Source organism: Zingiber officinale, chromosome 9B, assembly GCF_018446385.1.
Source record: "Zingiber officinale cultivar Zhangliang chromosome 9B, Zo_v1.1, whole genome shotgun sequence".
Lineage (NCBI taxonomy): Eukaryota > Viridiplantae > Streptophyta > Magnoliopsida > Zingiberales > Zingiberaceae > Zingiber > Zingiber officinale.
In genome coordinates, this window is record NC_056003.1 from 91,074,320 (window position 1) to 91,146,408 (window position 72,089).

Below are 72,089 nucleotides of genomic sequence, written 5' to 3' on the forward strand. Positions count from 1 at the left end.
CAGCTGGTCGAACACCTTCTTGAATATAATATTCACCAAGTTTCCTGTATCAACAAAGGTTTGGTAAATAGTATAATTAGTGATTACCGCTCGGATGATCAGGACATCGTCGTGAGGGATCTCTACTCCATCTAAGTCTCGGGGGTCGAAGCTTATTTCAGGTCCTTCAGCCTTCTCCTTGGTGCACTGCACAACGTGGATCTCCAGTCGTCCAACAAACAATTTCCTCCCTCGGTTGGAATCATCGTTGGTCGATCCACTGGCAATCATTCCAATTTTTCCGCGAGCGGCGTTGTTCCTGTTTTCTTCCCTCGAGCTGAGGGCCTATTTAGCTCAGCAGAAGCTCGGGCGGGACTCGTGTTATTCCTTCGTTAGGGTTGATGATGGCGTCGTTTAGACGCCTCTCTATCTTCCTCCTTCCGATCGGTTGACCGACGTCTATGATGTCGATTAGGTGATGGTGACCGATGATGATATCCTCGTGGAGCCGGTCGACTTGCAATCGGAGTCAGATCATAGCAATCGCGCGTATTGTGCGTCGTCGACTGATGGAAGGAGCAGAATAGTGGTGTACATACCTTGCCTTTTGCAGCCTTTGGCCGACTGGCTGCTACATGCTGCACAGCATGTGTCCTCGGCTCTTAGTGTCTCTGGGCTCCTCCCGATCGAGGCCCCTTTAGGAGTTGATGGCTACTCGATGGTCGTCGTTCGAGCGCTGCTATGGGCTCGGTAGGCGCCTCTTTTCTTCTGGACGCTTGAACTTCTTCCACGTTTATGTATTCCATGGCCCTCCTGAGCAGATGGTCGAAGTCCCTCGACGGCTTCCGGATGAGTGATTGGAAGAACTTCCCTTCGTTGAGACCTTGGACGAAGGTGTTCATTAATACTTCTGTGGAGATCAAGGGAATATCCATGGCCACCTGATTGTAGCACTGGATGTAGTCCCTCAATGCCTCCCTGGGCCCTTACTTCAAGGAGAACAGATTGATGTTGGTCTTCTGGTGACGGCGACTACTGACGAAGGGGTGTAGAAACGTCGCTCGAAAGTTTTTGAAGTTGTGGATTGATCCGTTCGACAATCTCTTGAACTAACGTTGCGTTGATCTGGAGAGGGTGGTGAGGAAGACTCGACACTTCACCCCGTCCGTGTACTGATGAAGTGTGACCGCGTTATCAAACTTGGCCAAGTGGTCGTCCGGATTGGTAGTTCCATTGTATTCTTCCATCGCCAGCGGGGTGTAGTGTCTCAGCAGAGGGTCATCTAGAATCCCTTGTGAGAATTGTTGATTGATCCGCTCGAGCGAATCATCTTCCCTTGACACCTTACCTTTTCGCGCGTCTCGAACGCGTGCGTCATCCGAGGAGGACCCCCGATCCTTGTCAACTCGACCTCGTTCCTTTGATGGAATCCGAAACATCTGGTCGGCTTCTTGTTTTGTCCCCAAATGGATACATGCTCCGCTTGGTCTCCATATCCTTCTTGATGCCCTGCTGCTGATGCCGTGGGTTCATGCGCTTGACGTTCGACCAACGTTTGTTGTTGTTGTTGTTGCTCCACTATCCTTGCCGCTCGGGCTTGTATAAGCATATCGAGCTCCTTCTTTGTCGGCGTCACCGTGGTGAGTCGTCCAACGTCCTCCATCTTCTTGTTTCGGATGCAGGCTACGTTCCCACAGACGACACCAAAATGATCCTTTCCGAAAATGGGAGGTTGGAAAGCTGAGGATGTGGCTGCTGCGTTGACTGGATGTAGACCGCGTCTCACTCTGCAAAACAAGCAATGTCAGTGTCGAGTCAGGAAAGGGGTCTCCAGCGGTGTTCCTCCGACGTTCAAGTCAGTCACCGAAAGTGTAGAAGAAAGCAGAACAACAGTAACACAAGCGCAAACAATAATAACGTGTACCTCTGCCGGTGCTTGGATCCTCTTTTATATATAGCCCTGGTGGGCAATGTGCATGCTCCTCGAGGCGTGTACACGTTCTCCAGTGTGTCATATGAAAGGATCTGTTAGGAAAATGCTTCTGATACCATCCTTAACAGGATATGTATATCCCTAACAAGACAATAGAACTTTCCGTCGTACGATCCGCCTGTTGACCATGCCTCGTTTCAGCGGCACTATTTTCCAAAAAGATATCGAGAGATATAACAATGGTTTCACTGCTTGGCAGAGCGGGGTAGCCGATCGGTCGGGACTCCTCCGTTCTGTCGGCCTCATAGAGATAACAATGTTCTCACTGTTTGGCAGAGCGGGGTAGCCGATCGGCCGGGACTCCTTTGCTCTATCGACCTCAGAGAGATAACAATGCTCCCACTGCTTGGCCGAGCGGGGTAGCCGCTCGGCCGAGACTCCTCTGTTTTGTCGACCTTAGCTGATCTTCCTTATGGTGACTAGGAGTAGTAGCTTGTCCATCCCGTTCGAATAAGTTTTTTGGTCTCCTCAGTGTCCTGTCGCGCCGCGCTGAGCGTCTAGCTATCTTACTGCATTATCCGCTCGGACACTGATTGACTCAACCGACCGTTGTAGTCTCTTGTCGATTGGACATTGATTGTCCCGACCGGCCATTGTAGTCGAGCCTTTTGATACTCTGATGTTGACCATCTTGACTTTAATCTCTACCTTGACATTTGACCTGTGTCGGGCAGACCCTCCTTATCGCCGCATCAGTCGTGTTCACATAACTCTAAGCTTCTGAATGCAAAGATCGGTTTGCTACTAATCTTCTATCGAATAGTTCATAGATAAATTTCAGATTGACAAACAAAAGCAAGAAGAGGATCAGCATTCTGGCAATGAAAATGTACTTGCATTCGACTGGCTATGTTTCTTTTACTTGACTGTTTAGCAATCTCATACTACTCATCAATCTTGCATCTTTCTTGAAATCAGCCACTACAACCTCACGAAAATCAAGCACTGCTTCTGGAAATCGAAACTATTAAGAATCAGTTGAAGAGAATTAAGGATGTTTCAGGCGATATTTCTCTTCTTGAGCTGATACAACATGGGGGAGGACTATGAGTAGTAAAAAAACAAAAGTGAAACTGTCGTACTGAGGAGTTGAAAGTTGATCTCAAACAAAATTGCAGGTTTGCAGAGAAGAAAGAGACCGAGCTCAACATGGAGAAGAACTGCACCGCAGAGCTGAATGCTGCTCAGAAAGCAGGAAAGAAAGGGTATAGTTCTGTTTTTGCCGCAACTCTTGCTGCTGTGCTATCTCAAAGAGCAGAACTGGAAACTTATAATTGAGCTTCGCGATACAACAAAAGTGGTCCATGTTGCCGGAGAGCTTCTTGTGCAGCTGCGAGAAGCAGAAGCTGTGGCCTACCAAGCTGAGGTTAGTTCAAGGCTCATCATTTATCAAATATCTTCTTCCCTTTCTACATTCTAGTTAAGGCTGATCTACTCCAGATGGTCCAACCAACAAATAAATGAAAGATTATTTCAAAAAAGTCAGTCAACCATAGGACCCAGGAAATCTTTAAAGAGCCCATGCAACTTTTGTTTGCCCTCAACTGTTCATGCAATCAGCATTGCATCACTGATGAGATTAAACTATATTGACCCACCATTAATCAATGATTAAAAATCTCCGTGGTTAAGAATTATATAACTTAAGACTAAGAGCCCTACCTACTCCCAAGGCAAAAGTAGTCATTGATAATTTTCAAAGCAACGAGAAATTGTGCTTGAATGACTCAACAATCTTAAGCCGACACACATGTGATTAGTACAATTTCATCTTCAGAAAGATTCAAGAGGCTGATAACAATTTGCTGAGGCAGTGTTATTGTTATATACACATGGAGTATCCTCAAGCTCAGTGTCCATACTTGTCAGTCAAGTTCTTGGAAATACTCCCAGTATCTTTCCTCTTCCCAAGTCCTCAAGCAACTTCTTTGCCCGATCCACCTCCATGATCGCAAGTTTCTGCAAGTACCCGCAGGCTCCGGCCGCCACCATCTGCTTCCTACACTTTCTTGACTTTGAAATCGATACCAGTATTGAAATTGGGAACTTCTTATCGACAAGAACTGAGTGATCGAGGAGCTGAACGATGTTTACTATTCCCTTCTCCTCCTTCCTCAGCAATCTCTGATACACAGGGAATGACATCAGAGAAGCCACAACCTTTGCAGCAACTTCCTTTTCCTCCATGGATTTTGCTTCCAGCATCCGCACCAGGGGAGTGACTGCGCCCTCAAACTCCTTCCTCGCCCTCCCAAAAACTGAAGATAATTCAGCTACTGCCATGGCTGCCTCTGTTCTTGCTCCTGGCCTGGAGCTCTCCAGTGCGCTGGTGACGCGGAGAAGGAAGCCGGAGGCGGCGATGGCCTCTGCTATGTACCTGAAACATGCCAAGTTTCTTACTAAGCGAATTCCCAGCTCAAGATTTTGATGCTCTCCTGCTTCAACTGCTTCCCAGTAGTTCTTCAGGGATTCCAAAGCCCCTTCTTTGAAGATGGATACTTTTATGTTTTGGGATTCTTCACTAGAAGATAGATTGCAGAGGCAGCTGAGGGCGTTCTCTCGGGCAAGAGGTGTTCCGGACGCTAAAACTCCGACGATGACCGGGACTCCATTCTCTTCGGCGAATTTTTGCCGGAGTTCTTGCGCCGCGGCGAGATTTTTCAGCACCGCGGCGGCGGCTGCCTGGGCGGAGGAGGGAGTTCCACCGCGGCAGATCTCTAGGAGTGCTGCGATCCCGCCGCGGGACCCGATGATGAGGGCATTGTCCCTGGTCTGGGTTAGGGTTTGCAAGGCGAGGCAAGCCTTCTCCTTGGCGACGCCACCGTCCGACTCGAGGACGCGGGCGAGGTGGTGGAGAAGGGGCAGGCCCTCCGTGGTCAGGAGGTGGTGGCAGCTTGGCACGGCGGAGATCCTCGCGATCGCCGCCGCGGCCTTCTCCCTCGCCTCGTGGCAGGACGCGGCGACGGAGACGGAGTCGAGGAGGCGGACAAGCGCCGGCACCGCGCCCTGTTCGACGGTCGCCATGACGTTCTTGTCGTCGCGGAGGAGGTCGAGGAGAGAATCCAGCGCGGCGATCCTCGACTCGGGGCTCCCGATCTGAAGCCGAATCACGAGGCTCCGGGCCTCCTCCCGCACAGGCTCTCGGTGCCGACTCCCTTCCTCCGGCGGGTCGAAAAGAGCGTCGCTGCGGCGGAGAACATCGGCGTCTGCGGCGAGCTGCTGAAGGGCCGCGGAGGCGGCGGCAATGTTGCTCTGGGTGTGGAGCCGAGCGGAAGGAGGGTCAGGGGTGCGGCAGAGAACGGCGAGGTCAAGAGCGGAGGATGCAGCTTGGAGAAGGGAGCAGAGGAGTTCGGCGACGAGGGGGAAAGACTTGAGACGATCGAGGTCATCTAGGGCAGCGGAGAGGCGGGCAGCGGAGACGGAGACGGAGGACCAACGGCCGCGGAACGATTGGACGTCTTCCGCGGCGGCAGAGAGGGAGGTGAGGAGGCGGCGGAGTTCCTCCCCGTCTCCGGTAGGTTCTGCATCGACCATGGCGGATCGGTTAGCGGACCCGACTCCAGCAAGCAATCAGTGTGATGAGTTGCGTTCTCAATGAAAATATGAAATCTAAAGACTCAAACCATCCGAAAGCTAAGAATAAAGAACCATATTCCCTGCGGAGTAAACACCCCCAGTTTCGACCACTAGGCCCCTTACGGATGACCTATTGCATGGTTTGTCAGTTGGGTATAGAGATGAGAAGAAAAATGATTGGTTTATTATTGTTACATGCTTCCTTTTAACTTTTTAATGCTGCCTTTTTAAAAACTTTCTGTGAATATTCTTTTGGTAAAAATTAAAAGGAATTTTTTAATATATATATATTTCAAAAAGATGGATAAACATCAAATGAGCCTCTATCATTTACTATTTTTAATTAAAATCAAATGAGCATTTTGTACTGCTTTTAAAGTGATATATCTAAAATATAGTTGATTATTTGATTTGGAGAAACTGATATCTAGTTTTTATAACGGGTAGAAGTTAACAATTAATTTTTATAATATATTATTTGATCATTTAGTCATGTAAAAATTAATAACAAGCAGAAGTAAGATGCTAACTTTTACAATAGGGAGAAGTTAACAATTAGCTTTAAATATTATCCAAGATAGTTGTTAATTTTTATAATAGTGATTTTATATCATTTTAATTTTGTTTATTTGAGTGATAATTCATTAAAATAATATTTCAACGAGTGAAATAAATAATTAAGACTTCATGATACTTATTATATTTAAAATAATATTATTTGATCACGTCGACCATGTAAAAATTAATATTTAATTTTTAAAACATGCAAAAGTTAATTGTTAATTTCTACAACGTGTAAAAGCTAGTTGTTAGTGTTGGACCTCGTGATTATTTTGATGTGATCAATCAAGTTAGGTTGAGTCATGTTTTGTTTTAATCCCTATATCTAAGTGTGCATGAGCTTAGGAGCACAGGAAGTCGAGTGGAAGACATAGTTAGCGAGAAGGATGACACGGGAAGGGAGCCGACGGGCTTGGTGCGTCCGAGGGACGAAAGGGTTGCGGAAGAGTACATCGGTGGACGAGAAAACGTACGTGACGTTCGAGGGACGAGAAGTCAGAGCGGAAGCCTGCTCGAGGAGAAGGCTGGAAATTGGGTTCGGTGAGCCCTATTTCGGTGATCGAAATCACCCAGGAGATTGCAACAGCAAAGGAGCGAAATGGAGCTGCAAGTGTTACTGGAGGCCCCTTTAAAGGCTGTTGAAGGCGCTTCCGCGCCTTTTGTGGGAGGTGTCTTCGATGAACAGTGCGAAGGCGCCTTCCAAGGCTATGGAAGGCGTCTTCGGCCAATCAAACTAGCTGTTTGCAAGTGGATAAAGCTTTATCCACTTGCTATGTTGGAGGCGCCTGTTAGAATGTACACTAAAAGTCTAGCTTTTTGTATAAACATTTGTTTTGAAATAAGAATCACATTGGTCAAATGTCTACATTTATGCTAAGTGTAGTTTTCCATTTAATTTATATTATAGATAACATGGTGTGAGGAGACATACAGAAGATCATGTTATCAGTTTCTTATAAATTATAAACAGTTGCTCACAACCAAGATGGAATAGGACAAACCATTGGAATGGTTGTAGTGTAATTAGGTATTAGTTTATCTTGATAAATAAATTACACTAGTACACTATGAGTGTATTGAGCAGGACCATTTGAGGTAGTATCTTTTTATACTGACTATATAAAAGAACAAAATCTCTGTTATTATGGAAGTGTGTACTCTTAATCATGATATAATAACAAGCACATATACTTAATATTTATTCCTTTAATTTATCAAAGGGTGTGATTTAGCTCGTTAAATCAATAAGCCCGATAAGTTGGGAAATGATATTATTTATATGGTGTGTTGTTGATTATAGAATGAAATTGTGTCCTAGTAATCCAGATTGATGATGCCCCCTTGAGGAGCTCATAAGCATTGTCATGTAAACCCTGCAGGTGGACTTAGTCCGACATGACGATAAGGTTGAGTGGTACTACTCTTGGAGTTAGATATTAATTAAGTGAGTTATCAGTAACTCATTTAATTAGTGGGCATTCAATATCTTAAACACAGGGAGACTAACACACTCATAATAAGAAGGAGCTCATATTGTAATATGGGATTGGTGCGGTAGTGCAATAATAACTCTTAAGTGAATGAGATATTATTGATGAACTTGAGTTGGGTGTTCGGGGCAAACATGAGAAGCTCAAGCTCATCGGGAGACCAAAGTCAATTCCTCCTCTCGGTCCCTATTGTTGCCTCTTATATAAAGTCTTATATCTACCCAAAGTCTAGCTTCTTAAGGCCCAAGTTAGGGCCGGCCAAGCCTTGTTTGGAGACCAAGCAAGGGGTCGGCCAAGCTAAGCTTGGAGCCCAAGCTAGGGTCGGCCAAAGCCTTGCTTGGTGCCCAAGCAAGGGGCCAGCTACACCATGTAGAGAAGGAAGTTTTATTTTGTAAAATCTTTCCTTTTATAGAAGATTTAAAAGGATAAAAGGATAATTTTAATATAAAACTTTCCTTTTTTAGATCGGTTATAAAAGGAAATAAAAGGGAGTTTTTTTTATTTGGTTAAAAACTTTCCTTTTATGTTGGTTTAAAAGAGAGTTTTAAATTTTAAGATCTTTCCTTTTATAATTTTCTACAAAGGAATAAAAGATAGATTTGAAATCTTTCCTTATTTGTAGTTATCTATAATGTGAAAGAAAAAATTTTAATTTTTAATAAAACTTTCCTTTTGTAACCATGTTTTATTTTAAATCTTTTCTTTTATAGATATTCATAAAAGGATTTAAAAGAGAGAGATTTTAATTTATAAAATATTCCTTTTATAACTATCCATAGAAGAGACTTTAAAAGAGAGATTTTAATTTTTGTTTAAAATTTTTCCTTACTTGGAGCACAAGCATGTGAGCGGCCATGTTATAGGAGAAAAGAAAGTTTTATTTTTTTGTTACAAAACTTTTCTTTTTTGCCAAGACCAAGGATTATAAAAGAGGAGGGGGTGTCTCACCCCACAACACATCTTCTATTCCTCTCTTCCAATCCTTGGTGGTCGGCCCTTGTCCTTCTCTCTTCTCCTTTTGTTTTCCCTATTGGTGGCCGGCGACATCTTGTGAGGAGATCTCTTGGTGGCCGGTTGCTTGAAGGAGAAGAAGAAGAGAAGGAAGCTCTCTTGTCTAACATCCCTTGGAGGATAGTTGGTGGCCGGATCTTGGAAGCTTTGGAAAAAGCTTGGCTGGACTACCTCTTGGAAGATCGTCGCCCACACGACGTTCAAGAGAAGGAGAGGAATACAATAGAAGATCAAGAGGTCTATAAGCTACGAAAGGTATAACTAGTTATTAGTTTCCGCATCATGACTAGTTCATCCTTTTGTATAGATCTTATAAAACCAAACACAAGAGGTTAACTGTTTTATGTTATCATTTTTGTTATTGATTTCGTTTTTCGATTTCATATTTCGATAATGTGTTTCTATTGAGGTCTCTATAGTTAAATCTAATTTACTGTAAGAAGTTAAATATCCGATTTCTTTGAAAGGCTTTGTCTAGGCAGTGGTGAATGATCTCATACTCAAGAAGGTCTAGTGTCTCGTCACGTTTGACCTTGAAGTCGATCTTTGAAATAGATATTTGATAACTTCTGTAATATGGTTTAACTTAGGAAGATCACATCGGTTGAACTTGGAGTAAGAATGTTAAGTTTCGTTCCCAATCCAAGTTTAACTTCTAAAGAGAAATTTGGATTAATAATGTTAAACATCGTTTGCAATCCAAATTTAACTTTAGTAGAACACATGGGTAGCTAGGATAGTTCTATGCTTGTATAAATTTTTATACAGGGGAACTACGACAGTATTCCGAGTAGCAACGAACAACGCCTTCCAAGCCCTTTGGAGGCACCTTCAAGCTTCAGATAAAATTTCCCAGGGGTTATAAAAAAAACCCCTAGACCTAGGAAATCAACAAAAACTTGAGAACAACTACTGTAATCATTTCCTAATTTTTTTAAAGCTTTTCAAATAGTATAAGAGGCTTCTCCGCCTACAGAGAAGGAGATTTTTCTAGTAGAGTTTTGCAACTGCTTTGGATTAACAATCACTAGGTTGTAACTGTTGGGTTCGTCGGGCCGCGAAAACCGCTTTTTCGCGTCGCGGAAACCCCGAGTCACCCAAAGCCATGGATCTCGTGCAAAGATTCGTAAACAAAATTTATCGAAAAACCTTTTTCTTGTACGAGTTTGTAAAAACTTTATATCTACACTAGATGAAAGTTATACCTTCGAAGCGAGCCCTTTCGCGTTCCCGCTCGTCCAAGGAGTTGCCGGATCTCTAGACCGTCAAGCGTCGGTCCTCTAGAAGTATCCACACGGACACGTAGGTGGAGAAAACCTTACGCAAAGGTGTGCTAGCACCTTGGTAAGATTCGACCAAGGTAAGGAGGAGAGGGAGAGGAAGAGCTTCAAGAGGAGGAAGAAGAAGATACACCACTTGAATGGAAAAATGAAATCCACACCAATCCACAAGTGGCCGGCCACTCTACCTTGTGAAAACTCCCAAATTAATTGCATTAATTGCAATTAATATGAAGTTATTAAGAAAATGACTTTGTAACTTCCATGAGGTGGCAACCATGATGATGTGGTGCATCATCATTGGTCCACATCAATGCCAACTCACCAATGAGGTGGCATAAAGTCAAGTCAAACTTGACTTTTAAACTTCCTCTCAAGTCAAGTCAAACTTGACCAAATCTCTTCTATGGTTGATCTAATCTAACCATTTGATTCAAGCCAACTTAATATAATGAATCTAATTCATTAAATTAAGTTGATTTAATGAGTCATAATCTAAATTAGACTCATTGAATACATGAATCAACTTGAGTCCAACTCAAGTTAGCCCAATTAGGATTACTCTTAATCCAATTTGATTCATCAAATGAATCTAATCCTCTTGGTTCATCATATGAACCTAATCTCCATCTAATTGTTCTTAGTGTGTGACCCTATAGGTTCTTGTAACGTTGGCAATGCCCTAAACACATTTAGGAGCATAAGTAATGAGCGGTATCTAGCAACACATCATTACTACCCAAGTTACAAGAATGTCGAGATCCGACATCATCTTGTGACTACCAATTGTGACTCTTTACAAAATAATGACAAGTGTCCTTCTATCCTAGACATCTAGATTGATCAATATGAGGCATAGACCGTGTCATCCTCTAATCAATCTAAATCTTGAACCCCAAGTAGACTCACTCAATCAAATGAGCTCAACATCTCATGTTGACTCATTTGGGCATGACCATGCACTTAGTGGTCTCACTCTATCAAGAATATTGATGTCGCTCCCGTCATATGGGAGGGATAGATCCCATCTACATCACTCACATCCCTCTGCATAATTTGTTACATACCCGGTAATCGCCTTTATAGTCCACCCAATTACGGGTGACGTTTGACGAAACCAAAGTACATAACTCCTTATGTAGGGATCCATTGTGACTTTAGGTCTAAGGACTAATAGTCATACTAATAGCCACATGAGAAAGTATATGACACTCATATAACGATCCATGATACTTTCTCATGGCGGGTCATTCAGTATACATGCTCCAATGTATACCCATGTGTCAGCTTGATATCTCTATATCCATGACTTGTGAGATCAAGTCATCGAGCTGACCTACATGCTAGTCTTATTGCATTAACATTGTCCCTGAATGTTAATACTCGACTAGAAATGATTTAGAGTAGTGTTCCCTATATCATCTCACTATCGATTTAACTAATCGATTGATATAGGTATGAACCTTCTACTCAAGGACGCTATTATACTTAGTCTATTTGGCACTAATACAAACAAGTATAATAACCAAACAAATGCCTTTATTAAAATACAAGAATATGATACAATGAGTCCATACAATCATCAAATGATTGGCTCTAGGGCTCTAACTAACAGTAACCAAGTCAAATATGTTTGTCTCTTCTTTTTATTAGTTGTTCATTTTTGAGATTATAATTATTGTTATAGTACTACTAATCTTAGTTGGAAAAAGAGAAAGGTTTTTATTTTTCTTTTACAGACGTCGCGTCCTCTTACCGGCCCCGCTGCGCCAACAGCTAGCTTTTATAATGATGACTTTATATCATTTTGATTTTACTTTTTTGAGTGATAACTTGATTAAAATAATATTTTAATAAGTAAACTAAACGATGGAGATTCTATGACACTCATTATATTTCAAATGAACATAATGTAATCATAATTGATATGGATATAGGTTGAGGGGTAGAGAAGAAATAACGGGGAGGAAGGAGGGCATTTCAGTCTTTTCGCAGGGTAGGACATTAAAGGGGAAAGGGCACTGTAGCAATGAGGGGGGATATGCTTCGTGCTTTGGACGCGTCCACAGAAGGAAGGAGCCAATTTCTCTCCCTCATGCTCAGCTCCTCGCCGGCGCCGGCTGCCGTTCCTCTCCACCTCGCGATGTTGCCACCGGACAGACGGCGCCTCCTCGCCGGAGGTTCTCGTCGCCGCCGCCACACGGTCTTTCCCTCTTCTCCTCTCCCTCTCCTCCTCGCGACGTCGCCGCCAGACCGACTACTGCTCCTCCCTCTCCTCCTCGCGACGCCGGCATGGGCAGACTCATCGTAGCTCCTTTGAGCAGTCTTCTCCACGTCTCTTCCATCTCGTCGCCTCCCCTATGGTTACTGGCCAGCAAACATTCCACGCCGGTTGTCTCCTCTTCAACGGACAAGCCCGTCGTCCTCTATCATGCACCCGAAAGCTCATGCACTATCTTCGACAGACCTCACACCGTCGACAGCAACAGTGCCCAGCCACCTCATCGCACAACTCCACTGCATCCATGTGGCCTTCGACACTATTGGCATATTCTCGCGGGCACTCAAACAGCCCACATGTCACCTCCCTTCTCCTTACACGTCGATAGCTCGGGCATCGTTATCGGCACCCCCACCATCGGATTTAACCACTTGACATTCGTACCTTCCACTTCATTGGTTCAATTCGCAATTTGCATGGTTGTGTGTTTTCGTCATCGATTGGGCCTCCGTGCCACTATCGCCGTTACGCTCTGATCTGACCTGTCTCTAGCCTTTGAGTTGTAGTTGTATGTCGGACTGTGTGTTTTGTATCTAGTCTTCTTGTTGTTGTTATTTCCCGGCCTGCGTGCCTAGATCCTACTCCAGTCTGTGTGCTGATGTTTTATCTCGGCCTGCGTGCCAGTATTTTATCTCGGTCTGCGTGCCAGTATTTTATCTCGGCCTACGTGTCGTTATTATCTCCGGACCTGTAGCTCGTCCTCCGGTTTCATGCCGCGTCTGACTCTACGTCGTCAGATTCAGCTCTCCATCTTGATTGGGCGTCGTCTACTCTTCCGCGTCCCGACAACTCGAGCAGCGTCCCATCCGAGGGCGCTCCCCTGGGCCAGGGTACATTATTCGTTCATATTCCATACGCATTTTCATTATTTTATGGCTCAGTCTATTACTTATATATTCGTTGGATCTGCCTCGAGCCTCGGGGTACCAGGGACCGAGGGGACCCGGTCACTGGCTGTAGGTAGCGTTGACCAGAGGACTTGGTCAACATAGAAGCCATCTCAGCATACCCCCCTCCGGGACACCGCGACTTAGTCAACATTCTATCCACCTCACCCGGCGGTCCATCTGACTTAGATTCCGGACAGGATCAATAATCAAGCGTGTAAAGTTAACGTGTAACTTCTATATGTAGCAGTTATCTGTTAGCTTCTACACGTTGTAAAAACTAGTCGATAGGTTCTACGTGTTATAAAAGCTAGCCGTTAGCTTCTACAACAACATTGAATTCAAGAATATTTCCGAGATCAAATGAGAGAGACGCAAAAGGATGCTCATATGAGATATGCTTATTTGACTTTTTTTTAGGAAAATGGCGTTAATTTGATGTTTCTATTAATTTGGAGTGCTCTTTTAATTTTTAGCCAAAAAAAAATTAAAAGGTTCTTTTTTTTTCTTCTTGAAAATATATTTATTTGGATAAAAATTAAATGGACACCCATCATTTATATTTTAATTAGATGGATGCCCCATTTCTATTAAAGTTAAATAAGTGTTTAATTTAAAGTGACTTGCCTAAAATATTAAAAATCTGATAAAATGATAGTTATTAGCAACTAGCACAAATTCTAAACATTTAGTTTTATAATGTAGTATAGGACTTCTATTACATTATGCTTATATTTTGAATTTTAATCCATTATGATTTATTATGGTAACAAAGGTGGAATCCGCCACCCTAGCGACCCCACATAGTCGACCCCACGACTATTTATAAGGAGGTAAATTGAAAAGTTATAGTTGACCAATATAGAAAGAACCTTTTTTTTCTTAGGATTGCTGATATTCAAACTCTTACCCAATGGTAGCAATCTTATTCCGCACTAGTCAACTTAATCTTACCCTAGAGCCTACAATTATAGATACTAGCTTTTACACATTATAGAATGACTTTATATTATTTTGATCTTGTTTATTTGCGTAATGACTTGATTAAAATAACATTTCAACTAGCAAAATAAATGATTGAACTTCATAACATTTTTTATATTTAAATGAACATTATCTGATCACGATCAATTGTGTAAAAGTTAACATGTAGTTTCTGTTAGGACCAAAAGTAGCTAGGCGGGGGTGAATAGCTCGTCGCGTTCGCTCGGTGCGCTTCGTTGCTTGGCGTTGCTTGTTTTTTCTTGGATGTGCAGCGGAAAATACAGAAACAAACACAAAACGCTAACACTAGGATTTTACTTGGTATCCACCTCACAAGAGGTGACTAATCCAAGGATCCACACCAACGCACACACCCTCCACTATGAATAACACTCCTTTATGGTAACTACCAAAGGCGGAGAAGCCCTACAACACTCTCAATACAAGAAGAAGAAAGGGAAATACAAGTTAAGCAAAAGCTTACAAGATGTGCAGTAAAAACCCTAACCCTAACTTCTTCCTCTTGCAATAGATCCGCCTCTTGACTTGGAAAGCCTCCAAGAACCTTCAAGAACTGGCGATCACGTGCTTGTAGAGAGCTGTGGAGGAGCTGGAATGAATCGAGAAGAGCTTGTAAAAGTTGCGAAGACCACGCTCGCTGCGGCTTTAAACCCGACGCAGCGGATCCCGATCGATTCGAATGTTCGAATCGATCGGAGAGGTTGGATCGATCCACGGATCGATCCGGCGCCTATCGCGAGAAGCGCTGGATCGATCCACGGATCGATCCGGTTATCGCGGCGAACATCCCCTCTCGATCGGCTGATCGATCGGGACCTCAGATCGATCCACGGATCGATCCGAGCTTCATCGGTCCAGAACGGATCGATCCTCTGGATCAGCGACTGGATCGATCCACGGATCGATCCGAACTTGGTTTTGCCCAAAACCAAGTCCCAAACCTCTAACCAACATCCGGTCAACCTTGACTGTTGGTACATCATGCCTCGCATCCGGTCACTCCCTCGACCTGCTAGGACTCCCCACCAAGTGTCGTCAATCCTTTGACCCACTTGGACTTTTACTCGTCGTGCAAGTATCCGGTCACTCCATCGACCTGCTGGACTTCCACCGGATGTCCGGTCAACCTTGACCCATCTCGGACTTCCTTCCTCGCCAAGTATCCACCGATCCTTTGACCTACTTGGACTTCCCAACACCGGATGTCCGATCATCCTTGATCCATCTGGATTTCCTTCCTTGCCGGCTTCACTCACTGGACTTTCACCTAGCTTCACTCACTAGGGTTTTCCATCCGCCTAGCTTCACTCACAGGACTTTCACCGGCTTCACTCACGGGACTTTCACCCAGCTTCACTCACTAGGGTTTTCCATCCGCCCAGCTTCACTCACTAGGACTTTCACCGCCACTCACGGGATTTTCCATCCGCCTAACATGCCGCTTAGGACTTTCCATCAAGTATCGACCTCGACCTACTTGACTCTTCTTGATCATCTTATTGTCAAACATCTAAACCCAAACCAAGACTCACGCTTGGTTAACCAGGTCAACCTTGACACGAGGGATGTCATGACACCCCTTTTGATGTTTGACAATACCACATATCACTTACAATCCCACATGTAAGTTATGCTAATCCTATAGCCTCCTTCTTCATGCCACTAGGTAATGAACCCATAAATTAAGCTTTTCATTCTCCCCCTAAGAGGGCAAACTCCCTCTAGGTAATGAAAACCTAACTTACTTCCTTTCATTCTCCCCCTATTGGCACACATCAACCTCTTACTAATAAAACACATCAACCCGTCTTTGGACACACATCAACCTATGCTCCAATTTTGGGCACACTTCAACAACTCCATTTGTTGAAGACTCTCCCCCTGAAGAGTTGCTCATCGTGATCACAATTTCACTCATTGTGATCAACTTAATATCGAAGGTCCCATACCCTTCATTATCCTTAACTTCTCCCTCAATGTTGACAAATACCCAACCTTGAGCATTTTCAACCACTTGAATTGCCACTTGAAATGATGAGGATATCCACTCCCCATTTATCCCCATTTCAAGTTTAAATGCTCAACCTTGAGCAAGTTCACAACAGAAGGTTAACCACCTTCCAAGGTTCATGAAAAATAATTTTCATGTCTTTAAAGAGTCCCTCCCCCTAAAGACATGGTGGAAACTTCTGTCATTGCACCAACAATGACTTGGAATCCCTAAACCTTTAGGAAACCCAGATTTAGAAGTTTTTGAGGTTCAAATGTTCAAAATTTGAAACAAACCTCAACCTAAACTTCAACTTAGCCTTCCTTTACCATTCCATCCTTGTTTTAACACGAAAACACCCTTTTTATGTATACAAATGTATTTTAAGGGTTTGGAATGAGTACCTAGACTAAAAATAGGTTCAAAGTGCTGAACTCAGGCTTTCCCAGCCAAAATCAGCAACTTGGATCGATTGGAGTTGGGTTCCAATCGATTGAACCTTTCTGAATCGATCCACTGATCGATTCAGACTACCTGGATCGATCGGCTGATCGATCCAGCGAGCTACTGCTCGCGAGATTTGCCTTCTGAATCGATTCATGGATCGATTCAGGCACTCCAATCAATTCATGGATCGATCGGAACTCTGATAGTTGCTGAAATTCCATTTCAGTCAACTTCAGAAACCCCTAGAAAATTCTACAAAAATCCAAAAATTATGAAATTTCGTGTAGACATTGTTTAGGGCATATATTATCAAGGAAAAATAGTTTTCTATGAAAATACATCATCTTTTCAAAGATTGACACAAACTTGAAAACTTGCAAAAACTTTAGTGTTTTCTTCAAGTTTGTGTCTAACTATTCAATGGTGATTACTATCAAAAGATAGCCTTCACCAAGGTTTTCCAAAATCATTTTGAAAACTTTTTCAAAACAAATATCCCACCATGTTCCTTGGGCATAATGCACATGACTTGTACATTAGCTTTCCCAATGATGGGAAAACACATATCTATGTGTTTTGATGAAACTAAAACTCAAAAGAATGCACTAAATCAACATCTTGAGTTTTGTTCATCATCCTAACATCTCACTTGTATCTAATGTGCACTAAAACACATACAAGTCATCTTATAGGTCTTTGTGAGATGTAGATTTTGGTTTTGCCCTAATCTAGGGATCATGCATATCTATCTAGGCATTTTGGAGATATTAGACACCCACCTAGGATGTCACTTGTTAATAAGTGTTGTTAAATGCCTTTTGTCCTTAATTACAATGAATTAAACTTTATGCATGATAATGTTATGACATTCATCAAAAAGAAATAATTTTCAAAAGAAAATATCCTATAACTACATGATGTATGAATGTCATGACATGATATTTTTGGATTTTTCATAATAAAACATGAACGCAAAAATAGACATGATGTCATGACATATGATGGGCAAACAATCATGGCAAGATTTAGCATAAATAAAATATACCTAGATTAACTATCTAAGTATCCTTAAAACCTTAGCTAAACTTACAACTTAAACCTAGATTGCCCTAAAGTGCTTCAAGAAAATGTCAAAGCCTAAATTGACATTTCTAATTCCCTTGATTAATTTATGCCAGTCGAAATTAAGCATATCCTCAAATGTTGGCATATTTCATTTTTCCACAAGAGTAGCACTTCAAAGTTAAGGCCCAGATTGCCTTAAATTTCCTAAGAACATACCAAAATCCCAACTTGGTAGCTCTTATGAATTTCCCAATATGTGCCTTTTAAGATTAAAATCAAATTTTCACCACTAGGCACATTTTACTCTTTCAAGGAGTAAATAATAATTCCATTTCATTTTCAAAGGTTAACAAAAACCTTGAAAATGCTCCTTGAGTGTCAATTTCCTCAAAGTTGGGTTAACTACCCTTCTAATCGGAGTTGACACTCTCTAACCCATCTATGGGGTAGAGAAGATGCTCCTAGGAACCCAACACCTATTGGTGCTCCTTGGATGCTCTAGGTACTCACTAGGGATAACTTCCCTAGATACCTTCCTAGTGACCTTGTTGGGCTTCTTAGAAGCCTTGGTCACATTTTCTAGGTCAACCCTAGGGATAGCCTCCCTTGTGACCTTGTTAGTGACTTTCTTAGACTTCTTAGAAGTCTTAGTCACTTTGGTTGCAAAAATACTCTTAGGGATGACTTCCCTAGTATTCTTGACTTGACCACTAAACCTAGGGTTTGTTCCATAACTATATGGAACCCTATGATAACTAGGCACATCCTTCTTAGCCTTTGGTTTGTATCCCAAACCTCTATGGCTATTTGATGGCTTTGACTTTCCTAGCCCTAGGTTTTGCTCATTTTGCCCTTTTAGGATATTTTCCATCCTTTTTAGGGTCTTTTCAATTTTATCAAGTCTTGATCTCAAGACTTGATTTTCTATCATTAAATCCTTAGAATTTGGTTTTTCATTAAGTCCATGAGCATTTTTGTTTCTAGGCTTGTATCTACAATCCTTAGAGTTCTTGCCTAGACTTTTACCTACATTCCTAGCCTTAGGGGTAGTAGTTTTGGCATGTAGGGCCACATGCTTTTCCTTAAAGCCCTCATGCTTCCTATTCTTATGGTAAATCGCATTAAAATGATAAAAATTAGAACTATCATGCTTTTTACCATAATTTAAAGGAGTAGGCTCAATAAATGTTACCTTCTTCTTTACCTTGGAGGCTCCCCCTTGACTAATGCCTCCTTGAGCCTTGACCATCTTCTTCCCCTTGAGGCATTGACTCCGGTAATGCCCCTTTTGATTGCAAGAGAAGCATATAATATGCTCCTTGCTCTTCTTTGTGTTGGGGATGGTCTCCTTGGGCTTCACCTTGCCCTTTGGTGCCACTTGGCCCTTCTTCTTGGCTAATTTAGGACACTTGCTCTTGTAGTGCCCATGTTCCCTACACTCAAAGCATATAATATGATTTTTATTATTAATTGAAATATTTATACCTTTGCTTGTAGGGGTGGCATCTTTTTCTTTGGATCCGGAGGTAGAAGCTTCCTCTTGATCGGACCTTGATTCTCCTCCATTTGATTTTTCTTGACTTGTGGAGGTATAAGCTTCTTCCTCCTCTTCTTCTCTTGACCCGGATGTAGAAGCTTCTCCTTCTTCTTGATCCGGTGTCACCAAGGATTGCTCCCCCTCAATCCTAGAGGTGGAGGCTTCATCATCAATATGAAACAAGGAGTATGCTCCCTCCTTGTTCCCTTCGTTGCATTCCCTTGAGGATGAAGCTTCTTGGATTTCCTCTTCTTCGGAGGTTGAGCATCTCTCAACCTCGGAGTCCTCCTCTTGGTCTTGCTCCAAAGAGTCACCCTCTTTAGATACTTCTTGATTCGGTACAGTGGAGGGGATCTCTTCATGAAGCTTGGCCAATTTGCTCCATAAATCCTTTGCATCTTCAAATTCTCCAATTTTGCAAAGGATGGTGCTTGGCAATAGATTGACCAAAAGCTTGGTCACTTTGTTATTGGCCTCGCACCTTTGGACTAGCTCCGGGCTCCATTTGCTTTTCTTTAGAACTTTGCCCTTGGAATTTGTTGGAGCTTCGAAGCCTTCCGTAAGAGCAAACCATTGCTCTATCTCCATCATAAGAAAGTTTTCGATTCTTGATTTCCAAGAATCGAAGCTCGTGGAGGTGTATGGTGGAGCCACCCTCGTGTCAAATCCAAGTCCATCTTGGAATTGCATCTTGAAGTTGAGCTTGTGAATTCTTTGACTTGATGAATTTGCTTCAACTTCTTCACCCTCTAGCTTTTCTTGTTACGCTTGACCCTTCCGGCGATGATTCCGGTGAAGAGCGGCCTCGCTCTGATACCACTTGTTAGGACCAAAAGTAGCTAGAGGGGGGGGGTGAATAGCTCGTCGCGTTCGCTCGGTGCGCTTCGTTGCTTGTTTCTTCTTGGATGTGCAGCGGAAAATACAGAAACAAACACAAAACGCTAACACTAGGATTTTACTTGGTATCCACCTCACAAGAGGTGACTAATCCAAGGATCCACACCAACGCACACACCCTCCACTATGAATAACACTCCTTTATGGTAACTACCAAAGGCGGAGAAGCCCTACAACACTCTCAATACAAGAAGAAGAAAGGGAAATACAAGTTAAGCAAAAGCTTACAAGATGTGCAGTAAAAACCCTAACCCTAACTTCTTCCTCTTGCAATAGATCCGCCTCTTGACTTGGAAAGCCTCCAAGAACCTTCAAGAACTGGCGATCACGTGCTTGTAGAGAGCTGTGGAGGAGCTGGAATGAATCTGAGAAGAGCTTGTAAAAGGATGCCGAAGACCACGCTCGCCTGCGGCTTTAAACCCGACGCAACGGTCGGATCCCGATCGATTCGAATGTTCCGAATCGATCGGGGAGGCTTTGGATCGATCCAGAGGATCAGTGCGTATTCAGAAGCGCCGATCGATCCACGGATCGATCCAGCGCTTATCGCGCGAAGCGGCCGCATCGATCGATCGGGGGACCTCGATCGATCCATGGATCGATCCGAGCTTCTGATAGTGGAGAATGCGGATCGATCCACCGATCGATCACCTGATCGATCCAGAGGATCCGAACTTGGTTTTGCCCAAACCAAGTCCCAAACCTCCTAACCAACATCCGTCAACCTCGACCTGTTGGTACATCATGCCTCGATCCGGTCACCCTCGACCGCTAGGACTCCCACCGTGTCCGGTCAATCCTTTGACCCACTTGACTTTTACTCGTCAGCAAGTATCCGGCCACCCATTGACCCTTGACTTCCACTGCATGTCCGGTCAACCTTGACCCATCCGACTTCCTTCCTTGCCAAGTATCCAACAATCCTTCGACCTACTGACTTCCCAACACCGATGTCCGATCATCCTCGATCCATCCGGATTTTTCCTTCGCCCGGCTTCACTCACCAGGACTTTCACCTAGCTTCACTCACTAGGGTTTTCCATCTGCCTAGCTTCACTCACTAGGACTTTCACCTGGCTTCACTCACCAGGACTTTCACCTAGCTTCACTCACTAGGGTTTTCCATCTGCCTAGCTTCACTCACTAGGACTTTCACCTGACTTCACTCACCAGGATTTTCCATCTGCCTAACATGCCAGTTAGGACTTCCCAGTCAAGTATCCGGTCAACCTTGACCTACTTGACTCTTCTTCGATCAATATCTTATTGTCAAACATCTAAACCCAAACCAAGACTCAGCTTGGTTAACCAGGTCAACCTTGACCTGAGGGATGTTGCACCAACAGTTTCCACAATGTTCAAAAGCTAGTTATTGGCTTCTATAATGTATGCCCAACTTCTACCATGGTAATTTTATATCATTTTAATTTTACTTTTTTGAGTGATAATTAAAATAATATTTCAACAAGTAAATCAAATGATGAAAATTTCATAACATTTATTACATTTTAAATAAACATAATTTAATCATAATTGAATGTATAGAAATTAGCATATAACTTCTATAATGTATAATAGTTACTTGTTAATTTCTATACATTGTAAAAACTATGATGTAGTTTCTATACATTGTATAAGCATGTAGCTTCTACAAACATATAACAACTATTATACTGGTTAATTTCTATAACATATAGAAGCACATTTGCTATGTCACGCCCCAGAGGAGTCTCTGCCAGAGGAAAATCCGACAACATCTCTCTTGTAGCAGTGATAATCTGAAGCTTATATACATCAACAACAAAATACATCAGCCCACACGACTGAAATATACACAACCACGTAGTTATATATATATTAAATAGCCCACACGGCTGTACTACAAACACAACTACGTAGTTATATATAAAACAACTCACTCGGTTGTACTAAAAAACACAACGGAAAGCCCATACAGCCAAAACAACACAATACATGTCGGCACGGCTTAAACACAAATACAACACCAAAATCAAAGAAAATAGTCACATGGCTAAACACCAATACAATGCTAAAACATTAAAGAATATATAAAAGAAATCAAAAGCGAAGTAAAACCATCTTCTGATGTGACACGAGACCGACAGTTAGGATACTCCAAGCGACTCGACATATCTATGTGCTAACTTGAAACAACATGAAAAATAAGGGATAGTGAGTTCAACAACTCAGCGAGTATCAAGCGGATATGCATAGTAAAATATAACTACCTGTAATAATCATGGAGTACAGTCTTCTGAACAATAACAGGTAATGCAAAAATGAAACAAGGGAAGAAGAACTATACTCACCAGAATCTCCTATCCTGACATAAGGGTGAGAACCACACCAATAGATGTAGGGTCATCAAACCAAATACATTATGTATCCTGTATGCATGTCAATCATATGCAACCACAAAAATGCAGCATTTAAAATGCAACAAACACAAATAATAAATGCAAGCCAATACATATGATGCAAAAATGACATGTGTCACCCCTGACACCAGTCAGTCATCTCACACGCGATGGTGAGACCGAGTGGGTAGGGCTATGACAACTGTGCACTTTGCCATCACTACTCCTGAGTGATCGAGTGGACATGATACTATCGGAGTATACCTATCCTCCTACCCCAAACAGAGTGGGGGAGCGTAATGCTCTCATCTCCCTGTATCATAGTCAAGAGGAGGGATTCCTGCCCGCTACCATGCTACGTCACACTACTCATGAGCGGACCAACAGAGCTTGACAAAGCAACTGCACACACCCTGATTGACGTGCCACTAACCCATGAGTGACTGTGTGTGCAGATCATGTAACTGGCGATGTGCTCAACAATAATGAAACCGACAATCGTACAGCATGCAATAATGCAAGATGGTGCATGACACTAAGCATGTAAATCCTTATCATGACCATTTCTAAATAGTATGTACCAAAAAGGAAAAGGAATCCTATAACAAATATCTAGGTATCACAAAACTAGATACACATGCCCGATAATAAAAATCTAGAAAGCTAGTCCTAAACATAGTAAAGCATAGTATGTCACTACCTCTAGGAAACAAAATACACATGATAATAATCAAGAGTATATAAACATGAATGCATATCAGACAACAATAAAAACAAGCTACAGGTATCTAGTAGTGGCATATAAAGGCAAATATAACATGATCATTGCTACTAGCTATAACCTACTATGTATATCAAAATGACATTATCAAAAGAGATAAGTCAAAAGGTACCCGCCTTAATCAGTAGTTCGTATTGGAACAAATCTCACGTCGAAATGCTCGTTTCGAAGCAACGTCCTGCAAATCACATGATTATAATTTAGTTAATTACATATGCAACAACTAGCTAAATCTCAACCCAACTAATAGAGGAACCCCTAATCGAACTATCATTAATTAATCATAATTAATGATTAACTTCAATGAATCCTCCATTCGATCACATTCACTCTTCCTGTGAATTAATCAATCATCTTCATAATACAACTAAATACAACAATCATCCAATCATTTAATCCATTAAATCAACTCCTAAGCATAATAAACCTAACATACTAGTTCATCCACAGCAACCAGATCCAATCATTACCCGAGTAGACATTAAGAGATCCCAAGTCTAAATAATCTCAATCTGATATCCCTTACCCAAATCAACCAACCACCATCAATTAAAGCAACCTACTATAGAAGTGACCAGAATTATAAATCCATTAATCAGTCCAATACAACCTAATCAATTTTCAATAATCCATTACCCTATCAACAAATTCATTGTAACTTCCACTAAACATCTAAAATCAACCCTACATACTTTATCCACCTTAATTAATACAACTCACTTCACACTTTTCACATCCCATATAAAAATGAAATCAACTCCGTTGTTGACTCATGGTGGAAGATGTTGGCCGCTGGAAAATTACGGTCGGAGCTAAGTAGAGTTGCTAATCTCCAAATCCGGTACCCTATGACATCACCATCCCAACCACAATTGAGCATTAGATCAAATCTCATAATGCATACCTTATATATGAAATCAAATACCAAACCTTTACCTCTTCCTCTTCAGCAATCACGGGTGGCACAGATCGGACTAGCTACTAGCAGAGCCCGCTACTGGTTGTCAATGGTGTCGTGGATCCAAAACTAGGTCACGACCCAAGGAAAGATGAAGACTTGTAACTAGAAAGGGGCCAACGGCAACGCCTATGCTCCGACGTCGGCCTAGCAGCCGACGGTGAAGAGGAACGGCTAGGGCACGAGGCCAACTGTCGATCGACGCCAGCGACGCGTCGGTGAAGAAGATGGTGCTCAGCTTCTTGCGACTAGTGTCGGGTCGTGGCGGTAGGCTTCAGGCTGCAACGACCGATCGTGGGTCCGTGGTGGTCGGCAGTGGCACACAGGGAGATCGGAAGGGGGGTTGGCATGAGGTGGAGAAGAGGGGAGGGATCAGAGCGAGAGGGAGGAGGGAGAGGAAATCGGCGCGAGGATGGCTAGGGCACGCGATCGGGAGAAGAGAGGAGAGGGCGGCGGCGTGAGCTCGACGAAGAGGAAAAAGGGGAAGAGAAGAGAAGAAGGCTTCGGCGGTGAGTCGGGCGAAGGCACGGGTGAAAAACGAAAGAACAAAAAATGAAAAAGAATAAAATAAAAAGTTATATAAACTTAGGTATTTTAATTAAACATTAAGTTAAATTTTTTAATTAACTCTCACCTTTCAATATTCCAAATAAATTTCTCAGAGCCTAACCGATTCACTCTTAAATTCATCATACAAGAGCTCCGATAAAATTTTAAAAAAATTTTAAATTTTTTTAAAAATTTCATTAAAATTATTCGTCTTATTTTATTATTATTTTATTACGATATTATACATATGTTATAGCCTAATTTGGGATGTCATTTTACCCTATTTATGTTAAATTTTAATGTAAATCTATCCAAACTACATTCAGTTCTTGAGATTCTCAGTTTTTTCGCCCTCATCAATTTTTTTGCACATATCTTTTTGGAATTCTGATAACTGCATAAAGAACTGTGTTTTCAAGGTTTGTTGCAGAATCTACAGACATGTTTACAGGCAAATGATGATCGAACCATTCCACACCAGAAAAAATTTTCTGTATCAAACCTGAGCTTGGCCACCAGATACATCGATTTGCAGGGCGGAGGATGATCGCCCCAAACACACCACACTTTGAGGAGGAAGGGAGGCTTCGGTCAGTGCTGAATCTAATCGGGAGAGTCCTATTCTTGTCTTTGGGCATTCGTTGAATCCATCGGACGATCTGAATTCCGCGCCTCCACTTTGAGATATTGCCGCAATCCTGAGCTCCACGCCGACGGTCTTGGCAGCTATCACCTTCTGGAGATCTTAACCTACTAGGGCAGATGGCAAGCAGAAAGAAGCAGCCCCAAAATGTGAGGGGGCGGCGTTCTATGCTATTTTGTTTTTCTAAAAGGGCGCTCTTTATTGTTTTTTTTTTAAAATTATTATTATCATTTTTTTTCCTATTAATAGGGATCTTTACTGATTGCCGCTCCAAAAGTCTTCATTGGGTTCGTCTGGATGCGAAGTTAGAGGTCGGACTGTGCGCTGTATTGCTCCTCCGGCCGGTGCGAGGTTAGTGCTCGGCTCTTCTATCTTGTTCCCTTTTCAATCTCTCGTTCAAAGATATAACCAAGAATCAAGATTGCAAAGCTCGATCCCTTCCGCCGACCTAATTAAAAGTCGAGTGGCAAGATCTCGCCCCTTATCCGATTTCTCCGCCGGCGCAAAAACCCTACATTCTTCCCCCTTCCCCGATCTCCTTCCGGCCTCCTGTTCGGCGCCAGCGGCCTTTTGACGTCGCCTACATTCTTTATACTTTCCCGGTGAAGTTCTTGTGCGTCCTATTGATCTGTAATTTTTATTTTTATTTTTTTGAAAAAAAATGATTTCAGAGTCCTCCTCCTTATCGTAGTAGTTCGTTTGATTGTTGTCCAACCTTTCCCGGGATGAGAAAGTCTATACAGAAATTGCATGCTACAGCAAGTTGACTCTTACAATTTCTCATAGATAACAAAAAAAAAAATTGTTTAGGACACGCTTGGTAGAAAAGATGGATGTTGGGGTCCATGAGATGACTATGGAGGATGAAGAAGATGACTTCATGCTGTCAAGAAATTACTTCCTTGCCAAAGAAATTGGCAGCTCTTCTAGGAAGAAATCCTCGCAAAAACACGTCGTCGACATCAATCTTGTTGACGAACAGGTTTTCATTCACCTCCAAAGTGCAAATTATAGTCACTTTCTGTGATCCTCATATTACTTTTCCCCATAATTGTAGTTATCCATCGACATATTATTGTTTGCTATTTGGCACAGTTTGTCACTTCCTTGTTAGTTATTAAACTCTCCTATTATGGATTTTCCTATTGGTAAGTTGGAGAATCTAGGTTAGTATACTGAGAGAGACATGCACATGTTTAAGCTACTTTCTTAATGGTGTAACTTATTCCTGTTATTTAGCAATATATAATATTACCTCGTATTCTCAACTCACAATACATATCGCTTAAATGCATAAATACTTTTTTTTTATCTAATATAACATTTTGCATTTCTTATCTGATTTTTTAATATTTGTTTACTTGTTTAGTTTTTACTTCTGAACTTTCACCCTTGTTTTTAATGGTATCAAGATTCCCTTGTGGCTATATCTTATCTCCCACTCCAATGAATTCTACTGGACATGTTTAGTTTCCTGTTGCAGTGGGATGTTGTTTGGAGTATGTTTCTGTGACTTCTTAAATTGTTGTTTATATGAAAAAGATTTACGTTGCTTAGAGGGTTAAAAAGGAATATCCTACAGCTGCTCCCAAGTTTAGTCCCTCTTTTGGCTGTTCTTTAGCAAATTCAAGCTTCACACAAGTGAATACAAATACTTATATGCCAATCTACTGTTATTAGATAATAACCAATCGATTAGAATAATCAGTTTACTCATGTGAAATAGTTGAAGAATATGTAATCAAATTTTCACCATGTTATTCTTTTTTAAAACATCACTGTTAAAGTTATCATATGACAGTTGGAATAACATGCTTATCCTTTTTCTAATGCTTACACTATTTGATCTCAGGTCCTCCGAAAAGAAGTCTTTGATATTCCAGTGAAGCATGAAAACGAAATCCAACATTTAATCAAAAGTTACAGAAATTTATACCCTAAGTGGCTTTTTGAGTTAAGGTACGTAGGCTTGCTTATGTAGATTTTTGTAGTCCTTCACTTAACATTCTGACATGAGAAGGAATTATATTTCTTGCTATGAAGATATATGCTTTTGACTACAAGTTATTTTAGGAATTCATAAAATTCATCAGAACTGTGTTCTCTTTTAATGTATTTTTGAAGGATTGCACTTATTGCAGGTGTAGTTTTGGTTTATAAATGTATGGATTTGGTTCTAAAAAGGCCTTGCTCGAGGATTTTGCTTCAACAAGCTTAACTGATTTTGGAGTGGTCGTGATCAATGGCTATCTTCCATCAAACAATCTTAAACAAGTACGATTTTTCTTCCCTCTATGCAATTAAACCCTGTGGCTTACAAAACCTATATTTTGATAGTTTTTTTTTTTGGTTTTGCTAATTTTACTTCTGGAACCAGTGAATGCACATTACTTCAAGGCATATTAAAAAAAAAATTGGAAAACTAAAGTTGCTGGGGTATCAAATAATTATCAACTGAAAGAAATTTGTATTTTTCTATTATATTCTTTTGGTCAGAGAGATTTTCTGTATTTAATGTGCTTAGATGTCTCTCTCATTCTTTCGGCACACCAACCAATTTTTGTGGTGATAATCTAGTATTGTTGCTAACAATGTTTAAATTTGATATGGTGATATGGGTGTTTTTCTCTTAGATTGCACATTTTAATTCAAATTTTATGTTTTTTTAATATAAGAAACAGCTTAGCTTTTAAGTATGTTCATCATTCCAGAGCAATTATCTGTACTAGTTTATATTCTATAGCTTAATCACTTACACTCTTTATTTATAATGTGTTCATTCTTAAAGGCCCTGATAACCCTAGCTGAAGTCCTCTCGGACCAATTAAAACATGAAAGGAAGAGCTCTACAAGAAGCAAATCGAACACTGAACATACTTTTAGTTCTCTGTCAATTGAAGATCTTCTCTCATTTCTGAATGTGCAACTTCCACAAGACAATAACTGTTTTGTCTGTGTTATCATACACAACATTGATGGTCCTTCTTTGAGAGATCCTGATTCACAACAGTATCTTGCGCAATTAGCAAGCTGTTCTAGAGTCCGTATGGTTGCATCGATTGACCATGTGAATGCACCTCTTTGTAAGTTTTGGTTAACTTGCATTTCCTATTTGACAGTTTAGCATTTTTCTTTGGTTCTTTACCTACTTCTCACATGCTTCTGATCAGTTAATCATGTTATAGCATTTTGTTAGCATCAAAGTCACTACGTTTAATGAATTTCTGTGGCTACTAGTTGCATGCTTCTTTAGATACCTAGTGGCTGATATCTTGATTTTGGAAAGAAGAGCGATATAGTTGAATGTTTCATTAGATACCTAGTGGCTGATATCATTAGAAGGCTTTGTTCACTCAAAGTTATATTTAATGGGAGGGGACTTACTCAAAAGAGGTGGAGGTCGATGAGAGAGTGGAAGAGAGGAAAATCTGATTTTTATGCTATACATGTTTTGTTTCTCAGTCCTTGCTAAATGAGTCTGCTCAAGGTTTTGCGCTGCTTTAATGCTCACTTGGTTTGTTTGTAGTGTGGGACAAGAAGATGGTGCACACTCAGTTCAAGTGGTCGTGGCATCACGTCCCAACTTTTGCCCCTTACAAGGCGGAGGGCAATTTTTTCCCATTGATTTTGGCAAATTATGGCAATGCCCAAACCACGAAAACTGCTTTGGTTGTTCTACAGAGTTTGACACCCAATGCGCAGAGTGTTTTTAAAATCCTTGCCGAGCATCAGCTAGCCAATGAGAAAGAAGGCGAGTCGAATCACAATACATTGGTAGTTAGTAATACATTGGTAGTTAGACTCTAATCTTCTTTTGTTTTCAGGCATGCCAAACAGCACCTTGTACACCAAGTGTCGCGCGCGATTCCTGGTTAGCAACCAAGTAACACTGAATTCCCATCTAACAGAGTTCAAAGACCATGAGTTAGTGAAGGCGAGACGACACTCAGATGGACAAGATTGTTTCTACATTCCTCTACCCTCTGAAGCACTCAGCAAGCTCTTGCAAGAATTGGCATAATCTGATTTCTCGTGGTCCAGTTGTTAGCGAAGTCAACCGTGTGTTTATTTTTTGTGCATTGTTGTGCTCATTCAATGTGTTTTAGCAACTCTAGCTGCTCTAGTTCTTTAGTTTCTATGTTCCTCTATCCCCTTCTAAGCACTCAGTAAGCTGTTGTAAGGATTGGCATGTTTCCCATAAATGATTAGTTTTCAATTGACTCTTCTTACTAAAGTCAACCCAGTGCATTCTTTTATTCTTGCAATTGATTAGTTTTCAGTTGACTTTTGAATGTTCTTTTATTTTAACTCATGTCAACGGAGTGTTTTTTTTAGTAATTCAGTATCTAAGTTTTTGAATTGATTAATCACATTGGTCTTGTTATATGAAAATTTTCTATCTGTCATTAGAGTAAAGCCGGAAATGTTCACGAAGACTTATCCAAACGGTTAACGTTCTTAGATTTGTTGTTCCATTGAAGGATAATCTTACGCGGCAGTTGAGATTTAAATTTTAAATGTTCGTTTGAATACTTTATCGTAGAAGATTAATTTACATGCATCAAACTTAATAAGGGATAGTCAACCTTGTTTATCTTAAAATCATCATATCGATAAAGAGAAACCAAGAATTAATCTCTCTCCCGAGTGAAGTTTCTCTCAAGTGGTTTGTAAGTACAAAATCTGTTTCGATATTTAAAAAAATCAGGATATTCTTTTAACGAAAATAAATAAAGGAAGCCTTTTGATATGCCTCTAAGGGTAGAAGCTCGCGGATGATCTTATGTGTTATTAGGCCTTGTAAATTTACATGTCTATATTTAATCCAGGCCAAAGATATTAGATTGTTTGAAATAAACGTTATTCTGTCATTTTTTTAAGTGTTAACTACAAAAGTACTTTTGTGATCCGATATCATTTTTTTTCCTTTTATGGTTACTCTGGACGCTTATTTTGTCATCGTTCCAACGTCGCGCAGAAAATAATAATATCTACCTTGTTACGGAAAATGAATTCCACGCTAGATTGGGATCAAGATGGAGATGGAGATGGTCGATGTGATGGCAATGCGACACGAGCTCTGATCACTATCCAGCCATTGCAATAAATGAAGCCTCTTTTTTGTTTTCCTTTGCTGGCGATACGCAATTAATGAGATCGGGTGTCGCCTCGCTTGTTTTGTCCACTGGAATTTTCCGAATGGAATATGCTTCAATTCCTTCTAGCGGTTGGAGTTTTCCTTGAGCCATCCTGATGGCGGTGTTGCATTTGGTTTGACAGTGTCCGCTGGTTGGTGCGGATCGGAGTTCGTTGGAGGCGATTTGGGGGTAATTCTGCTTCTTTTTTTTTCCTTTCTTTGTTAGAGGAGGATTTCTTGTTTCTTGATCCCTTAAATATCGCTTCTTGGTGAGATTTCTTCTCGCGTGTTTTGCGATAGCGTCATTTCATTGCATTCCTTTGCATCTCCTCGATAATGTAAATCTATCCAAACTGCATTCATTTCCTGAGATTCTCAGTTTTTTCGCCTAAAGAGGAAGGTCTCCATCATTTTTTTTGTACATATCTTCTTGGAATTCTGATAATTGCATAAAGAACTGGTGTTTTCAAGGTTTGTTGCAGAATCTGCAGACATGTTTACAGGCAAATGATGATCGAACCATTCCACACCAGAAAGATTTTTCTGTATCAAACCTGCTTGACCACCAGATACATCGATTTGCAGGGCGGAGGATGATCACCCCAAACACACCACAGTTTGAGAAGGAGGAAGGGAGGCCTCAGTCAGTGTTGAATCTGATCTGGAGAATCCTATTCTTGTCTTTAGTCATTCGTTGAATCCGTCAGATGATCTGAATTCTGCACCTCCACTTTGAGATCTTGCCGCAATCTTGAGCTCCACGCCGACGGTCTTGGCAGCTATCATCTTCTGGACATCTTAACCTACTAGGGCAAATGATGGCAAGCAGAAAGAAGCAACCCCAAAATGTGACGGGGCGGCATTCTTTGCTATTTAGTTTTTCTAGAAAGGCGCTCTTTATTGTTTTTATTAAATTACTATTATCAATTTTATTTTTTCCTATTAATAGGGATCTTTACCGATTGCCGCTCCAAAAGTCTGCATCAGGTTCGTCTGGTTACGAAGTTAGAGGTCCGACTATGCGCTGTACTGCTCCTCCGGCGGGTGCGAGGTTAGTGCTCCGCTCTTCTACCTTGTTCCCTTTCCAATCTCTCGTTCAAAGATATTACCAAGAATCAAGATTGCAAAGCTCGATCCTGTTGGATCGCGGTCGGCTAGAAGGGGGGTTGAATAGCCTGAAAGTAAAAAAGCACAACCTTTCTCGAACTTTCTTAAACTAACACTTGCATAAAATGTAAAGCAATAAATTAAAACAGAAAAAGACGAGGCACCATATGTTTACTTGGTTACAATTGAGAAGGTTGTTAATCCAAGGAAGATGTCACACTAGATTATCTTCTACAGGCGGAGAAGCCTCTTACAGCAATGAAAGCGCAAAGAAATAGAAACTAAACTACAACTAAAAGCGCACAAGTGTTGGAATTACAATTTTTGAGTTGTTGAAAAGCTTCTGGACCAAAGCTGTATTTATAGCCTTGGTTGGGGCGCCCCGAAGGGTTCCGGGTGCCCTGGGGGAGAAAACTTTATCCCCCAATGTTCAGATCGCGATTAACGTGTTCTGATCAAAAAGTCAACTCCGAGCGCCCGGAAGGGTTCCGGGCGCCCCGGAGGGGTCCAAGGGCCTCGGACTGTTCCGGGTGCCCCGTACAGTTCCAGGCGCCCCGGCTGGGAAAGTCAACCCCATTGACTTTCCCTAGCCCGGGGCTTCTTCTCCGGCTCCGTTCGCCTCAGACCGAGTCTTCCACTCGCTTGGGTGATCTCTGCCATCCGGAATAGGGCTCACCCGAACCCAACTTCCGGTCTTCTCGAGCAGGCTTCCGCTCCGGCTTCTCGTCCCTCGGAATCGCCGCGTGCTTCCTTCTCGTCCGCCAGCATACTCATCTCTGTCCCTCGGTCGCACCCCGTGCCGACCTTCTCGCTAGCTGCGTCTCTTGCTCCTCGAGCAGTCTTCCGCTCCGGCTTCTCGTCCTTCGGAAGCACGACACGCTTCCTTCTCGTCCGCCGGTATACTCTTCCGTAGCGCCTCGTCCCTCGGACGCACCGCGTGCTGTCCTTCTCACTAGCTGCGTCTTCCGCTCGACTACCTGTGCTCCTAAGCTCCTGCACACTTAGACACAAGGTTAAAAACACACAGGACCTAACTTAACTTGTTGATCACACCAAAACAACCTTGGGGTTCCAACAGATCCCTTCCGCCGACCTAATTAAAAGTCGAGTGGCAAGATCTCGCACCTTATCCGATTTCTCTGCCGGCACAAAATCCCTACATTCTTCCCTCCTTCCCCGATTGCCTTCTGGCCTCCTGTTCGGCTTCTTGTCCCTCGGAACCACCGCACGCTTCCTTCTCGCCCGCCGGTGTACTCTTCCACAGCGCCTCGTCCCTTGGACGCACTGCATGTCGTCCTTCTCACTAGCTGTGTCTTCCACTCGACTACCTGTGCTCCTAAGCTCCTGCACACTTAGACACAAGGTTAAAAACACACAGGACCTAACTTAACTTGTTGATCACACCAAAACAACCTTGGGGTTTCAACAGATCCCTTCCGCCGACCTAATTAAAAGTCGAGTGGAAAGATCTCGCACCTTATCTGATTTCTCCGCCGGCACAAAATCCCTACATTCTTCCCTCCTTTCCCGATCGCCTTCCGGCCTCCTGTTCGGCGCTAGCGGCCTTTTGATGTCGCCTACATTCTTTATGCTATCTCGATGAAGTTCTTGTGCATCCTATTGATCTGTAATTTTTTTTTTTATTTTTTTTAAAAAAATAATAATTTCAGAGTCCTCCTTACTGTAGTAGTTCGTTGGATTGTTGTCTAACCTTTACCGGGATAAGAGAGTCTATATAGAAATTGAATGCTACAACAAGTTGACTCTTACAATTTCTCATCGATAACAAAAAATATTTTGTTAGGACACGCTTGGTTGAAAAGATGGATGTTGGGGTCCATGAGCTCCAATGCTAACACCAAGATTTACTTGGTATCCACCTTAAGAAGAGGTGACTAGTCCAAGGATCCGACCTTCACTCACTTATCCACTATGAAATAACTCCTTCTCGGTAACCACGTCACAATTCGACATGAGCTCTGGCTATCCAGCCATTGCAATAAATGAAGCCTCTTTTTTGTTTTCCTTTGCTGGCGAGATGCAATTAATGAGATCGGGTGTCGCCTCGCCTCTTTTGTCCGCTGAAATTTTCCGAATGGAATATGCTTCGATTCCTTCTTGCGGTTGGAGTTTTCCTTGAGCCATCCTGATGGCGGTGTTGCATTTGGTTTGACAGTGTCCACTGGTTGGTGCGGATCGGAGTTCGTTGGAGGCGATTTGGGGGTAATTTCTACTTTTTTTTCTTTCTTTGTTAGAGGAGGATTTCTTGTTCCTTGATCTCTTAAATATCGCTTCTTGGTGAGATTTCTTCTCGCGTGTTTTGCAATAGCGTCATTTCATTGCATTCCTTTGCATCTCCCCGATAATGTAAATCTATCCAAACTGCATTCAGTTCCTGAGATTCTCAGTTTTTTCGCCTGAAGAGGAAGGTCTCCATCATTTTTTTTTCACATATCTTCTTGGAATTCTGATAATTGCATAAAGAACTGGTGTTATCAAGGTTTGTTGCATAATCTGCAGACATGTTTACAGGCAAATGATGATCGAACCATTCCACACCAGAAAGATTTTTCTGTATCAAGCCTGCTTGGCCACCAGAAACATCGATTTGTAGGGCGGAGGAGGATCGCCCCAAATGCACCATAGTTTGAGAAGGAGGAAGGGAGGCCTCAGTCAGTGATGAATCTAATCGGGAGAATCCTCTTCTTGTCTTTAGTCATTCGTTGAATCCGTCGGACGATCTGAATTCCGCGCCTCCACTTTGAGATCTTGCTGCAATCCTGAACTCCACGCCGACGATCTTGGCAGCTATTATCTTCAGGACATCTTAACCTACTAGGGCAGATGATGGCAAGCAGAAAGAAGCAGCCCCAAAATGTGAGGGGGCGGCATTCTTTGCTATTTAGATTTTCTAAAAGGGTGCTCTTTATTGTTTTTATTAATTTACTATTATCAATTTTATTTTTTCCTATTAATAGGGATCTTTACCGATTGCCACTCCAAAAGTCTGCATCGGGTTCGTCTGGTTACGAAGTTAGAGGTCCGACTGTGCGCTGAATTGCTCCTCCGGCGGGTGCGAGGTTAGTGCTCCGCTCTTCTACCTTGATCCCTTTTCAATCTCTCGTTCAAAGATATTACCAAGAATCAAGATCGCAAAGCTCGATATCTTCCGCCGACCTAATTAAAAGTCGAGTGGCAAGATCTCGCACCTTATCCGATTTCTACGCCGACACAAAATCCCTACATTCTTCCCTCCTTCCCCGATCGCCTTCCGACCTCCTGTTCGGCGCCTGCGGCCTTTTGATGTCGCCTACATTCTTTATACTATCTCAGTGAAGTTCTTGTGTGTCCTATTGATCTGTAATTTTTATTTTTTATTTTTTTAAAAAAATGATTTCAGAGTCCTCTCCTTACCGTAGTATTTCGTTGGATTGTTGTCTAACCTTTCCCGGGATAAGAAAGTCTATACAGAAATTGAATGCTACAGCAAGTTGACTCTTACAATTTCTCATAAATAACAAAAAATATTTTGTTAGGACATGCTTGGTTGAAAAGATGGATGTTGGGGTCCATGAGCTCCAATGCTAACGCCAAGATTTACTTGGTATCCACATTAAGAACAGGTGATTAATTCAAGGATTCGACCTTCACTCACTCATCCACTATGAAATAACTCATTCTTGGTAACCACGTCAAATTGTGACACGAGCTCTGATCGCTATCCAACCATTGCAATAAATGAAGCCTCTTTTTGTTTTCCTTTGCTGGCGGACGCAATTAATGAGATCGGGTGTCGCCTCGCCTCTTTTGTCCGTTGGAATTTTTCGAATGGAATATGCTTCGATTCCTTCTTACGGTTAGAGTTTTCCTTGAGCCATCCTGATGGCGGTGTTGCATTTGGTTTGACAGTGCCCGCTGGTTGGTGCAGATCGGAGTTCGTTGGAGGCGATTTGGGGGTAATTTGCCTCTTTTTTTTTCCTTTCTTTGTTTGAGGAGGATTTCTTGTTCCTTGATCCCTTAAATATCGCTTCTTGGTGAGATTTCTTCTCGCGTGTTTTGCGATAGCGTCATTTCATTGCATTCCTTTGCATCTCCCCGATAATTGTTTGAGTTTTAGGGTTCTTGGAGGTTCTTCTATCTCTCTTTCCTTTTTGCTGTGAGCTTACAGCTGAGAAGTGCATATTTTGAATTTTGATTGCCAATGGCCGGTTGATGTCTCATTTCGGAGGCTTTTGTGGCTTCGATTAGCTTTGCCAATTCCATAGCTTGTCGAGAGGTCCTTCTGAAATACCTCCCGATCAGTAGTTTGTTGGCACAAAGGTGATTTGTTTTTTGATGCTTTATGATTATAACTGCACGAAAGGTGGAGGTTTGGAAAGATGTATGCTGTGGAGAAGCTCGACAGCTACATCTCCAGGGGTGTGTACACTGTCTCCGACCCCTTTCATCCATTTGGAGGAGCCGTGGACATCATTGTCATCCAACAGCAAGATGGGAGCTTGTTGGGACCTTGACATCGCTAGAGGGGGGGGTGAATAGCGTCTCACCCAAATCGATTGCTTCCTATAATGTTAGTTCACAGCGGAAATACAAAAACAAATACTAATAAGAGAAAGCAAACCTAACACGTTGATTTAACGTGGTTCGGAGATAAAGCTCCTACTCCACGGCTGTCCGTAAGGTGGACGATCCCGATCCGTCGGTGGATGACTCCCCGGAAAACCTCCGGCTAGCTCAAGCTCCTTGTCGGTGGAGAAATCTCGCCACAAACACTTGAATACAAGCACACCAATCACACAAAGGCTTAGGAGACTCTAATAGGCTTTAACCAAGTCTATTTCGTCAACCATGCCCAAGCACCGCGAGCTCTATTAAATAGAGCTCGAGAGGAAAACACTAAGCTGTTTCCCCGCTACCAGTCGACTGGTCCTTTAAGTGAAGACCGTTACTCAACGGTCGACTAACAGTCGATTGCTATAGTGTATCAGTCGACTGCTACAGTGTATCAGTCGACTGCTGCAGTAACCACTCGACTGCTACAGTGCTGCTACATTGTCACAACAGTGCTGCTACAGTGTCGCTACATTACTGCTACAGTGAAACCTAAAACCATAAGATTTCGCCCCGAGTACAATCACTCAGCACTCGTCCTCGCCCGACCAACCTAGATCTAGCCTTCTAGCCTCCTCCATCAGCCTCGCATCCCTCGGATGTCTCCCCATCCTTCATGTCTTGCCTTCTGGAGCTTCCTTCGGCCTTGTCCTTATTGTCGGGTCTTCCTTTGCCAAGAGGCTCCTCACCTCCGGGACTTCATTCATTGTCAAGTCACACTTGGACTTACGTTGCCAAGACTACATACTTGGACTTACACCGCCAAGACTCATCCTTGGACCTACACCGCCAAGACTCATCCTTGGACTTTTCTCCTCTGCCAAGATTACACTTGGACTTTCCTTATTGTACTTGTATCCTGCACACTCACAATGCATATCATATACAACAATAAACCTAACTTAAACCTTTGCCCAAACATCAAAACCTAGGGCACCTAGATTGCTCCAACAATCTCCCCCTTTTTGATGTTTGGCAATCTGTTTAAGTTAGGGAAACATAAATGCAATACATATGTAAATAAATATGCAAATCAACTCATGCATAAATAATGGAACCTAAATCCCTAGGCTCCCCCTTCACCTAAACTCTCCCTTGAGCTAGGATTTCCCACAAAGGTAAACTTCTCTCCCTTTGCCTAAACAATCGCTCCCCCTTCACCTAAGCTCCCCCTCGAGCTAGGATTTCTTGTAAAGGTGTATAGGTTTCCCACTTAAACCTAAACTTCTCCCCCTTTGCCATACATCAAAAAGAGCTCCAACAATATCCCAATTGTTGAAAACATGTCATCCAAATTGACTCTAAACTCATGTATTTATCTCCCATGGATCTCATACATTTAAACGAGTTAACACGGTCAAGAACAACATTGAAAAATACTATTAGGCTCGTATCAGTCGACTGAACTAGGTACCAGTCGATTGCCTCCTTCGATTTCCACTCACAGAACCTTCTGTGTTCGAAATATACTGTTACCAGTCGACTGACCTCATCAAAATGAGCTTACAGAGACATTCTGTGCTCAAGAACATTGATACCAGTCGACTGGTAACTGTACCAGTCGACTGGTACTCTTTTTGGGCAAAAATTAACCTTTTTTACTTACTTTCAGAAATACGCCAAAAATTCGACAGACCTCCAAAAAATTCCAAATTTTGTGGAGAGGTCTATTTTATCCATATATACTTGGGAAAAATATATATAAAAATATATTTATCACAGGTCCCATGATTGACACAAAGTTCAAAATTAGCTAAATAGTTCAATTGAACATTGACCTAAAGTCCTAGTTTTGGCTTCCTCTTGATGTATCTGCCCATACTAAACCACAATACTTCCCTAGCATGGGTTTATATCATATCTATACATCAAAAACTAATTTTTATGTAATATGAACCCAATTCATATTTCCATGCACGAAACACATCTCAATTGTGCCAACCCACTAGGTTAGAGGCTTAAGTCTGTCTCCTAACCACTTGGCACATTTGATAACCCATCTACCATGGGTCCCAGAGGCTCTTCCTAACCTTAGAAATTTTAACCTTAGTCACCTCCCTTGGTGACTCATCCACTATGGCTAGGCCACTTCGGTGCACCTCGAGTGACACTTGGCCTACTAAACTCACCTTCTTAACCTTAGACACATTGTCTTTGGTTAATTTCTTCTTGTCCTTAACCTTGGACACCTCATCCTTGCCATAATTATATGTCACCCTAGCATACTCCTTTTTATTGGCCTTGGATGACTCTCCCTTGTCCTTAGTCACACCTTCCTTACTAATATCATGTGCTACCTTAGCACTTGCCCTCCTTTTGGTCTTGGAGGGACCTAATTTGACATTTTTAGGTCTTTGACTACCCAAATACATGTCAAGTCCTTTAGGTCCAATAATGAACCTCTCTAGGACTTTCTCCATTTCCTCAAGCTTTGCCTTCAAGACTTGATTTTTTAATTCTAGGGTTCTAACCCTAAAGTCAACATGTCCACCTTGGACATGCCTAGACCTACCCACCTTCCTAGGCATATGTCTCCCTTTCTTGGGATTAATGCTTAGGTTTTCACCCACTTTCCTTCCCTTAGGCAAAGTGGTTTGGGTCTTAATAGGTCCACCCTTAGTGTATGATTTCTTAGGGTTATCTACCGTGTTAACTCTATTCCTATCATTATACCTATATCCATGATTATGCTTGGGTAAATAATCTACATTATTTCTAACAAGCATATAAGAATTAGAGCTTGGATCAAGCTTCAAAATAGGGATTACCTTCCCTTTTACCTTTGAAGCTCCCCCTTGACTTGTGCTCCTCTTCTTTTCCCATTTCTTCAAGTGCGCTAATTTCTTGAGCTCTCCTCTCCTTGGGCACTTTGTGTGGTAGTGACCCCACTCACCACATGTAAAGCACCTAATGTGCTTCTTCTCCTTCTTCTTCCTACAACTCACATTAATTTCTAAATTAACTTTAGTGAGTTTAGGGTTTACCTCCTTTACCTTCTTGAGCGAAGGACACCTACTCTTGTAGTGCCCCATCTTACCACACTCAAGCATTTGATGTGATCCTTTGTGCTCTTCTTGGTAGTTGAGGTGGATGGTTGAGCTTCCAAGATCTCCTCTTCCTTGGATTGCTCTTCTTCCTCTTCACTTGAAGATGTGGACGATTCCACTTTTTCTTCCCTTGAAGATGTGGATGATATCTCCTCATCTTCCTTCTCCTCCTCGGATGTTGAGCTCGTGTCAACATTTGATTGGTCCTTCTCTTCTTGGACCAATGAGTCCTTCTCCTTGGGTTTCTCCTCTTCTTGGATTTGTGTAGGACTCTCATGAAGCGCAATTACCTTTTTCCAAAAGTCACTTGCATTCTCGTATTCACCTACATTCAATATCGCATTAGGAGATAATAAATTAATTAAAATTCTAGTTACCTCCTAGTCCGTCTCCGATTGCTCCCTTTGCTCATCGGTCCAATATTGACGTCGGAGGCGCTTTCCCTTCTTGTCCGTTGGAGCTTTAAACGGTTCCTCCAACGCAATCCATTGGTTCCAATTCATTTGGAACCATATCTCCATGCGCTTCCTCCAATAGTCGAAGTCCTCGTGCTCGTATGGAGGTGGGATTCGGATGTCCCATCCGAGAGGTCCCTCCGACTCCATCTTCTTCCTCTAGCCGCTCTCTTGGCGATTAGTCCAACAAGAGCTCACCTAGATCTGATACCACTTGTTGGGACTTTGACGTCGCTAGAGGGGGGGTGAATAGCGTCTCACCCAAATCGATTGCTTCCTATAATGTTAGTTCACAGTGGAAATACAAAAACAAATACTAATAAGAGAAAGCAAACCTAACACGTTGATTTAACGTGGTTCGGAGATAAAGCTCCGACTCCACGGCTGTCCGTAAGGTGGACGATCCCGATCCGTCGGTGGATGACTCCCCGGAAAACCTCCGGCTAGCTCAAGCTCCTTGTCGGTGGAGAAACCTCGCCACAAACACTTGAATACAAGCACACCAATCACACAAAGGCTTAGGAGACTCTAATAGGTTTTAACCAAGTCTATTTCGTCAACCATGCCCAAGCACCGTGAGCTCTATTAAATAGAGCTCGAGAGGAAAACACTAAGCTGTTTCCCCGTTACCAGTCGACTGGTGTATACACGAGTCGACTGGTCCTTTAAGTGAAGACCGTTACCCAACGGTCAACTACCAGTCGACTGCTACAGTGTACCAGCCAACTGCTACAGTGTATCAGTCGACTGCTACCGTAACCAGTCGACTACTACAGTGCTGCTACATTGTCACAACAGTGCTGCTACAGTGTCGTTACATTACTGCTACAGTGAAACTGAAAACCATAAGATTTCGCCCCGAATACAATCACTCAGCACTCGTCCTCGCCCGACCAACCTAGACCTAGCCTTCTAGCCTCCTCCATCAGCCTCGCATCCCTCGGATGTCTCCCCATCCTTCATGTCTTGCCTTCTGGAGCTTCCTTCGGCCTTGTCCTTATTGTCGGGTCTTCCTTTGCCAAGAGGCTCCTCACCTCCGGAACTTCATCCATTGCCAAGTCACACTTGGACTTACGTTGCCAAGACTACATACTTGGACTTACACCGCCAAGACTCATCCTTGGACTAACACCGTCAAGACTCATCCTTGGACTTTTCTCCTCTACCAAGATTACACTTGGACTTTCCTTATTGTACATGTATCCTGCACACTCACAATACATATCAAATACAACAATAAACCTAACTTAAACCTTTGCCAAAATATCAAAACCTAGGGCACCTAGATTGCTCCAACAAGCTTCAAGTCCTCGCCTTGTTATGTACGATTTGAGAAATTTCAAGGTGTTTTGAAGATGAAGGAAAAACTCGTAGAGATATCCGTTAATGGCGTTGAAGCTGGATTCAACATGTATTTGGACCATAAAGGGGAAGCCTTCTTCCTCAGGGATGTTGAAGATGGAGAACAAGAATTTTTCATGTCACCTCCAACTTCTGGGGATGAGACAGAGGGGAGAACGAAGAATGACCAATTTGAGAAGACACAGAGTTTTTATGTTGAGGGTGGACAGAAGGAAATGGTCACCCAGGTGGATAATGAAAATGATAAGCTTGTGACAATGAGCTCCAAGGGATCTACAATCCTTGGCTTTGTATTTGACTTGCTTGGAAGTGCAACAACACTCCTCTCTAAGCCTCCAAGATCTAGTGCGTATCGATGAGCTCGGTGGAGAAGAAATCTGTGAGCGATATCTGGAACAATGCACGCGAACCCTTTTTATCAGGCTCACAACGGCTATATTTTCAAGCTTAATCGACTAGTCTAATCGATTAAGCCTTCCTAATCGATTAGGAATCTTTCTGTTCGCGCGAGAACAAGATGCAAGCGCTTAAGCCTTCCTGCTTAATCGCTTACCGAATCTTCTTTGCCTTTTGCGAAGACAGGCTTAAGCGATCATCCCGATCGCTTAAGCTTCGAACAGAACCATTCTGTTCGAAGCAAAAAGCACCGTAAGCGATTACTCTAATCGCTTACCATGTCTTAATCGATTACACTAATCAATTAGACAACCTTTCTCGTGATTTTAAGCTTAAGTGACTACCTTAGTAGCTTAAGATATGGTAATCGACTACCATAGTCGATCATCAAACCCTAACTTCCCAATTGAAGTCTAGGGTTCCTTTATCCAACATCCGATCAACCATGACCTATTGGGACTCCTCCTTGCTTGGCATCTGGTCGACCTTGACCTGTTAGGACTTCTTTGTCAATTGTCCGATCAATCCTTTGACCCACTTGGACTTTCTTTCTCGTGCCAAGTGTCCGGTCCTTCATGATTCACTTGGACTTTCTCCACCAGATGCCCGATCATCCTTGACCCATCCGAATTTCCTTGTGCCAAGTATCCGATCACTCCTTTGACATACTTGAACTTTCTAATACCAGGTGTCCGGTCAACCTTGATCCACCTGGATTTCCACGTGCCTGGTTTCACTCACCAGACTTTTCCTTCTGTCTAGCTTTACCACTAGGACTTTCCTTCTGCCTAGCTTGACTCACTAGGGCTTTTACCTGACTTCACTCACCATGATTTTTCCACTGTCTGGCTTTACTCACCAGGACTTTCACTCTGTTTGGCTTTACTCACCAGGGCTTTCACATATCTTCACTCACTAGGATTTTCACCTGACTTTACTCATCAGGATTTTCATCTGCCTGACTTCACTCATCGGGACTTTCATCTGCCTAGCTTCACTCACCAGGACTTCTAACATCAAGTGTCCGGCCAACACTGACCCACTTGGATTTTCATCATCTGCCAACATCTTCGTTGGACTTGTCCTTCCCTAACCTCCAGTTAGGACTTCCCAGTCAAGTATCTAATCAACCTTGACCTACTTGACTTTTCTTCACATTAAACTGGTCAAAATTAACCAGAGAAAAATTGCACCAACAATCTCCTCAAATCGATTGCGCCAGCAATCTCCAACCATTGTCAAACATCGAAACTTAAACGTCAAGACTCAAGCTTGCTTGAGCCAACTCAAGCTTAGTCAACCTTGACCTAGGGAAATTGCACCAATAATTTTTGCCCTATTTATTTTAAATTTATCTAATGTAAATCTATCCAAACTGCATTCAGTTCCTAAGATTCTCAGTTTTTTCGCCTGAAGAGGAAGGCCTCCATCATTTTTTTTGCACATATCTTCTTGGAATTCTGATAACTGCATAAATAACTGGTGTTTTCAAGGTTAGTTGCAGAATCTGCAAACATGTTTACAGGCAAATGATGATCAAACCATTCCACACCAGAAAGATTTTTCTATATCAAACCTGAGCTTGGCCACTAGATACATCGATTTACAGGGCGGAGGATGATCGTCCCAAACACACCACAGATTGAGAAGGAGGAAGGGAGGTCTCATCCAGTGCTGAATTTGATCGGGAGAATCCTATTCTTGTCTTTAGTCATTTGTTGAATCCGTCGGACGATCTGAATTCCACGCCTCCACTTTGAGATCTTGCCACAATCCTGAGCTCCACGCCGACGGTCTTGGCAACTATCATCTTTTAGACATCTTAACCTACTAGGGTAGATGATGGCAAGCAAAAAGAAGAAGCCCCAAAATGTGAGGGGGCGATGTTTTTTGCTATTTAGTTTTTCTAAAAGGGCGCTCTTTATTGTTTTTATTAAATTACTATTATCAATTTTATTTTTTCCTATTAATAGGGATCTTTACCGATTGCCGCTCCAAAAGTCTACATCGGATTCGTCTGGTTGCGAAGTTAGAGGTCCGACTGTGCGCTGTACTGCTCCTCCGGCGGGTGCAAGGTTAGTGCTCCGCTCTTCTACCTTGTTCCCTTTTCAATCTCTCGTTAAAAGATATTACCAAGAATCAAGATTGCAAAGCTCGATCCCTTCCGCCGACCTAATTAAAAGTCGAGTGGCAAGATCTCACACCTTATCCGATTTCTCCACCGGCGTAAAATCCCTATATTCTTCCCTCCTTCCCCGATCGCCTTCCGGCCTCTTGTTCGGCGCCAGCGGCCTTTTGACGTCACCTACATTCTTTTTACTATCTCGGTGAAGTTCTTGTGCGTCCTATTGATATGTAATTTTTATTTTTTATTTTTTCTGAAAAAAAATGATTTCAGAGTTCTCCTCCTTACCGTAGTAGTTCATTGGATTGTTGTCTAACATTTCCTGGGATAAGAAAGTCTATACAGAAATTGAATGCTACAACAAGTTGACTCTTACAATTTCTCATAGATAACAAAACAATATTTTGTTAGGACACACATTCTTTTATTTCTCATGCTTTTATGAGAGAGATTGGTAGACTACCTACTCTTAGACCACGGCGACTGACCATCGCCCTACCATTCGGTAATACATTAAACGTCACTCAGGAGGTCAGACGATGCCCATTTGACTTTAGCAACAATATACTCACGGTAGATTTATTAGTATTACGTTTATAGCATAGTTAATGATTTGGGAATAAATTGGAAAAAAATGCGCGGCTAAGGGATTGAAGCCGAGACCCCTTGTTTTGGTTAAAACTCGGTTGACCAGCTGTGCCAGTGAGTTTTGTTAATTAAGATAAGAATGGATTATATTTAAGGTATGGTAGTTAATAAAAATCTTAGTTATAAGAAGAGAACTTAGGGCTTGATTTCCTGTGACCTAATTTCTACCTCTCTCCTCTTCTCACGCGACGACGCCGATTTCTGCTCGGGCGAAAACGTAGCACCTTCTAGGGCTCTCTCTTCGGCGCCGGCGAAGGGCTTTTTCCGGCGGGTCCTCAACCGTGTGCGACCACCATCGTCGAGGAGGATCGGTGGGCGCAAGAAGAAGCCGAAAACTCAAGTTATCCGAACCCTAGAGCCTTCCTTTTCGGTTGTAAGTCCAAGAACAACGATGTGAGTTGCTTCTCACCTGCAGTAGGAGTAGTTCTGATTCGTTTGATGTTTTCTTGTTTGTTCGAGTTTTACTGTGAAGCATGTTTAGGGATTTTGTTTTCTGCCGTGAGGGGTTAAGGAAGATGAAGGGGTTTTGTTTGGATTAGATTTTTGGATTTAGCTTATTCCTGATTTTGAGTTAATCTGTGAAGTTTGATGGTTAAGGTTTGCTGCCGTGTACTTTAAGAAGCTTGACAAAATCCTTCTGTGAAGCTTAATCTGTGAAGAGTCCTTCTGTTAGACTTAACAAAAGCTTAATACAAAAATTGTTGATCTCTAATCTATGAAGAACCATCTGTATTTGCCATGTGGTGTAGTTTTCTGTGGTTTCGGGTTGCTTGTAGTGGTTGTTGCTATGATCATTAAATCCGAATATGCTAGGTTGATTATGGGATCATTTTATTGTTGAGTAAATCGGATTTGGGTTTGTGCCGTGTAGATCACTCTTATTTGGGAGTTCTGTTGGTTTTCTTTTAATGGCTTGGTTTCCTTGCTTAAGTTTTGAACAACATTAGGATAGTTTGGAATTAAAAGAGTAGTTTAAGGAATTATTTTGCATTGAATTATGTTTTGGTTCCTTATATGCTCTAATGTTCATGCATCAATTTTTGATAGCAGCAGCATTCTTTTTAGTAGATAACAATATTAAAGCCTTAATCAGAGTTAAAAGAGGTTGATGAGATGGTGATACTGTGCTCAGAATGCTCATGTTTTCCTTTACAAGTTTTATCAGTTTTGGATTGGGTTTAATAAGCAATGAACATAAGATAGCTTGATTAAATTTTGAGCATGTAGTTAGTTTTCTTTATTGCTGTTAGATTTAAGTTTGAACAACCCTTATAGTTAGCATTTCAGATAGAGATTTCCTGATTTAGATTTCTTTGTTATGCTGCCATGAACCTCAATTTTAGTTTTCTGTTAAGCATTAAGTGCAGATTTTTATAAGTAAGCTATAAGAAGGAGAGACCAAGGTTTTAATAGGATCCCTAAGTTTAAGAATTGGGATCAGCAGGACACTAAGTGCTTAAATAAATGCCAAGGCATTTTATTATAAGAAGTATTTAAAGATAAAAAAAAGTATTTTACTTTTAAAGGGCATGTACCGGACACAAGGTCCAAGGGATGGGCTCCAAGATGCCCCTAGGCACAAGGCCTAGAAGTATCTTAGTAGTTTCGGGATTAGCTACCTCGATTCTTATTAAGAATGCGCGCAAAGTGGTACAATGCCGGGCCCAAAAGAAGTTTATTATTATTTTGAAGTATTAAAGTATAAGTTTTGAAACAAATGCAACAAGCTTCAAATATGTTTAGAGTTAGAAAGTTTAGTTTCTTGTTATTTGAAGCATGCAGTAGTAGTTTTATTTGTTTCTTGCTATTAGATTATTCAGCATGTTTAGCTTTATTTGCTTTCAGCATGCAGTTATAGTTTTATTCTTATGAGCATGATTAGCTACACATGTTTAGTATTTCAGTTAGTATGATTCCTTTGCTGTTTATGAGCATGAGTAGTTTTATATGTTAGCATTCAGTTTTAGCATGTTTTTATTTATATACATGCATATCGAGTTTTTGTGAGTAGATAGCACTCACTAAGCTTTATGCTTATAGACTGCACTTCCTCCTACTGCAGATAAAGGAAAAGAAAAGATTTAGTAAGGAAGGCGACAAGGTGGTGGTGATGAAGGTGTGTGATGGCTGGACTATGGGGAGATCAAGAGTTTGCTAAGGAATTGCTAAGACTTTTCTGTTTAGAGTTCTTTAGTTTTCTTTAAATGCTATTATGAGTCAAAATTGTAATTAAGTTTATTCCGCATTTGTACTTGGGTTCTATTGATGGAGTGATATTGTTGTTTGCTATTATTAGGGTAGTTTCCTTCTTTTATTTGTGATATTATACTGTGTGGTTGTGAAGATATATGTTCCAGCCGCCTGTGGCTGAGTATAGTTTGTTTGTATTGATGATTTAGTCATCGGTACAGGGGAGATTTAGCCGAAATTTTTCGGTAGAGATTCCTCGTGGTTTTTAATTATACCGATTAAGTAGAGTTAGTAGTTAAGTAACGGTCATTCTTAGAGAGTAGTAGTAGTAGTAAGAAGGGTGGTCGTTACAATTTTAATCTAATTGATTAATGGAACAACTAGGGTTTAACGAAGTTAACCCTAGTTGATCAATGGATTAGATTTAGTTGGGGATTTGTTTTAGCTAATTAATTTATGTAATTAGCTAAATTTGTATATCATGCGTTACAGGACCTTGATTCGAGACGGTCATCTCGACGGAGGATTTCTTGACACGATCATCTTTTGAGATGGGTATTTCTGACTTATCTTTTTGATATAGTCATTTTTAGATATACATAATAGTTTATTTCTAGTAGTAATGATTATGTTTGCATCTGCTTGGTATGTCACTACTCTGTTCTTGTAGTCTGTCTTGATTGTTATCTGTTATGCCATCATACTTATTTTCTCTTGATTGATGCCTTGTATACTCCTGTTCTTAGAATTAGTGACATACATTGCTCTACTGTGTAGTAGTCTTGTGATTTGACATATCTGATTTGAGCATCTAGTTAATTGTTACCTGGATTATTGCATGATTTATTTATTTCCTTTTTTGGTGCATTTTGTTTGGAGGTGTATATTGTTATTATCTACATGTTAGTGTCATGCACCATCTTGCACGATTGCATGCTGAACGATTGTTGGCTCCATTATTGTTGAGCACATCGCCAATTACATGATCTGCACACACGACCACTCATGGGTTAGTGGTATATCAGGCAATGTGTGTGCAGTTTGCTCTGTCAGTGCTTCGTTGGTCCACTCATGGGTAGCGTGACGCAGCGTGGTAGCACGTTAGGGATTCCTCCTCTGAACTATCTCAGGGAGATGAGAGCATTGCACTCCCCCACTCTGTTTGGGGTAGGAGGATAGATGTACTCCGACAGCATCCTGTCCACTCGGTCACTCAAGAGCAGTGATGGCAGATTGCACAGTTGTCATAGCTCTACCCACTCGGTCTCACCATCATGTGTGAGATGATTGACTGGTGACAGGGGTGACACATGTCATTTTGCATCATTTCTACATGATTGCATTTATTGTTTGTGCTTGCTGCATTATGTATGCTGCATTTGTTTGAGTTGTGTATGTTTGACATGCATACAGGTGACATTTTGTATCTGGTATGACGACCCTTATTTCCAAATAGGAGGTTCTGGTGAGTGCAGTTTTCTTCAGCTCTTTTCAGTATGCATTTCCTTCTTTTGTTAGAAAACTGTACCGAATGATTATTACTGTTAGTTATAATTTATTATGCATATCTATTCTGTATCCGCTGTGTTCTTGGACTCACCCCGTTGCTTTATATTTTTCTATTTCTGGTTGATGCCGTTAGGAGGTTTCAGTTGCTAGTCCCCTCGTCACAAGGATTTTCTCTTTGGTCTTTCGATTTCTGTTTATTTGTTTAGTGTCATGTTATAGACTCGTATTGGTTTGTTCATTAGATTTGAGTGATTTGTTTTTAAGCATTGTACTGGTTGGGTTTTTGGTTGCTTGGTGAATTTGTATTTGGTGTGTTTTGCTTCGTGCCTGCCGGACGGCAGAAGAGGTAAGTTGTGATTGTTTTCGATTCCATTTCGTATTGTGTTGATAGCCGGAGGCTGTTTTTATTATAATTGCGTGGAATGTTTCATTTTTGTATAGTATATATTCCAGCCGTGTTGGATGATGAGTGTGAGGCCTGAGGGCAATGTAGAAACGTTTCAGATTGTCACCCGTAAAGGGGAGATGTTATCGAAATTTCTTCTAGCAGGGACTACCTGGGGCGTGACAATCTCGGTGAAGTTCTTGTGCGTCCTATTGATCTGTAATTTTTATTTTTTATATTTTTTGAAAAAAATGATTTCAGTGTCCTCCTCCTTACCGTAGTAGTTCGTTGGATTGTTGTCTAACCTTTCCCGGGATAAGAAAGTCTATATAGAAATTGAATGCTACATCAAGTTGACTCTTACAATTTCTCATAGATAACAAAAAATATTTTGTTAGGACACGCTTGGTTGAAAAGATGGATGTTGGGGTCCATGAGATGACTATGGAGGATGAAGAAGATGACTTCATGTTGTCAAGAAATTACTTCCTTGCCAAAGAAATTGGCAGCTCTTCAAGGAAGAAATCCTCGCAAAAACACGTCGTCGACATCAATCATGTTGACGAACAAGTTTGATTCACCTCCAAAGTGCAAATTGTAGTCACTTTCTGTGATCCTCATATTACTTTTCCCTAGAATTGCAGTTATCCATTGACATATTATTGTTTGCTATTTAGCACAGTTTGTCACTTCCTTGTTAGTTATTATACTCTCCTATTATGGATTTTCCTATTGGTAAGTTGGAGAATCTAGGTTAGTATACTGAGAGAGAAATGCACATGTTTAAGCTACTTTCTTAATGGTGTAACTTATTCCTGTTATTTAGCAATATATAATATTACCTCGTATTCTCAACATACGATACATATCGCTTAAATGCATAGATACTTTTTTTGATCTAATATAACATTTTTGCATTTCTTATCTGATTTTTTAATATTTGTTTACTGTTTAGTTTTTACTTCTGAACTTACCCCGTTGTTTTTACTGGTATCAAGATTCCCTTGTGGCTATATCTTATCTCCCACTCCAATGAATTCTACTGGACTTGGTGGGATGTTGTTTGGAGTAGCTTTCTGTGACTTCTTAAATTGTTGTTTATATGAAAAAGATTTACGTTGCTTAGAGGGTTAAAAAGGAATATCCTACAGCTGCTCCCAAGTTTAGTCCCTCCTTTGGCTGTTCTTTAGCAAATTCAAGCTTCACACAAGTGAATACAAATAGTAACCAGACAAGTTTACTACTTATATGTCAATCTACTGTTATTAGATAATAACCAATCGATTAGAATAATCAGTTTACTCATGTGAAATAGTTGAAGAATATGTAATCAAATTTTCACCATGTTATTCTTTTTTAAAACATCACTGTTAAAGTTATCATATGACAGTTGGAATAACATGCTTATCCTTTTTCTAATGCTTACACTATTTGATCTCAGGTCCTCCGAAAAGAAGTCTTTGATATTCCAGTGAAGCATGAAAACGAAATCCAACATTTAATCAAAAGTTACAGAAATTTATACCCTAAGTGGCTTTTTGAGTTAAGGTACGTAGGCTTGCTTATGTAGATTTTTGTAGTCCTTCACTTAACATTCTGACATGAGCAGGAATTATATTTCTTGCTATGAAGATATATGCTTTTGACTACAAGTTATTTTAGGAATTCATAAAATTCATCAGAACTGTGTTCTCTTTTAATGTATTTTTGAAGGATTGCACTTATTGCAGGTGTGGTTTTGGTTTATTAATGTATGGATTTGGTTCTAAAAAAGCCTTGCTCGAGGATTTTGCTTCAACAAGCTTAACTGATTTTGGAGTGGTCGTGATCAATGGCTATCTTCCATCAAACAATCTTAAACAAGTACGATTTTTCTTCCCTCTATGCAATTAAACCCTGTGGCTTACAAAACCTATATTTTGATAGTTTTTTTTTTGGTTTTGCTAATTTTACTTCTGGAACCAGTGAATGCACATTACTTCAAGGCATATTAAAAAAAAAATTGGAAAACTAAAGTTGCTGGGGTATCAAATAATTATCAACTGAAAGAAATTTGTATTTTTCTATTATATTCTTTTGGTCAGAGAGATTTTCTGTATTTAATGTGCTTAGATGTCTCTCTCATTCTTTCGGCACACCAACCAATTTTTGTGGTGATAATCTAGTATTGTTGCTAACAATGTTTAAATTTGATATGGTGATATGGGTGTTTTTCTCTTAGATTGCACATTTTAATTCAAATTTTATGTTTTTTTAATATAAGAAACAGCTTAGCTTTTAAGTATGTTCATCATTCCAGAGCAATTATCTGTACTAGTTTATATTCTATAGCTTAATCACTTACACTCTTTATTTATAATGTGTTCATTCTTAAAGGCCCTGATAACCCTAGCTGAAGTCCTCTCGGACCAATTAAAACATGAAAGGAAGAGCTCTACAAGAAGCAAATCGAACACTGAACATACTTTTAGTTCTCTGTCAATTGAAGATCTTCTCTCATTTCTGAATGTGCAACTTCCACAAGACAATAACTGTTTTGTCTGTGTTATCATACACAACATTGATGGTCCTTCTTTGAGAGATCCTGATTCACAACAGTATCTTGCGCAATTAGCAAGCTGTTCTAGAGTCCGTATGGTTGCATCGATTGACCATGTGAATGCACCTCTTTGTAAGTTTTGGTTAACTTGCATTTCCTATTTGACAGTTTAGCATTTTTCTTTGGTTCTTTACCTACTTCTCACATGCTTCTGATCAGTTAATCATGTTATAGCATTTTGTTAGCATCAAAGTCACTACGTTTAATGAATTTCTGTGGCTACTAGTTGCATGCTTCTTTAGATACCTAGTGGCTGATATCTTGATTTTGGAAAGAAGAGCGATATAGTTGAATGTTTCATTAGATACCTAGTGGCTGATATCATTAGAAGGCTTTGTTCACTCAAAGTTATATTTAATGGGAGGGGACTTACTCAAAAGAGGTGGAGGTCGATGAGAGAGTGGAAGAGAGGAAAATCTGATTTTTATGCTATACATGTTTTGTTTCTCAGTCCTTGCTAAATGAGTCTGCTCAAGGTTTTGCGCTGCTTTAATGCTCACTTGGTTTGTTTGTAGTGTGGGACAAGAAGATGGTGCACACTCAGTTCAAGTGGTCGTGGCATCACGTCCCAACTTTTGCCCCTTACAAGGCGGAGGGCAATTTTTTCCCATTGATTTTGGCAAATTATGGCAATGCCCAAACCACGAAAACTGCTTTGGTTGTTCTACAGAGTTTGACACCCAATGCGCAGAGTGTTTTTAAAATCCTTGCCGAGCATCAGCTAGCCAATGAGAAAGAAGGCGAGTCGAATCACAATACATTGGTAGTTAGTAATACATTGGTAGTTAGACTCTATTCTTCTTTTGTTTTCAGGCATGCCAAACAGCACCTTGTACACCAAGTGTCACGCGCGATTCCTGGTTAGCAACCAAGTAACACTGAATTCCCATCTAACAGAGTTCAAAGACCATGAGTTAGTGAAGGCGAGACGGCACTCAGATGGACAAGATTGTTTCTACATTCCTCTACCCTCTGAAGCACTCAGCAAGCTCTTGCAAGAATTGGCATAATCTGATTTCTCGTGGTCCAGTTGTTAGCGAAGTCAACCGTGTGTTTATTTTTTGTGCATTGTTGTGCTCATTCAATGTGTTTTAGCAACTCTAGCTGCTCTAGTTCTTTAGTTTCTATGTTCCTCTATCCCCTTCTAAGCACTCAGTAAGCTGTTATAAGGATTGACATGTTTCCCATAAATGATTAGTTTTCAATTGACTCTTCTTACTAAAGTCAACCCAGTGCATTCTTTTATTCTTGCAATTGATTAGTTTTCAGTTGACTTTTGAATGTTCTTTTATTTTAACTCATGTCAACGGAGTGTTTTTTTTAGTAATTCAGTATCTAAGTTTTTGAATTGATTAATCACATTGGTCTTGTTATATGAAAATTTTCTATCTGTCATTAGAGTAAAGCCGGAAATGTTCACGAAGACTTATCCAAACGGTTAACGTTCTTAGATTTGTTGTTCCATTGAAGGATAATCTTACGCGGCAGTTGAGATTTAAATTTTAAATGTTCGTTTGAATACTTTATCGTAGAAGATTAATTTACATGCATCAAACTTAATAAGGGATAGTCAACCTTGTTTATCTTAAAATCATCATATCGATAAAGAGAAACCAAGAATTAATCTCTCTCCCGAGTGAAGTTTCTCTCAAGTGGTTTGTAAGTACAAAATCTGTTTCGATATTTAAAAAAATCAGGATATTCTTTTAACGAAAATAAATAAAGGAAGCCTTTTGATATGCCTCTAAGGGTAGAAGCTCGCGGATGATCTTATGTGTTATTAGGCCTTGTAAATTTACATGTCTATATTTAATCCAGGCCAAAGATATTAGATTGTTTGAAATAAACGTTATTCTATCATTTTTTTAAGTGTTAAATACAAAAGTACTTTTGTGATCCGATATCATTTTTTTTTCCATTTATGGTTCCTCTGGACACTTATTCTGTCATCGTTCCAACGTTGCGCAGAAAATAATAATATCTACCTCGTTACGGAAAATGAATTCCATGCTAGATTGGGATCAAGATGGAGATGGAGATGGTCGCCGTGATGGCAATGCGACACGAGCTCTGATCGCTATCCAGCCATTGCAATAAATGAAGTCTCTTTTTTGTTTTCCTTTGCTGGCGACACGCAATTAATGAGATCGGGTGTCGCCTCGCTAGTTTTGTCCTATGGAATTTTCCGAATGGAATATGCTTCGATTCCTTCTAGCGGTTGGAGTTTTCCTTGAGCCATCCTGATGGCGGTGTTGCATTTGGTTTGATAGTGTCCGCTGGTTGGTGCGGATCGGAGTTCGTTGGAGGCGATTTGGGGGTAATTCTGCTTCTTTTTTTTTCCTTTCTTTGTTAGAGGAGGATTTCTTGTTTCTTGATCCCTTAAATATCGCTTCTTGGTGAGATTTCTTCTCACGTGTTTTACGATAGCGTCATTTCATTGCATTCCTTTGCATCTCCTCGATAATGTAAATCTATCCAAACTGCATTCATTTCCTGAGATTCTTAGTTTTTTCGCCTAAAGAGGAAGGTCTCCATCATTTTTTTTTGTACATATCTTCTTGGAATTCTGATAATTGCATAAAGAACTGGTGTTATCAAGGTTTGTTGCATAATCTACAGACATGTTTACAGGCAAATGATGATCAAACCATTCCACACCAGAAAGATTTTTCTGTATCAAGCCTGCTTGGCCACCAGAAACATCGATTTGTAGGGCGGAGGAGGATCGCCGCAAATGCACCATAGTTTGAGAAGGAGGAAGGGAGGCCTCAGTCAGTGATGAATCTAATCGGGAGAATCCTCTTCTTGTCTTTAGCCATTCGTTGAATCCGTCGGACGATCTGAATTCCGCGCCTCCACTTTGAGATCTTGCTACAATCCTGAACTCCACACCGACGATCTTGGCAGCTATTATCTTCAGGACATCTTAACCTACTAGGGCAGATGATGGCAAGCAGAAAGAAGCAGCCCCAAAATGTGAGGGGGCGGCATTCTTTGCTATTTAGATTTTCTAAAAGGGTGCTCTTTATTGTTTTTATTAATTTACTATTATCAATTTTATTTTTTCCTATTAATAGGGATCTTTACCGATTGCCACTCCAAAAGTCTGCATCGGGTTCGTCTGGTTACGAAGTTAGAGGTCCGACTGTGCGCTGTATTGCTCCTCCGGCGGGTGCGAGGTTAGTGCTCCGCTCTTCTACCTTGATCCCTTTTCAATCTCTCGTTCAAAGATATTACCAAGAATCAAGATCGCAAAGCTCGATATCTTCCGCCGACCTAATTAAAAGTCGAGTGGCAAGATCTCGCACCTTATCCGATTTCTCCGCCGACACAAAATCCCTACATTCTTCCCTCCTTCCCCGATCGCCTTCCGACCTCCTGTTCGGCGCCTGCGGCCTTTTGATGTCGCCTACATTCTTTATACTATCTCAGTGAAGTTCTTGTGTGTCCTATTGATCTGTAATTTTTATTTTTTATTTTAAAAAAAAAATGATTTCAGAGTCCTCCTTATCGTAGTATTTCGTTGGATTGTTGTCTAACCTTTCCCGGGATAAGAAAGTCTATACAGAAATTGAATGCTACAGCAAGTTGACTCTTACAATTTCTCATAAATAACAAAAAATATTTTGTTAGGACATGCTTGGTTGAAAAGATGGATGTTGGGGTCCATGAGCTCCAATGCTAACACCAAGATTTACTTGGTATCCACCTTAAGAACAGGTGATTAATTCAAGGATTCGACCTTCTCTCACTCATCCACTATGAAATAACTCATTCTCGGTAACCACGTCACAATGCGACACGAGCTCTGATCGCTATCCAGCCATTGCAATAAATGAAGCCTCTTTTTGTTTTCCTTTGCTGGCGAGACGCAATTAATGAGATCGGGTGTCGCCTCGCCTCTTTTGTCCGTTGGAATTTTTTGAATGGAATATGCTTCGATTCCTTCTTACGGTTGGAGTTTTCCTTGAGCCATCCTGATGGCGGTGTTGCATTTGGTTTGACAGTGTCCACTGGTTGGTGCGGATCGGTGTTCGTTGGAGGCGATTTGGGGGTAATTTCTACTTTTTTTTCCTTTCTTTGTTAGAGGAGGATTTCTTGTTCCTTGATCTCTTAAATATCGCTTCTTGGTGAGATTTCTTCTCGCGTGTTTTGCGATAGCGTCATTTCATTGCATTCCTTTACATCTCCCTGATAATTGTTTGAGTTTTTGGGTTCTTGGAGGTTCTTCTATCTCTCTTTCCTTTTTGCTGTGAGCTTACAGCTGAGAAGTGCATATTTTGAATTTTGATTGCCAATGGCCGGTTGATGTCTCATTTCGGAGGCTTTTGTGGCTTCGATTAGCTTTGTCAATTCCATAGCTTGTGGAGAGGTCCTTCTGAAATACCTCCCGATCAGTAGTTTGTTGGCACAAAGGTGATTTGTTTTTTGATGCTTTATGATTATAACTGCACGAAAGGTGGAGGTTTGGAAAGATGTATGCTGTGGAGAAGCTCGACAGCTACATCTCTAGGGGTGTGTACACTGTCTCCGACCCCTTTCATCCATTTGGAGGAGCCGTGGACATCATTGTCATCCAACAGCAAGATGAGAGCTTGTTGGGACCTTGACGTCGCTAGAGGGGGGGTGAATAGCGTCTCACCCAAATCGATTGATTCCTATAATGTTAGTTCACAGCGGAAATACAAAAATAAATACTAATAAGAGAAAGCAAACCTAACAGGTTGATTTAACGTGGTTCGGAGATAAAGCTCCTACTCCACGGCTGTCCGTAAGGTGGACGATCCTGATCCGTTGGTGGATGACTCCCCGGAAAACGTCCGGCTAGCTCAAGCTCCTTGTCGGTGGAGAAATCTCGCCACAAACACTTGAATACAAGCACACCAATCACACAAAGGCTTAGGTGACTCTAATAGGCTTTAACCAAGTCTATTTCGTCAACCATGCCCAAGCACCGCGAGCTCTATTAAATAGAGCTCGAGAGGAAAACACTAAGCTGTTTCCCCGCTACCAGTCGACTGGTCCTTTAAGTGAAGACCGTTACTCAACGGTCGACTACTAGTCGATTGCTACAGTGTACCAGTCGACTGCTACAGTGTATCAGTCGACTGCTGCAGTGTATCAGTCGACTGCTGCAGTGTATCAGTCGACTGCTGCAGTGTATCAGTCGACTGCTGCAGTAACCACTCGACTGCTACAGTGCTGCTACATTGTCACAACAGTGCTGCTACAGTGTCGCTACATTACTGCTACAGTGAAACATAAAACCATAAGATTTCTCCCCGAGTACAATCACTCAGCACTCGTCCTCGCCCGACCAACCTAGATCTAGCCTTCTAGCCTCCTCTATCAGCCTCGCATCCCTCGGATGTCTCCCCATCCTTCATTTCTTGCCTTCTGGAGCTTCATTCGGCCTTGTCCTTATTGTCAGGTCTTCCTTTGCCAAGAGGCTCCTCACCTCCGGGACTTCATTCATTGTCAAGTCACACTTGGACTTACGTTGCCAAGACTACATACTTGGACTTACACCGCCAAGACTCATCCTTGGACTTACACCGCCAAGACTCATCCTTGGACTTTTCTCCTCTGCCAAGATTACACTTGGACTTTCCTTATTGTACCTGTATCCTGCACACTCACAATGCATATCAAATACAACAATAAACCTAACATAAACCTTTGCCCAAACTTCAAAACCTAGGGCACCTAGATTGCTTCAACAATCTCCCCCTTTTTGATGTTTGGCAACCTGTTTAAGTTAGGGAAATATAAATGCAATACATATGTAAATAAATATGCAAATCAACTCATGCATAAATAATGGAACCTAAATCCCTAGGCTCCCCCTTCACCTAAGCTCTCCCTTGAGCTAGGATTTCCCACAAAGGTAAACTTCTCCCCCTTTGCCTAAACAATCGCTCCCCCTTCACCTAAGCTCCCCCTCGAGCTAGGATTTCTTGCAAAGGTGTATAGGTTTCCCACTTAAACCTAAACTTCTCCCCCTTTGCCATACATCAAAAAGAGCTCCAACAATATCCCAATTGTTGAAAACATGTCATCCAAATTGACTCTAAACTCATGTATTTATCTCCCATGGATCTCATACATTTAAACGGGTTGACACGGTCAAGAACAACGTTGAAAAATACTATTAGGCTCGTATCAGTCGACTGAACTAGCTACCAGTCGACTGCCTCCTTCGATTTCCACTCACAGAACCTTCTGTGTTCGAAATACACTGTTACCAGTCGACTGGTAACTGTACCACTCGACTGGCCTCATCAAAATGAGCTTACAGAGACATTATGTGCTCAAAAATATTGTTACCAGTCGACTGGTAACTGTACCAGTCGACTGGTACTCTTTTTGGGGAAAAATTAACCTTTTTTACTTACTTTCAGAAATACGTCAAAAATTCCACAGACCTCCAAAAAATTCCAAATTTTGTGGAGAGGTCTATTTTATCCATATATACTTGGGAAAAATATATATAAAAATATATTTATCACAGATCCCATGATTGACATAAAGTTCAAAATTAGCTAAATAGTTCAATTGAACATTGACCTAAAGTCCTAGTTTTGGCTTCCTCTTGATGTATCTGCCCATACTAAACCACAATACTTCCCTAGCATGGGTTTATATGATATCTATACATCAAAAACTAATTTTTATGTAATATGAACCCAATTCATATTTCCATGCACGAAACACATCTCAATTGTGCCAACCCACTAGGTTAGAGGCTTAAGTCTGTCTCCTAACCACTTGGCACATTTGATAACCCATCTACCATGGGTCCTAGAGGCTCTTCCTAACCTTAGAAATCTTAACCTTAGTCACCTCCCTTGGTGACTCATCCACTATGGCTAGGCCACTTCGGTGCACCTCGGGTGACACTTGGCCTACTAAACTCACCTTCTTAACCTTAGACACATTGTCTTTGGTTAATTTCTTCTTGTCATTAACCTTGGACACCTCATCCTTGCCATAATTATATGTCACCCTAGCATACTCCTTTTTATTGGCCTTGGATGACTCTCCCTTGTCCTTGGTCACACCTCCCTTACTAATATCATGTGCTACCTTAGCACTTGCCCTCCTTTTGGTCTTGGAGGGACCTAATTTGACATTTTTAGGTCTTTGACTACCCAAATACATGTCAAGTCCTGTAGGTCCAATAATGAACCTCTCTAGGACTTTCTCCATTTCCTCAAGCTTTGCCTTCAAGACTTGATTTTCTAATTCTAGGGTTCTAACCCTAAAGTCAACATGTCCACCTTGGACATGCCTAGACCTACCCACCTTCCTAGCCATATGTCTCCCTTTCTTGGGATTAATGCTTAGGTTTTCACCCACTTTCCTTCCCTTAGGCAAAGTGGTTTGAGTCTTAATAGGTCCACCCTTAGTGTATGATTTCTTAGGGTTATCTACCGTGTTAACCCTATTCCTATCATTATACCTATATCCATGATTATGCTTGGGTAAATAATCTACATTATTTCTAACAAGCATATAAGAATTAGAGCTTGGATCAAGCTTCAAAATAGGGATTACCTTCCCTTTTACCTTTGAAGCTCCCCCTTGACTTGTGCTCCTCTTCTTTTCCCATTTCTTCAAGTGCGCTAATTTCTTGAGCTCTCCTCTCCTTGGGCACTTTGTGTGGTAGTGACCCCACTCACCACATGTAAAGCACCTAATGTGCTTCTTCTCCTTCTTCTTCCTACAACTCACATTAATTTCTAAATTAACTTTAGTGAGTTTAGGGTTTACCTCCTTTACCTTCTTGAGCGAAGGACACCTACTCTTGTAGTGCCCCATCTTACCACACTCAAAGCATTTGATGTGGTCCTTTTTGCTCTTCTTGGTAGTTGAGGTGGAGGGTTGAGCTTCCAAGATCTCCTCTTCCTTGAATTGCTCTTCTTCCTCTTCACTTGAAGATGTGGATGGTTCCACTTCTTCCTCCCTTGAAGATGTGGATGATACCTCCTCATCTTCCTTCTCCTCCTCGGATGTTGAGCTCGTGTCAACATTCGATTGGTCCTTCTCTTCTTGGACCAATGAGTCCTTCTCCTTGGGTTCCTCCTCTTCTTGGATTTGTGTAGGACTCTCATGAAGCGCAATTACCTTTTTCCAAAAGTCACTTGCATTCTCGTATTCACCTACATTCAATATCGCATTAGGAGATAATAAATTAATTAAAATTCTAGTTACCTCCTAGTCCGTCTCCGATTGCTCCCTTTGCTCATCGGTCCAATATTGACGTCGGAGACGCTTTCCCTTCTTGTCCGTTGGAGCTTTAAACGGTTCCTCCAACGCAATCCATTGGTTCCAATTCATTTGGAACCACATCTCCATGCGCTTCCTCCAATAGTCGAAGTCCTCGCGCTCGTATGGAGGTGGGATTCGGATGTCCCATCCGAGAGGTCCCTCCGACTCCATCTTCTTCCTCTAGCCGCTCTCTTGGCGATTAGTCCAACAAGAGCTCACCTAGCTCTGATACCACTTTGTTGGGACTTTGACGTCGCTAGAGGGGGGGGGGGTGAATAGCGTCTCACCCAAATCGATTGCTTCCTATAATGTTAGTTCACAGTGGAAATACAAAAACAAATACTAATAAGAGAAAGCAAACCTAACACGTTGACTTAACATGGTTCGGAGATAAAGCTCCTACTCCACGGCTGTCCGTAAGGTGGACAATCCCGATCCGTCGGTGGATGACTCCCCGGAAAACCTCCGGCTAGCTCAAGCTCCTTGTCGGTGGAGAAACCTCGCAACAAACACTTGAATACAAGCACACCAATCACACAAAGGCTTAGGAGACTCTAATAGGCTTTAACCAAGTTTATTTCGTCAACCATGCCCAAGCACCGTGAGCTCTATTAAATAGAGCTCGAGAGGAAAACACTAAGCAGTTTCCTCGTTACCAGTCGACTGATGTATACACCAGTCGACTGGTCCTTTAAGTGAAGACCGTTACCCAACGGTCAACTACCAGTCGACTGCTACAGTGTACCAGCCGACTGCTACAGTGTATCAGTCGAATGCTACCATAACCAGTCGACTACTACAGTGCTGCTACATTGTCACAACAGTGCTGCTACAGTGTCGTTACATTACTGCTACAGTGAAACCGAAAACCATAAGATTTCGCCCCGAATACAATCACTCAGCACTCGTCCTCGCCCGACCAACCTAGACCTAGCCTTCTAGCCTCCTCCATCAGCCTCGCATCCCTCGGATGTCTCCCCATCCTTCATGTCTTGCCTTCTGGAGCTTCCTTCGGCCTTGTCCTTATTGTCGTGTCTTCCTTTTCCAAGAGGCTCCTCACCTCCGGGACTTCATCCATTGCCAAGTCACACTTGGACTTACGTTGCCAAGACTACATACTTGGACTTACACCGCCAAGACTCATCCTTGGACTTACACCGTCAAGACTCATCCTTGGATTTTTCTCCTCTACCAAGATTACACTTGGACTTTCCTTATTGTACATGTATCCTGCACACTCACAATACATATCAAATATAACAATAAATCTAACTTAAACCTTTGCCCAAATATCAAAACCTAGGGCACCTAGATTGCTCCAACAAGCTTCAAGTCCTCGCCTTGTTATGTACGATTTGAGAAATTTCAAGGTGTTTTGAAGATGAAGGAAAAACTCGTAAAGATATCCGTTAATGGCGTTGAAGCTGGATTCAACATGTATTTGGACCATAAAGGGGAAGCCTTCTTCCTCAGGGATGCTGAAGATGGAGAACAAGAATTTTTCATGTCACCTCCAACTTCTGGGGATGAGACAGAGGGGAGAACGAAGAATGACCAATTTGAGAAGACACAGAGTTTTTATGTTGAGGGTGGACAGAAGGAAATGGTCACCCAGGTGGATAATGAAAATGATAAGCTTGTGACAATGAGCTCCAAGGGATCTACAATCCTTGGCTTTGTATTTGACTTGCTTGGAAGTGCAACAACACTCCTCTCTAAGCCTCCAAGATCTGGTGCGTATCGATGAGCTCGGTGGAGAAGAAATCTGTGAGCGATATCTGGAACAATGCACGCGAACCCTTTTTATCAGGCTCACAACGACTATATTTTCAAGCTTAATCGACTAGTCTAATCGATTAAGCCTTCCTAATCGATTAGGAATCTTTCTGTTCGCGCGAGAACAAGATGCAAGCGCTTAAGCCTTCCTGCTTAATCGCTTACCGAATCTTCTTTGCCTTTTGCGAAGACAGGCTTAAGCGATCATCCCGATCGTTTAAGCTCCGAACAGAACCATTCTGTTCGAAGCAAAAAGCACCGTAAGCGATTACTCTAATCGCTTACCATGTCTTAATCAATTACACTAATCAATTAGACAACCTTTCTCGTGATTTTAAGCTTAAGTGACTACCTTAGTAGCTTAAGATATGGTAATCGACTACCATAGTCGATCATCAAACCCTAACTTCCCAATTGAAGTCTAGGGTTCCTTTATCCAACATCCGATCAACCAAGATCCTATTGGGACTCCTCCTTGCTTGGCATCTGGTCGACCTTGACCTGTTAGGACTTCTTTGTCAATTGTCCGATCAATCCTTTGAACCACTTGGACTTTCTTTCTCGTGCCAAGTGTCCGGCCCTTCATGATTCACTTGGACTTTCTTCCACCAGATGCCCGATCATCCTTGACCCATCCGAATTTCCTTGTGCCAAGTATCCGATCACTCCTTTGACATACTTGAACTTTCTAATACCAGGTGTCCGGTCAACCTTGATCCACCTGGATTTCCACGTGCCTGGTTTCACTCACCAGACTTTTCCTTCTGTCTAGCTTTACCACTAGGACTTTCCTTCTGCCTAACTTGACTCACTAGGGCTTTCACCTGACTTCACTCACCAAGATTTTTCCACTGTCTGGCTTTACTCACCAGGACTTTCACTCTGTTTGGCTTTACTCACCAGGGCTGTCACATAGCTTCACTCACTAGGATTTTCACCTGACTTTACTCATCAGGATTTTCATCTGTCTGACTTCACTCATCGGGACTTTCATCTGCCTAGCTTCACTCACCAGGACTTCTAACATCAAGTGTCCGGCCAACACTGACCCACTTGGATTTTCATCATCTGCCAACATCTTCGTTGGACTTGTCCTTCCCTAACCTCCATTTAGGACTTCCCAGTCAAGTATCTAATCAACCTTGACCTACTTGACTCTTCTTCACATCAAACTGGTCAAAATTAACCAGAGAAAAATTGCACCAACAATCTCCTCAAATCGATTGCGCCAGCAATCTCCAACCATTGTCAAACATCGAAACTTAAACGTCAAGACTCAAGCTTGCTTGAGCCAACTCAAGCTTAGTCAACCTTGACCTAGGGAACTTGCACCAATAATTTTTGCCCTATTTATTTTAAATTTATCTAATGTAAATCTATCCAAACTGCATTCAGTTCCTAAGATTCTCAGTTTTTTCGCCTGAAGAGGAAGGCCTCCATTATTTTTTTTGCACATATCTTCTTGGAATTCTGATAACTGCATAAATAACTGGTGTTTTCAAGGTTAGTTGCAGAATCTGCAAACATGTTTACAGGCAAATGATGATCGAACCATTCCACACTAGAAAGATTTTTCTATATCAAACCTGAGCTTGGCCACCAGATACATCGATTTACAGGGCGGAGGATGATCGTCCCAAACACACCACAGTTTGAGAAGGAGGAAGGGAGGTCTCAGCCAGTGCTGAATTTGATCGGGAGAATCCTATTCTTGTCTTTAGTCATTTGTTGAATCCGTCGGACGATCTGAATTCCGCGCCTCCACGTTGAGATCTTGCCACAATCCTGAGCTCCACGCCGACGGTCTTGGCAACTATCATCTTTTGGACATCTTAACCTACTAGGGTAGATGATGGCAAGCAGAAAGAAGAAGCCCCAAAATGTGAGGGGGCGACGCTCTTTGCTATTTAGTTTTTCTAAAAGGGCGCTCTTTATTGTTTTTATTAAATTACTATTATCAATTTTATTTTTTCCTATTAATAGGGATCTTTACCGATTGCCGCTCCAAAAGTCTACATCGGATTCGTCTGGTTGCGAAGTTAGAGGTCCGACTGTGCGCTGTACTGCTCCTCCGGCGGGTGCAAGGTTAGTGCTCCGCTCTTCTACCTTGTTCCCTTTTCAATCTCTCGTTAAAAGATATTACCAAGAATCAAGATTGCAAAGCTCGATCCCTTCCGCCGACCTAATTAAAGGTCGAGTGGCAAGATCTCACACCTTATCCGATTTCTCCACCTGCGTAAAATCCCTATATTCTTCCCTCCTTCCCCGATCGCCTTCCGGCCTCTTGTTCGGTGCCAGCAGCCTTTTGACGTCACTGATAACTATCATTTTATCATGATATTTTGATCCATATAGGCATACATTTTAATCTTCTCATATGTTAAAGTCATGTTTACATCATGTTTCATGAGTTAGAGCCATTTATGGACCTAATTGCAAATTATATCATATTTGTGGTATTTGATGCTAATATTTGGTTATATTCTTTGTAGGCATCAAGGGATCATGGATCCGAGGTTGACCAAACCAGATTGAACACGAATCCAAGCTTAAATGAAGAGATCAAGCTCTGGAGTAATCTGGATCGTCCATTCAGATCTCAGATCTGGTTTAAAAGGGAGAAGCTACAACGCTTTTTCCTTCGTCAACTTCGACAGTTCCTTCGCGTCAAAGACAGAGGAGGGCGCCCCGGCGATCTTGATCTGGATCCATTCCACCGCCGGTGAGTTGCTGAGGTCAAGGGCGTTTCCCTTCCTCCGATCATCACCCATCTTCCAGCTGGCGATGCCATCTCAACCATCTGAACACCAATTTCTGCCGCGACTTCGTGCGAGGAAGAAGAAGCAAAGAAGGAGAAGCAATTCGGTGGGTTGAGCCGATTCCTTCGTCTTCCGGCTGGTTATCTTTCTTTCTTGAAGCTCCGCATCCATCTCTGATTGAAACTTTTCCGATCATCAACAATGCCAAGTTATTCTGTTTGTCTTCATTGCCGAGTTCTTCATTCGACGCACATCAAATCTAGTTATCTTTCTTTCTTGAAGCTCCGCATCCATCTCTGATTGAAACTTTTCCGATCATCAACAATGCCAAGTTATTCTGTTTGTCTTCATTGCCGAGTTCTTCATTCGACGCACATCAAATCTAATCTAGGGTTTCTCCAATTTGATTAGTTTGAATCCTATGAATGCTAGCTTCTTCATCTCTGTTTGAATTTTAGTTTTGTTGTAGTTGATCAATGCATAGTTGATTCAAATTTCCTTGCTATTGCTTTGAAGTTTTCGGTTAAGGCTACTGTTCTTGATTCTATACAATTTAGAATTGCTTAATTGTTGCATTAGGTTATTCTTGTTACCATTACTTTCAATGCAGTAGTTTAGATTAGTTAGCTTCTTTGTTTGTTAATTTCCGTGAATTGAATTTGCAAATGTAGCATAAATTTTGGTTCTTATTTCTTCTATTTGTTCATAAGTCATTTCTTAAATCCCAATTTGTCTAGAAAACCCAAGCCAACAATAATTGATCCTAAGACTATCATCCTACTGTTTACATTCCTTGAGAGAGACGATCTGAGTCATCTTATACTGCATTAGTGTAGAAAGGAGTTCGGTGAAATTATTTGATACCCAAATCACGACAAAATCGGGTTAATCAAAATTGGCGCCGTTGCTGGGGAATGTAGCGGTGTTTGATACCTTAGGATTGTTTCTTTTTCGTTTCACATAAAAATTTGAAAAAAAATTGTTTCGAATGCTTTAATGTTCATACATCCATGTGTTTCATCTTAAATGTTCCTGTGTCTTTTGATCTTATCTGCTAGTGTTTCAGTGTAAGAACAGGAATTTCTTTGGCCATGGATCCATATAGTCATTCTACTGAGCCATATCCAGCATATCAAAGCCTACAAGAAGTTCAGAATGATCATATAGCTATGCGAAAAAAAATTCGTGGTATTCAACAATTCGAGGAGGAGACATTGCATGAATATTGGAAAAGATTCAAGGACCTTTGCTCCAGTTGTCCTCAACATCAAATCAGTGATCAAATGCTTATCTTACATTTTTATGATGGGTTGTCGCCGATTGATTTATACATGGTGGATAAAGCTAGTGGAGGGCCTTTGATTGACAAGACTCCTGATGAAGCTATGAAACTTTTGAAAACCATGGCAGCCAATCCTCAGCAATTTAGAAATGGACAACCGATTACCTTAAGAGTTGATGAGACCTTCCCTACAAATATTGAGGTGCTTGAGCAGAGGGATTGTAGTGTCTTTGACAGACCTGATCTTGATTTTATTACTTCACAGGACTCCTCTAGTATTTCTTGTTATGATTCTGTAGTTGTAAGAATTTCTGACTCTACTGATACTGTTGTTGTAGATGTTACTGATAATGCAGGTACTGATATGGATGATGATGTAAGTGTAGGGGATTGCACAATGGAAGCAATACCCCAAGAATCACCTGAACCAGATGTTGATGATGAGAGTGTAGGGACTTATGCTGTAGAAGCAGAGCCCCAAGAATCACTTCCCTTAGATACACCACCTGAGCCAGAGCCTGAGTCATTACTTGATGATGAGGAGGTCACAGTCACTATTTTAGAACCTCCAGGTACCTTTCAACATGACAAGGTTAGTATTCTTTTCGATTTATCAGAAGATTTTATAGAGGTACAATTAATTGATTTTGTTGGATGTGATACATTTCTTGAACCATGTAATGTAGAAACTAATATTTTCCCATGCTTGCAAGAGGTGTTGTCTTCCTTTGGTTTTTTAGGTCGCCGTAGGCTTCCGAAATGGTTGCTCCATCTAAACCGCCTCCGACCTCCAGGAAGAATTTTCAAAGGAAAAATGTTGGATGAGGTGGACTTGACTGCAACTACAATTATTCCACTTCCAATATGGATTTTACTTTTAAATCTTCTCCAACCACCGGGAAGGACCATTCCATTACCGACATGGATTTTACTTTTAAATCTTCTTCAACCACCGGGAATAAAGGGGAGTTCGTTCCTTGCTTTTCTCCTTGCTTTTATTTTTGCTTTATACTTTCTTTTACTTTCATACTTTACATTTGCATTTTTCTTCCATACTTTGCATTTTGTCTAGTCTACATGGCATTTCATTTTGAATAAAATTCTCTATGAAATTATTCTGGTAATACTTTTTAAATGGTAAAAGTTCTTTAAGTTTGACCATCAAGTTTAGGTCATTTTACATGATTGAATACTTTACTTGCATGATATTGGTTAGTGTGATGATGGATTCCATTTTGATTAATTGAGTTTGATTACCGAAAATTACCTAGAGAGGACCACTTTAAGCCTAAACATTATTTTATCTTTGTGTGCATGCACTCATAGCAATTGAAACTCTAGAACTTGCTTTGCTTCTCTTCTCTTCGAAGTCACAATAGCATATGTATGCATGGAAAAGAAGGATATTTGTCATTCTTGTTTCCTCATTATTTCCCATTTCTTTCCCCCATAATTTTCTTTAATTCTCATCTAGTATTTTAAATCTTGATCATTTTTGTTTGTCATTCTTCTTTTATTAAGAGTATTGGTTGAATTTTTGATGAGTTGAATTGACTAGATGGACAAGGATTAAGTGTGGGGGAGGTGTGTAGTATTTTTTGGATACATTTGTTTGAGAAATTTGAGGTAAAAGAAGTAGATTGAGATGAAGTAGGAATTCTTCAATTGTAGAGGCAGAAAGGAAGGCTGATTTGTGTCATTGACAGCAATCCCTTCAATTGATGCTACTATTAATTCAATGTTATTTGTTGTGTTTACTTTCGGGAAGCTAGCATGTTGTAGATAATGAAATCAGGGTATGCTGGAATGGGAAAATGCAGAGGAAATGAAATCTGATTTCAGAAACTGAAGAAATTTAAAAATCAGTTGTTGTTTGAAAGGAAAAGCAAGGAATGGTGATTTCTTTATCTAAACAACTTGTTGAAAATATATGGAGTTCGATTTGGTACTTCACCAATTTAGAAAACCAACACCAGCCACTGAATTCTGCCATTGTTCGGAAATTCTGATACAAGAAACAAATGGGAAATTATTGAATCAGTAAGGAACAACACAGAAATTCTGCAGAATGAATATGCAGTTGTTGATCAAAATTACTGGGAACTCACGTTCTAATTAATGCATTGCTGAATTGAAATCTGGAAAATGCATGAAGGAGGTACGATGAAATTGTTTTCTGAAATTTCCAGAACTTGATAAGAAAAGAACAAAGTTGCAGAGGCCAACACCAGTAACTTAAATCTGCAGAAACAGAATTAAGAAATCAGATGTGTTTATAGAATTAGCAAAAGTGTGTTAAGCTCTTCCTGCAATTGTCTAGTTAATGGAAGGCTCAAGCAAAGTTAGGTATATGCAAAATGAATGCATTTATAAGCTGTCTGATACAAATAAACTTACAGGAATCAGAACTGGTGTAATTCTAGATCCAGGGATAATCCAATCAAGCTGTTAAGTGAAGTATCATCTTAGACTATTGCATGCCAAAGTCTATGGAAAATTTTGAACAAAGACAACCGCAAGATGAGCCCACATCATTTCAGGAAAATGGAATCTCTTAAACTTGAAACTAGAAACTGAATTTCTGAGCATTTCTGGCAGCCTCAATTTTGATGTTTGAATTTATGAATTAAAATCAAAATTTCTGAATTCAAGTTGATTGTTATTTGATGCTCTACTTTTTCCTAGTTTATGGTGTGCAAAATTTTGAGGATGCAAGAAATGAAAGTGCTGATACTAAACCCGGAAAGCAGCCTGCTGAAATCACAGTTCTGGATTTAATTCTGAATCTTGCGGAAATCAGTTTCAATTTTCAGGAATTTGACAGAAGGAGCAACAGAGTAATGTTGAATTGATTTATGATGATTGAATGATACAAGGTCTTGTTGCTGTAAAAGGTTTCAAAGAAACAAAAAGTTTAAGGGATGTCTGAAAGCTGAAGAAGTTGTTTAATTTTAATCCTTCACTTTCTTAATTGATGTTGCTTTATTTTACAGAATTCAGACTTCAAGTTTTAGTTGTGCCATTTTCCAACCATTTCCCATTCAAGTTCAGGTTTTTGTATCAGTACAGAATTCTGAATTGCTGAGAAGCTATATATTTCCAAAATTCAAAATCCATCTTTCAACAACTCAGTTCAAAAGAAATTAAAATGCTTCTGGTAAAAACAATTCAATATATGCAGAAGTTATTGGAATTAAACAAACTGTCGTGTTCCAACTTCAGTAATCAGCCCCATTTCTGAAAACAAAGAATCAGACAGAGAAGAAGAGATATTTCTCTGTCAGTTAAGCAGAAATCAGTTTTATAAAGTTTCAGGAATTGGCAAGATGAAGAGTATATTGCTGCTGGATTTAGATTTTGTTGTTGGAGATTTGTAGAGTCTGATTTAAAGTCAACCTCCTATTATCCTAGTGCCATTTGTACATATTTTGACATTAAGTGGATCCTAATCTTGTCGAGAGTGGGAATCTGAAATAACTTAATTTGGAATTCGGGAAAGATATTAGCATAGAAGAGAAAGTGTTACTGGAATCTGAATATGATTTTATGAAAGCCGATATTCAAAGGAAGATGTTGCTAGTTTGTGATGTTTTCTGGAGCTAATAAAAGTTATGGTTGAATATATCAATTGTTGTTGAAGCAAATCCAAATCTGCTGAAAGAAATTAAAGAAGAATTTCTGAGTTGCTGCAGTGGATTGAATTGCTTGTTGTTGGTTTTTCTGAATCATTGATCAGTAACAAAAATCAGTTGCTGCTGAAATGTTAAATTACTGATTTCTGAAATTTATGAAGGTTGTAATGCTTGAGCAGTTTAAATTCATATCAAGTTTGTTATTGGAACCTGAAATAACTCAATTCTTAATTTGTGAGTTGTAGAAATAGATTTGAATTGTTGATTATGGGGTTGTGATTAATTGATGCTGAATTTTGTGATTAAAACTGCTACTGGTGATTAATGGCATATCCTTATTGAATTTGCCAAAAACAGACACGGAGAAAAAGAACAGAATCTGTAGTAAGCAAAGATAGAAGGCAGTTTGAGTTGTATCAAATGTGTGTCAAAACTTTATCAGCAGGCTTCGGATCATTGAGAAATTTGAGTGAAGATCTTGTATTTCAGTTAATATTTTGATGTGCATTCTGCTCTACAAATGCTAGTTGATGTCCAGATTTCTGGGATTAAGCTGAAGAATTGGAAAAGCTGCAGAAATGAGATCTGAAAAAGTGCCAATGTTAGATGTTGTTTCCATGCGGCAAAAATCAGAATTTACCCTCTTAGTATCTCAGTGCTATATGAGAGTTCTTGATGAGTTGCCTCTTTATAACTCAAGCTATAGCTGCCTTAACTATCAAATCCTGAAATTGAATCCAGGAAGCTATATTTGTTCTTGCTGCTGTAATTCTGGAATTGTGTAGCTAAGTTTACTTGAGTTTGGAGCTATGTTGTGACACAAATTTTATTTACTTTGTCAGCCATACAAAGATGAGTTGATTTTCCCAGCTAAAAGGACCATAACAGCAAACTTATCAGAATCTGAATTCACAGAATTCATTTTTCTTCTGAGTTGCTGATTAGTTCCTGTTGCTGGGATTGAGAAAAATGCTGAATCTGAGTTCAGAAATTGCTGAGTAGATGAATCACTTTCATGGGCTTTCTTCATTCTTTTGGTATTTGTCGAGATTCTTCTACTATTAAGTGATTGGTTGCAGGGCAGTTGTGTATCAGTTTGAATTAGTTGTGTGCCAAACTCTTTGTGCAACTTCTTGGTTATTGATAAACTCAAGTAATTTTTTTTTTGTTTTCTCATTGACAAATGTTATTCTTCCTTATCCAAGTGTTACACAAGTTAGAATTCTAAAGTGCAGAAGTGGATCTGGAAGTTGAATAAAAATCTGAAGTTGAAACAAAATATATAGTTGAGTCTGAAATCTGAAACTGAAAGGGGTGCTGAGTTTCTGTTATAAGCACCTGAGCAGAAGGAATTCAAGAAGAGAATTAGATCTTCCATTACCAAGTGAAGATGGATCATGAATGCATGAAACTGGAACTGGTCTAATTTTCAAAGAGAAGGAAAAAAATGAGGCAAATGTTGAAATCAGAGGCAACTTGTTTGCTTTAAAACAGTATAGCAGTATATTCTTCAGCCGCTCAAGAATGGTTGCTTTCCCTATTAAGACTTCACATAACTGAGAATGAATTCAAGGAGCTGCTGGGCTGAAACAAAATTTTGAAGGAAAGAAACTGCTGTGTCGAATCTAACAGTAGGAACTTGATACCTCAAAGACTCTCTAGTAGGCTAAACTTAAGACACTAATGAAATTAATTTTCTGATTGTAGCTGAATCCCAGAATCCAAATTCGAAGCTGTAGAAGTGTTAGAATTTGGCAGAGTTGCAGAAATGAAACCAATGTACTAACAAGTACATGTTTAGTTCCAAACCTCTATTCTAATTTTGATTAGTAACAACATGAGTATCAAGTATTTGGATAGCATAATGTGTTGCTTTGTCCGAGACGGACAATATTTTAAGTGTGGGGGGATGCATGAGCTCTTTTTCATAAGGTTTGGAATTGGAAAGAACAATAACAGTAGCAAAGAAGAGTATTAAATAGAGAGGATAGTGTGCCAAGATTCTATAGTAGTGATCAAATTAAAGAAGAGCTTGGCTTAATATTTTGTGTTGACATTAACAAATGGTGTTCTTTATTCCCCATAATAAATTCTTTGATACATCTCAAATTAGTCAACTCATCAAGTTATTCTTTCAATGCTCTCAATTCTTCATTGATTCCTTTTCTTTTGCCTATTACATTCATTTCACTTGTTCTTTTGATTCTATTTCAGTTCTTAATAAAATCCTTTTGATTCATGTATGCTATGTTTTATGGTGGTGGAGAATTAGAAAATAAGCAAGCTTATGGTAGTGAAATGTTGTGAGTTGCATTGAGTTGAACTCCACTAATATGCATGTTTGAGTGTGAGGGCTAGAATAGGTGAATACCTCGAGAGATTGCAATTTGCTTAATTTTTCAATTGAATTGAAACTACCATACCTACTGATTATTGTTTGGATCGAATTCATGATTGTTTGTGATCTTTAGATGGTGTTAGTTAAATTCCTATTACTATCGTCTAGGTGTTGCTAGGGAATTATTGTGGAGATGTTTGTTTTAGTTGTTTCTTTGTTTTGTTTTCTTGCACGGGACGTGCAAGAATAAGTGTGGGGGAATTTGATAACTATCATTTTATCATGATATTTTGATCCATATAGGCATACATTTTAATCTTCTCATATGTTAAAGTCATGTTTACATCATGTTTCATGAGTTAGAGCCATTTATGGACCTAATTGCAAATTATATCATATTTGTGGTATTTGATGCTAATATTTGGTTATATTCTTTGTAGGCATCAAGGGATCATGAATCCGAGGTTGACCAAACCAGATTGAACACGAATCCAAGCTTAAATGAAGAGATCAAGCTCTGGAGTAATCTGGATTGTCCATTCAGATCTCAGATCTGGTTTAAAAGGGAGAAGCTACAGCGCTTTTTTCCTTCGTCAACTTCGACAGTTCCTTCGCGTCAAAGACAGAGGAGGGCGCCCCGGCGATCTTGATCTGGATCCATTCCACCGCCGGCGAGTTGCTGAGGTCAAGGGCGTTTCCCTTCCTCCGATCATCACCCATCTTCCAGCTGGCGATGCCATCTCAACCATCTGAACACCAATTTCTGCTGCGACTTCGTGCGAGGAAGAAGAAGCAAAGAAGGAGAAGCAATTCGGTGGGTTGAGCCGATTCCTTCGTCTTCCGGCTGGTTATCTTTCTTTCTTGAAGCTCCGCATCCATCTCTGATTGAAGCTTTTCCGATCATCAACAATGCCAAGTTATTCTGTTTGTCTTCATTGCCGAGTTCTTCATTCGACGCACATCAAATCTAATCTAGGGTTTCTCCAATTTGATTAGTTTGAATCCTATGAATGCTAGCTTCTTCATCTCTGTTTGAATTTTAGTTTTGTTGTAGTTGATCAATGCATAGTTGATTCAAATTTCCTTGCTATTGCTTTGAAGTTTTCGGTTAAGGCTACTGTTCTTGATTCTATACAATTTAGAATTGCTTAA

At 40.9% G+C, this 72,089-nt stretch overlaps 3 protein-coding genes and 1 long non-coding RNA gene across 4 annotated transcripts; 2 read left to right on the forward strand and 2 right to left on the reverse strand.

Moving 5' to 3' along the window:
* Positions 1–3,287: 3,287 nt before the first annotated feature.
* On the reverse strand, positions 3,288–5,932 carry LOC122024913 (ARMADILLO BTB ARABIDOPSIS PROTEIN 1-like). The gene has a single exon (XM_042583649.1). It carries the CDS (start codon positions 5,504–5,506, stop codon positions 3,842–3,844), a length of 1,665 nt encoding a protein of 554 aa, XP_042439583.1. The 5' UTR covers positions 5,507–5,932; the 3' UTR covers positions 3,288–3,841.
* Positions 5,933–23,074: 17,142 nt separating this feature from the next.
* LOC122024438 lies at positions 23,075–24,657 on the reverse strand. Its single transcript, XR_006123426.1, has 2 exons — positions 24,095–24,657; positions 23,075–23,336 (listed from the first exon to the last, which is right to left on the reverse strand). It is a non-coding gene; the product is annotated as an uncharacterized LOC122024438 (long non-coding RNA).
* A 2,804-nt stretch (positions 24,658–27,461) lies between these two features.
* On the forward strand, positions 27,462–29,130 carry LOC122025781 (origin of replication complex subunit 2-like). The gene is made up of 3 exons (XM_042584656.1): positions 27,462–27,582; positions 28,097–28,391; positions 28,835–29,130. Exons 1-3 carry the CDS (start codon positions 27,469–27,471, stop codon positions 29,113–29,115), a joined length of 690 nt encoding a protein of 229 aa, XP_042440590.1. The 5' UTR covers positions 27,462–27,468; the 3' UTR covers positions 29,116–29,130.
* Positions 29,131–48,533: 19,403 nt separating this feature from the next.
* Positions 48,534–52,051, forward strand: LOC122025539 (origin of replication complex subunit 2-like). Its single transcript, XM_042584353.1, has 6 exons — positions 48,534–48,850; positions 49,722–49,828; positions 50,011–50,143; positions 50,657–50,951; positions 51,395–51,619; positions 51,693–52,051. The coding sequence occupies exons 1-6, from the start codon at positions 48,698–48,700 to the stop codon at positions 51,887–51,889; spliced, it is 1,110 nt and encodes a 369-aa protein (XP_042440287.1). The 5' UTR covers positions 48,534–48,697; the 3' UTR covers positions 51,890–52,051.
* Positions 52,052–72,089: the final 20,038 nt, after the last annotated feature.

Excerpts from the sequence above, each read along its gene's own strand:
- LOC122024913 (XM_042583649.1), bottom strand. The coding sequence starts at position 5,506 with ATGGTCGATGCAGAACCTACCGGAGACGGGGAGGAACTCCGCCGCCTC.
- LOC122025781 (XM_042584656.1), top strand. The coding sequence starts at position 27,469 with ATGTATGGATTTGGTTCTAAAAAGGCCTTGCTCGAGGATTTTGCTTCA. Across the intron at positions 27,583-28,096 it reads CATCAAACAATCTTAAACAA|GCCCTGATAACCCTAGCTGA; the intron begins GTACGATTTTTC and ends TCATTCTTAAAG. Across the intron at positions 28,392-28,834 it reads CCATGTGAATGCACCTCTTT|TGTGGGACAAGAAGATGGTG; the intron begins GTAAGTTTTGGT and ends GTTTGTTTGTAG.
- LOC122025539 (XM_042584353.1), top strand. The coding sequence starts at position 48,698 with ATGGATGTTGGGGTCCATGAGATGACTATGGAGGATGAAGAAGATGAC. Across the intron at positions 50,144-50,656 it reads CATCAAACAATCTTAAACAA|GCCCTGATAACCCTAGCTGA; the intron begins GTACGATTTTTC and ends TCATTCTTAAAG. Across the intron at positions 51,620-51,692 it reads GCTAGCCAATGAGAAAGAAG|GCATGCCAAACAGCACCTTG; the intron begins GCGAGTCGAATC and ends TTTTGTTTTCAG.